Source organism: Corvus cornix, chromosome 9 (genome assembly GCF_000738735.6).
Source record: "Corvus cornix cornix isolate S_Up_H32 chromosome 9, ASM73873v5, whole genome shotgun sequence".
NCBI classification, from domain to species: Eukaryota; Metazoa; Chordata; class Aves; order Passeriformes; family Corvidae; genus Corvus; species Corvus cornix.
In genome coordinates, this window is record NC_046339.1 from 9,475,233 (window position 1) to 9,541,510 (window position 66,278).

A 66,278-nucleotide genomic window follows, 5' to 3' on the forward strand; every position below is an offset into this window, starting at 1 on the left:
GTCATTGTCCTTCTCAATGTGGCCCGTGAGTCGCATGCCCACTGAGCACTGGGATCTCCAGCTTTGGGCACAAGCTGCAGCCCCTTTCACACCTCCTGCCCCAAGCCCTGACAGAGGCATGCTGCTTCCCAGCTCCCTGAGGGAGCAGGGTCAGGAGCCTGCTCTGCCTGCAGCAAAAGAGAGGAACCCAGGGAGATGCCCAGAGTCCAGGGCAGGGAGAGCTGGAGGACACAGATCCCCACCCAACACCCAGGCAGAGCCCCTCACCTTCAGGCCTCTCTCCTGGGTAGGAAAGGACACAGGTAAAGACCCCATCCCTGTGGATTCTCCAAGGGCAAATCAGGTTGCACTTTCTCAACCCCCAGCTGTTCCCCTTGCACCGTGCTTTCTTACAAAAGGAATGCAGGATCCTCTCCAGGTCCACATCTGCTCTGAAGGACAGCACTTGACGCTTTCTCCCAGGTCTCTTCCTGGCCCAAAGCACAGCCCTGGGGAGTGGCCTCTGAGCCCACCAATCCCTGGTTGCCCACCACCCCTCCCTCTGGGGCTCCCCAGTCAGCCATGAACAGGAGCCACAGCCCTCACTGGGGTTTGCAAAACAGAGGGTCCCCCTCAGCCCTTCCTTCTGTTCTCCTGCCCTTTGGAGAGGAGCAGCTCAGCCAAACAAGATGGAGCAGCCACAGGCACAGGGAAGGATGGAGGATTCCGAAGGTCTGCACAGGAGGAGCCCCAGGCACCCCAGCTCTGCTCCCTCTCCAAGGCCTCCACCCCACAGGGGGAAAGGATTGGGGTGGTGGCCCCAGGAAGACCTGGCAGTGGGGGTAAACATCCAACTGGGTTTCAGAGCTCAAGGACCTCCACTGGGCTGGGGACGGCCAGGTCCCTTTGACTGCCAAGTCAAGTCAGGGCCAGGGGCAGAGCTGCCCTGGCTCACTGAGGGGGAAGGGCTGTGGGGACACAGCAGCCAGGGACAAGACAGGAACCAGATGTCCCGCATCTGCTCTTCAGCCTGCGCTGGGCTTTCCCGCCCACACCAGGCAGCTCTTGAGGCAAGTGCATAAATATTCCTGAGCCATTGAGAAGGCACATCTTTGCTGGGTTGGCCAGGACCTTCCACAGCCCACTCCTGAGGGGTCCGTTCCAATGGTACACCTCACATCCTGAGCCAGGTGGCAATTGCTCCACCACAGGAGCAGCTCTTCGTGTGTATTTTCAACAGCAGCCACTCAAAACTGCTTCTGTGTTTGTGATCTTGAGGAATCACACCTGGAAGGCAGTTTCACTCATCAGTCTCTTAAGTAGATACCAGTTATTTGCCCAGACACAAACTGCACCACTAACCAACCCCAGCCTGTGTCTTGCTTGCAGTCCAAGCCCTGCATTCCCCACAGGCAGGTTCTCCACTGAACCCCCAAGGTGCTCCAAATTTCATGAAGGTTGTCAAGATGCAACAAGAAGTTTTGGATGAGGCTAACCAAAAGCTACAGCTGGTGCAGGACAAGCTCAAGCTAATGAAACAGGTCCTAACCCACTACAGGCAGGTCAGGGCTAGAGGCAGCTGTGCTGGCCCAGACTCAGTCCAGCTGTCCACAGGGCATGGGCTCAGCCCCACTGGTTCTGCTGGCTGTGACCTCCAGCAGGACAGCTCCACTGGAAGGACGTGCATCATGCCAACCACGTGGGAGTTGCTCTCAGCCCACCTGGTTGTTGAGCTGCACACAGGTGGCTTCAGCTGAGGTCCAAACACAGCAGGTAGTCCTTGGGAAGGGCTGCCCTTGGTCTAAGTGGCCACCAGAGCACATTGGCACAGCCCAAGTCCTTCCCAGTGCATACGAGGCTCTCCTGATGCTCCCTCCTGCAGCTCTCCTGATACTTCATGTGGGAACTACCTCACCCATCTTCAGAGGTCAGCTGCCAGCCAGCACACCTCAGAACAGCTTCAGCCACTTGTCTCCGCGGTCTCCAGGACCAGTGCGATCAGCAGTCCAAGTGGGATTCGGATCCCTCATGACAGGTGGTGTCTGCAGGTGAGGGGCGGCACTGTGACACAGCCCTGGCAGCACCACCCCATGGTTGAATGCACACGATGGCTGTGTGCTCTTCACCTTCCATCCTGTGGCATCAGCCCCCACAGAGCCCAGGCTCTGGCCTCCAGGCAGGGCTGGGATCATCTCCTGCACACCCGAGGCAGGTAGGACAAGGCCAGCTTCTCAGGGAGACCATCTCCAAGATCTTCACAGGTGCCTTCAGCTGGCATGACTCCTGTAAACCCTCTCCTGCTTGGAGGACCTGCTGCTCATGGTCCCTGTCCCAAGACATTATCCAGGTGAGAAATCCCTGTAGGATTTTGGATTCACTCAGATGGCCTCTGTAGTACTGGGCACCAAAAAAGCACCATGTTCCAGCTACATCCCTCTGGGACCCTGCAAGTGGGGGGCCTTTTCCAAAGGAACCACCTTCCAAAGGACCACAGCTCTCCACCCTGGCATGACCTGGAATGCTAGGGCAGCACCAGCGCTGAAGGGCTTTTATAGCTCCTGACAGGGTGTGGCTGCCCCTGATTGGCTGGGACAGCTGGCAGGCAGCAGCTCCTGATTGGCTCCGCACAGTCCCCCTCGCACTGTGATTGGTGGGCTGCTGCTGCAAGGGGTGAGGCAGCAGCAGAGACAAGTGGCAGCACGTGGTTGGCTGTGGGGAAGCGCCAGGTGGCAGCACATGATTGGTCAGACCAGGGCATTGCTTAGCTGTGATTGGTGGAGGCAGCACAAAGCAGGACGGGCCAGGTGGCAGCGCAGGATTGGCCGGTTGGCTGAGCTGCCACATGGGGATTGGCTGGGGCTGGGATCCCGGTGAGGGTCCATGCACTGAGCTGTGCCTGGCCTCAGCCCCACTGCTGGCACTGGCGACACCAGAGCACCCCTGGGGTCACAGGGTGGCAGGGGCAGCCAGAGCCACTGGGACCAAGCAATGAGAGGGTAGACATGGGGTGCAGAAACACCAGGGCACATGGGGACAAGGGAGTGGGGTTTGCCCTCTCCATCAGCAGTGACTGTGGGGGCTCACACAGCCGGGTGCAGACCAGGAGCTGTAGGGCTGGGGGTCCCTCTGACCTACCCACACACCCCTGGCTGCTCCATGCCCTACCATCATCAGTATGCCCACCTGGGAGCCTGGGGGCAGCCTCCAGTTTTACCCCACACCAAAATGTGTGGGGTATGACCCGAGACCACCAGGTTTTGGGGGGCTGCAGGGCAGGCAAGTCCTTCTCTGCAATGGGGACAGTAAGGCCACTGCTCCCCCAAAATCTCCACCCCCTGGGCCCTCACATCAGCTTTGTGTGTGCAGGGTCCCCACATTTAGGGACACCTGGAGCCAGCTCTTGTCTATGCAGCTGCAGAAGCTTATTTGAATAATTTGCCTTGCAAATCTACAAGTACCAGCTTGAATCTTGCACCATTGGCGCCCATCCCATCAGATCCCATCCCATCATGATGCAGGAGCCAGGCATGGGACAGCCGTGGTGAGGACACAAGGATGTGGATACAACTCCCAGCACTACACAACAAGGCCCCACCCAGCAGCATGGTGACACTCAGCAGCACCATTTGCCACTCCCATGTCACATCCCATGGGAGCACCGGATAACCAAACCTAGCACTGCCTCCAGCTCTGCCACAAGCTCCCAGCACCCAGGCAGGGCTGTATAGGGCCTGCAAATCAAAGGCAGTAAATCTGATAAGCTATCAGCCAGCACCACGATTAGTTGGATAATTAAGGACAAGAAGCCAGATTTTGAGCTTATTTGCTACTGGTATAAGTACAAAGTAACCTGGCTGGTCCCAGCGATCAGGAGGTGCCATGACCCTCGCACCCAGTGCATTAACTGCACATTGGTTCCTCTTTTTTAAAAAAAAAATGTAAAATAGGAATCATCTCCCAGCATCTGAACACTGACTGCTGGGATTGCAGTGTGAGAAGAGGAAACGAGACCATCTGGTGAGGCTTTGGCACAGCCTGGATCAGTAAGAGAAAGGGGACTCCCCGGAGCTGGGGTGAGGGTTTGGGAGCACAGATACAAAGCAGGTTCTTGCAAACGAACTCCACACACCTGGCAGAGCAGGCTGAGCTTTTCCAAGCTCCAATACCCTGGAGGAAGGAGGAAAAATGAGTTAGAGGAAGGTTAGCAGCAAAGCAGCAGAGGCTTAGGCTAAGTTAGAGCATTTTTGTTTTGTTAGAGCACACAGACAAATCTGAGCCTGTCTCCCCGGAGTCCCATCACCAAACCTGAAGCTTGGTACCCCAGAAGTTGCTGGGCGACCAATGCAGTCTGGAGCATCCCCCCCAGGACCAGTTCTGGCTGACTCCAATCCCTGCTGACACTGGCTCCTGCCCCACTGCCAGCAAAGCTTAAACAAGCCCCAAGGGAGGGAAGGCATTTATGCAGCCTGAGCTCTCCCCACCCCACAGCTAAGGGTCAATCACCTGCAGCAGACACTGCAAGGAAGGATTTTGGGGATAGGTTTCTCCTCCCCACTACACAAGCCAAACAAATCCCCAATGAATTTGGCTGCAGACAGGAGAACTGCTGAGCAGCCCATACCCAGGCCCCCCACATTCACTGTCCATATCCCTGATAGTTTCCCAGTCTAACCCCTCCCTACCACTTGCCAAGGGCAGCCAGAGCATGCAGGACCATGCAGAGGCCATGCTGGGGATGCTGGTGCAGCTCTCCACAGGAATATAGCCATGGAAAGACTCTGCCTCCCCGACCTCCACAGCAGCAGGGGGACAGGATGGCCCACAGACCCTCCCCATCAACACCCTGCACCCCTCTACCCCTCTCTGTCTTCCCAGCCCAAGTCCAAAGCAAAGAAAGAAAAGGAGAGAAAGAAGGGAAAGAAAGAAATAAAAAACTAAAACAAATGAAAACTAAAACAAAAAGCAGCAGTTGGGAGGCAGCCTTGTTAGGACAACTCAGCAAAATAAAATTCCGGTTTATTGTTGGACAACATTGTTTCACACATACATCAAACAGGCCAAAAAAAAAAAGAAAAAATAAAAATAAACAGCAACTTCATAGACAGAAAAAAAAAAGAAAACTTTTTTATCTTTGGCCTTGCCACCTCATACAAACCACGATCTATGGTACAGCTAAAGTACATACACAAAAAAAGTTACTGGAATGCTCAGAATAAGATTGTAAATTTTTTTTTTTTTGCATTTTTGTCTTTTTTTAATTTTTTTTTTTTACAAGGTTTTGTTTTATTCTCCTTTGAGATAATGGTTTGGGCCTGGTCACACCACAAGTAAAGTCAGAGATAGGTAACAAGAGAGATATACACTTCAAAGCCCCCCTTTTGGTCAATCCGAGATCACTTAAAAATGGCGGACCTCCTAACAATATGTACAAAAATATAAAATGTAAATAAAAAATACAAACAAATTCTCCTTTAAAGTACTTTTAAGAAAGAAAGCAGGGCCTTGAAGTTTTGGTGCTTGGGGGGAGGGGGTCTGTGGGGGAAGGGGGGTTTTTCTCTCCCCGCTAACGGGCGAATCATTTCCATGTTCGTTGAGTGGCAGCGCCGCGCTGGGGGGCGGGGACAGGGTTCACTCTACTTGGTGAGGATGACCACGGCGGAGGGGGGAGGAAGGGGCTGTGTGTGGGAAAGGGGGCTGCAACAGGAGTCCCAAGGGGGGACCCAAGGGTGAAGAGGACGCGCTGGCCTTTTTTGTTGGTTTGTTTTCCTCCTTATTTTAAAAAAAAAAAAAAAAAAAAAAAAAAATTTGCTGCCTAGTCATCTTCATCGGTTTTCTGCTTCTTGGGATCGACGTCGTCATCCTGAGGGGAAAGCAAAGCCATCAGGAGAGGGAATGGGGAGTGGAGCTGCTGGGGGCAGGCAAGAGTTTCAGGTCCCTCTCCTGCCTTGGGGGCAAGGTCAGAGCACCACAGGTGTTGTTCCCCCACCCCCCAGGCAAAACCCTCTCTTCTCAGGGAGCCCCTTGGGTGCCCCCACCTCGGTCTGCCATGAGCATGCCAGGGCTCCCTAGCCCAGGGCTTCACTCAGCAGGAGCAGACACCCCCCTAACCAGGCCAGTGTATAAACGGAATTGGGCTGTGTCCCTGGGGAGACATGGGGAGCACACAGGCAGAGCATTCCAGCCCCAGAGCTAAGCCCAGCCCAGCCCCTCTGGCCCCACTAACACCCTCCCCCCTCCCAAGCTCTCTGGGGACATGTATGGCTGCCTACTCTTTCTACCTCATCATCCTCAGCTGCCCGTTTGCCTGTGGCTCCCTCAGCTTCATCGTCATCATCACCATCCTCTTCCTCACCTGCAGGGAAGACAAAGGGAGGAAATGTGAGACCCTCTAGGAGAGTTCCAGTACCACACACCTCCCCTCTGGGTATAATCCTGGCTCACCCCCACACTGCGACATCATGTCCCATCTCCCCAGGTGGCACAGACTCTGCTCAGGACAAGAGGTGACAGAGGACACACTGGCTTTCTGGGCATCCCCCACTGACCTGACCCACCAAAGGGGAAATAAGGATTGGCAGCCTCGAGTCTGGTTCACACTGCATTTGTAACACAGACAATGGGATGGCAAAACCACTACCTACCACAAGTGCCGAAATCACAGTAAAAATGGGGGGGGAAAAAAAGGGAGAGGAAAAAACTCTTTCTAGTGGCTGCTCTGCCTAACCACTCCAGATTACTTCTGCTTCCCTTCGCAGCTATTAGTCCATCTTTAATGAGTTAAGAGAGCCAGAACGCATTAGTTCTGAGTCAGAACACTTTCTAATTATCAGAACAGCAGACAAATGCTTCCAACTTATCTTACAGCCAGCCAGTAGAATAAGCAGCAAGCTCTGGGCTTTGACCCACTTTGAGCTCAAATAGGCCAGTGGATCAGAACAACCGAGTCAATCACCTTTGGCCACTTTTGGGGGCTCAGGGGCAAGCCCAGAGGCAGAACAGCTTCTCAGCTGCTGAGACGAGTCTCTTGTGTAACAGGAGACCCTACTAAAACTTAGAGAGTGTTAAGGCCAGTAAGCTGGCTTTAAACCACTGCCACGAGCCACACGTATGGACAGCCGGGGGGATTAAGGTCAGCCCATCCTCCCTTCCCCTCTCCTCTCCCAGTGTGTGCCCAAGCTGTGGCATGGCCCATGCAGTGGGAAGGGCCAAGATTAGCTCCCAGCGATGGATCAACACCCCAGCAGCCATCACATGCACTGGGTCGGCCAGCAGGTCAGGTGACATTGCCAAGCTGATTGGGAGCATTTTTAGTTCTTTGAGCTGCTTTAAGCAAAGCAAATAATGAGATGGGATGGAGAGATGCGAGAGGAAAATATACCCTCAAGCTCTCCTCTGCTGTCAAACTCCGGGAGTTTGGCTGCAAGTCTTGGCTAAAAAAGCTGATGCAAGCTGGATTTGCTGCCTTTAAATCTCTCTCCTGCAGTGCTCAGGTGCAGCTCTCAGGTAGGGATCGCCCGAGGGCAGCAAGCACGGACAGAGCCCGTGCCAGTGGTCAGAGCCTGTGCCGGATTCCCGCAAGGCATCGGCGTCTCCAGGCACCGTGTGCCAAATCATGCCTGCACTCGGTGAGCTGAGAAGAGCTGGGCTGGCACTGCGGGACCAAATCTCCCCAGGTTTGTCACAGCAGTATCCAAGCAACACTTCCACCCCACACACACGCCTGCAGCACACATATCCTCCCTGCTCCTGCCCAAGAGGAGCAGGGAGAGCCAAGTATTCCCCTTCTCTTCCACCCTCAAGTAGGGTTGGGGGTAAATGGGCTCAGGACAGCACAAAGCAGTGCTGCACCTGTCCCCAGGAGTTAAAACCACAAGTTAAAGAGGGTCACAATTCCCAGTTTTCCTAGTGAGCCAATTCCTACAGAAGGGCATAGCAGCTGGTGAGAAAGTGCTACCCCCGAAGGAGGTGGCTTTCCCAGCTCACACTCTGAATAAACATTGGTTTAATGGTCATTAAATTTCCAGCCCTGTCCCTATCTCCCAAAACTAGCCATCAGGTTAGTAGGTCAGCACGTAAACCAAAAATTGACAGGGGATTAACCTAGTAACAGATAATCAGGGGCCCTGAGTTCATTTCAGCATAACAAGAAAGGTTTTCTCCCAGCCTTAACAAGCGATAAAAATAAACAATGTTATTCATCCAAGCAGATCTTGGGAAAAAAATAATAGCAGGGAGGGTGAGAAGTGATTCGGCAAGTCACTGCTGGATTTCTAGTCACTGCTGCCAAAACCCACTTCCAGGCTGGGTCAGGTCAGGAAGCAGAGGAGGGCAGGGAAACACAGGACATTACAGACAGAGAAGGTTCAAAGGAAGCCTATCTACTCCAGCTGGAGGAGCAGGGGAGAGCCACAGGTTCCTCTGCTCATTTCCATATGGCATCCAGCCTGGGAAAGGGCTGGGAATGAGGGCTGCACGGGCCTCTCAGCACACTGCTCCATGAACAAGGATGGTGACTTGCCCTCTGTGCCAAGCCATAGCCACCCAGGGCTGTCCCTGTCCCACTGGCCGGCACTGGTGTCTGCAGCAGCGGCTGTGCTCGCAGGAGTCAAGGGCAGATTTTACTACTCGCACGGAAGGGCTAATGCGCTTATTCAGCGCCGCGGTACGGTGCCGTCTGGCCAGAGGGAGGGAGGAAGGAATCTGCCCTCAACCTGCTGGAAAGGATTCAAGGCTGACTTCACTCCCAGCATTGGTGGCTCGGGCAAGCAAGGAAGAAGCGAGCCTGGCTGGCGGGAGCTCCCTGGCCGCAGCCGCGAGGGGGAGATGCTGCTCTCCGCTCGCCTCCGCGTCCCAGGAGCCTGGTATCCAGAGCAGGACACTGCCGTGGGATGGGAGTGGGGGGGGGAACAAACAAAGTTACCATCACCCTCTTCCTCCTCATCCTCTTCTTCACCACCTTCCTCCTCCTCTTCGTCTACTTCATTGTCAGCCTCCTGCTCTCCGTTTTCCTCGTTCTCCTTGGCAAGACAAAACATCACTTAAAAAAAATGCACTGGGGAAGGGAGAAGGTGGAAGAGACATTCAGCACAAGTGTGTGTTCCCACCTTTCCTGCCGAAAGCAAAGCACCAGCCCACCGGAGCCCCGGGCACACATCCCGCTTCCTACCTGCCTCCACACAACCCAGACAGCCCAGGCACAAAGGATCAAGCCTACAGTAACTTGGGGCTGCAGCTTTGAGACAAAACCTGCAATGGCTTTCATGACACGTTGAAATGTGGCACAGTTTTCCCCCAGCATGTTAAAATTAGAAAACCAACCAGTTAACATGTACATGATGTGTTTCCCAGCTCGACTGGTTGTAACATTGTAAATCCTAGTGGCTTTTAAAATTTTTCTCCTCTATCCCTGTCTAGGGAAGAGGTGGTACTGGACAGCCTCACACGGCTGTCAGGAAGGGAATCCGAGCCCGGCCCTTCTCTTCTGCACACACAACAGCCCACAGGCTGGGAGTGTCTGCATAACATGAAGCGCCAAAGGCTGGAGGGCTCTGCAGCACTCAGTGCTGCCATTTACAGAGGTCCCCTCTCAGCAGGGCTAGGGACAAACTTGCAGCAAAAGCAAGAAGACAGAGGAAAACAAAAAGGCATTGGTATAAGAACTGCCTCCCCCAGCAGATTGCAACCATACTCACAGCATTGCCGTTGGCCGGTGCATCTCTGCCATTTTCTGTTTCTTCAACAACTTCCTTCTTCTCTTTTAGATCCTGGAAGGAGCAGAAAAGCAGAGAAGTCACCCCGATTCCAGGTGTCTGGGTCAGAGAAGCTGCAGATCAGGTGTGAAAAACACAGTTTGAGAGCGAGAGCAGGAGCTGGTTTCTCTTCACACAGATTTGTTCTGCGATTTGGTCGCCACGTTCTGGCTCCTCCTTGGGAACGGGAAAACATGGGGGCGAATCTCAATCCAAGTCAGCCTTGCCAGAGCAGCCATCTAAAAAAGAGACTGCTCTGTTTCACCTCTGAGCTCCCAAACAGACAGAGCTGGCCGCCTGCATATGCTCAACAGCAGCAGAGCTGGCTGATTGCCCATCTTAGCACAGTCCACACAAGCTCCTGCAATGCCATGGACAGCCGGCAGCCCCATCCAAAGGATGGGCTCTGCCACCCCGGGGCTGCGGACATCCACAGCTGCTTGGTACCTTCACATCAGGAACAAATCCCAGGGACTCATTAGCAGAGGCTGTGGTCTCTGCCCTGCCTGGGAAAATCATACAGCAAATATTACATGCCTGGTCTTTCTCACAGCAGCAGAGAGGAGGCTCCAGCATCCAGCTCGCAGCTTAAAGTGTAACAGGATGGGGTGGGGGAAGAAGTCTATTTTTACACTGCTCCAAGAGCAGTGCCTGGCTAGTTCGGTTCAAGCCTCCACCGCAAGCAGAGGGGGAGCTTGTGTGTTTTTGCTATTGATCACTGTCAAAATGTCATGCCAAGTCACTCAGCAAACAGTCTGAAAGGATCCAACTTTATGTTCCCGCATAAAGAACACTTGGATTTAACACTGGCATCTCTGCTTGCATCCTCCTCCCCTTCTGTTCCTCCATCAGCTGGAGCGAGATCCTTCAGCACAGTGAGCACTACCCCAGCCAAGGAAAGCAGGGAGGCCCTTCCCCAGGGCCAGCAGCACAGCCACAGCCGGCTTCGGCAGCGACCATGAGGTGTTTAAAAGTTGCTGGAAGCTCCTGCTCCGCTGTGGTGGCTTCTCCCTCCCCCCGCCTGCCCTTTGCGGCTGCTGCGCCGCCCACGGACAGCGAGCGGGCACTTTCACTCCCAGGAGCCACTGCCTCGTGGGAACACAGCAGGGAAGAGCATGGCCCTGGCCCTGCTAGGGTGCGATCACTGCTCCCTTCTGGGAGGGTTTCTACTGCCCTGCAGGCTGCTCAGGGGAGGCAGCAAAGGCATTTTAGACTAACAGGTTACTTAAACACACAGATGCTGTTTCCAGAGGCACCCACAGGCTGCCAGTGCACTGAGAAAATACTTTCTCTGGAAGAAACCTTTGAGGGGACAATACCTGTTGATCAAACCTCACCTATGCAAACCAACCCAGGAGTCTGGGTTAAAACAAACACACAAGCTCCCTCCTCCTTTCCCTGCTCACACACAAATCCCAGGCCACCTCCTCCACACTGCCCAGTTCCACCACAGTTTTACACTCTCAGTGGCTTCCACTGCCCTGTTTCCTGGAGACTGATCACAACCATTTGGCCTCTCGTGCATCACTGGGCTACAGCTGCTGCCTCACACCAGGCACATGAGCACGAGGGCGACAAAGCAGTTCCCAAGTTAAACACAGAGCAAGTCAAGCAGTCAAAATTTCCACATCTCACCCTGCCCAACATTTCTTATTAAAACGAGTTGTTCACAAAACACAAGCAATTCTCCCAGTGAAGGAACAACTTATTCTTGGGCATTTTAGCTGGACAGATCTCCAGCCTTGACCTTTCCTGCATCACTGAAAATGCTCTCAATTTAACCAGCATCACGATGCCAGGTTATGAAGTTTGTGCTAGCAACGGGGTTGCAGAGAGCATCACGGATTCTCCCTTTTCCTTTCCCAGTCCAACACAAATAGATGTGCACAGAAGCCTCCAGACCAAGGGCCAGTGCAGCAGCAGCGCTGCTCTGGCACCAAGACTGGGACACAGCCTCTAATTATAGGTGTGTCAGGGCTGTTTGTCTATGGAAAGAATAGCAGCGGTGTACAGTCACACACCACCAGTCCCGAAAGCTCTACCTTCTCCCTGGCCCTGCTCTCGGCAGGATGCCGGTGGGAAAGGGGGGGGGGGGGGCGGAATCGGGACCCGGGGACGACAGAGGGGCCGCCGCAGCCCGCGCCTCCCGCCGGCAGGGGGCTCACCCACGCCGCCACGCGCGCGGCCGCCATTCAAACTGCGCGCCACTCTCCGCGCCCCGCTGATTGGCCGGCGGCCAGCGCGGCGCCCCGCGGGCTGCCGGGAACTGTAGTCCCGGCGGAGGCGGCGAGGCGGCCTCCGGCTCCCAGGCCTGCACGTGGTGGGCGCCCCGCGGCACCGGCCGGGGGCGGCGCCCGGGCGGGGCGGGAACCCCCTCCCCCCCCCCCATCCCCGCCTCCCGGGAGCGCTCCGGACGGCGAGGCGGGACGAGGGCGAACGGCCCCGGTGCCTCCGCGCTTCTCGGGGGGGGGGGTGGGGGGGGAGGGTCACCTTGCCGCCGTGCGTGCCTCCGCCCGCCCTGCAGCGCGGACCCTTGTCCGCTCCCAGGAGGGCGAGCCAGAGACGAGGCCCCTTCCCGCACGCGGTAAAGGGCAGGGGAAGGTTAACGGTAAACTTGGCCCCGTTCCCCGGGGGAAGGATGGGGATCGACCCGCCTCGCCGCTTCCCGGCAGCGGGAGAGCCGGAGGCGGCGCGGACCAAGCCGCGGCCCCGGAACGGAGGCAGGGCAGGCGGGATGGGGGCATGGCTGCGGGAGCGGGAAACAGAAGTGAAATCGAAATCTGCCATAAACGGCGTTTTGTTGGTTGTTTTTAATAAACCCTCCTCCCCGTCAGGTTTTTTTTCCCCTCCAGCCGCGCTGCCGCCGGGAGCGGTGCGACCTGGGGCCGGCCGGGGCACAGGGTGAGGAGGCCGCCGGGCACATCCCCGCCGCCTTCCCACGCACCGGCCAGGGCCGGGTCCCCCCGCAACTTTTCCGGCCGCGGCCCCGGGCTCAGCAGGGCGCACCGCAGCCGCTCGGGGAGCGCAGTCCCTCCGGGGAACGCTCCGCCGCGGCTCGCAGACAAAGGCGTGCGCCGGGAGCCGCAGCGGGGACTCCCGGGAGAGCCTCTCCCGGCTGGTACCGGCGCTCCCCAACCGCTTCCCATCACCTCTAGCAGCGACTCGTGAAGTTATCCCGCTGCAAGGAGCTTGGGCCAGGGCCGGCGCCCTCAGCCCCGTCGCCCCAGCGCACCGGGGCATCTCCACTGTGGGGGTGCCCCCATCGGGGTAACTCCAAAAATAGTAAAAGCCCCCCCGGCACAGCTCCGGAGCACCTTCTACTCCCTCCCACCTCCGAAATAGCAACCCCCAATTCGGGGCAGTTCCTATACCGCAAATGGCCCCCTCCTTCCGGGGGGGCAACGCCGAAAAAGCAACTGCCCCGCCACCACACACACACTCCAGGGGTAACACCGACACAGCAGACGCCCCTCCCGCATCAACCGGGTGCAACTCCGAAACAGCAACCGCCCGCCCACCCCGCTTTTCAGCAGCAACTCCACAAACAGTCACTGCCGCCCCCCCCCCCCCCCCAACCCTCCAGTGCGTGTTCCGGAGCGCTTCCCCCCACACCCCCCCCGCAGGGACGGGGCCGAGCGGGACACAAGTTTGACGGGGCTGTCAAGCTCCCGCAACGCGGAGTGAATGAGCGAGCGCTGCCGGGTGCCGAGGCGCTGCCGTGCATGTCCCCCCCGGCTCCCCGAGTCCCTCCGCAGCGGGACGGCCAGCTGCTGTCCCCAGGAAAGGCGGGAGGGAGCGGGGCGCGGAGCGGCGGGGCTCGGCAGCACCGGCAAAGGCGGCGAGCACGTTTCCCGCACGCTGTAGACAAAGGAACAGCGCTGGCAGCCCCGCACAGCGAGCGCGGCGGCGCCGGCTCCACTCCGCGCCGCGCCACCAACTTGAACGCGAGAAACGGAGGGGAAAAGGGGAGAAAACAGGACGCGGGACGGGCGGGGAGCACAAAAAATTTTTAAAAAAAAAAACACAAGAGGGAAAAAAAAAAAAAAGCCAGAAATCGCTCGAGCAAAAAAAAAATTAAAACACGGGGATGAAAGCCGTAGAGCGCAGCGCGAGGCGGCGGGTCGCTCACCTTGGCGGAGATCTCGGCGCTGGTGTCCACGGCCGCGTCGGACATGGCGGGGGCGTGCGGGGCTGTGTCGCGCGGGGCTGCGGCGGCGCGGGCGGGCGGGCAGAACAATGCCAAGATGGCTTTGCGCGAGCCAGTGGGAACTCACGCGGCGCCGCCGGCCCTCTTATAGAGCCGGGGGGCGGCGCGCGCGCTGCCCCGCGCCGCGCCCCATTGGACGCGCGCGCCGCGGCCGCCGGGCGCCCATTGGCCGCGGCGCAAACAATGGGGCACGGCCGCTTAAAGGAGCCGGCGAGCGCCGCTACTGCGGCGATGAGTGGGGTCCGGTCTCAGCGTGGCGGGCGCGGAGGGGAACAGGGCCACGCCCCCCCGCACTACCTCCGCCCCCGCCGCCTCCGCCCCGCCCCTCCCGCCGTGTGAGGCGGCGGGAGGGGGGAGGGGGGGGGGAAGCTCCCGCCGCGCCTGAGGAGGGGCGGAGGGGAAATAATAAGAGTTAAAAATAAGAATAATAACAGTAATGTGGGAGAACCGGCGCTGCCCTCCCCCACCCCGCTCCCACGGGGCCGCCGCTGGTCTCGGGGCATCCCCGTCCCTTCGGTACCCCGCTAGCCCCCCTCGCTCACTGTGTTTTCGGCGCCCCGCGGAAACTTTGGCCACAATAACAACCGCGGCCGCCCCTGGAGGGGGAGCGGGGAGGGGCGGCCCGCCCAGCCTGCCGCGCAGAAATGCGGGATTCCCACCCGTTTGCTTATTTTACAGTAAAAAAACGTAGCCAAGCTGCTTCTACTTCCCCCCCTCCCCAACCTTGTGCGAGTTCAGGGCTTGAGGCGCACCAGGAGCTTCCCTGTGCTCCCCATTCCTCAGCTTCCCGTTATATACGACCCTGCCCCTCGCACCGCGCCCGCGGGCACCGGGGCCACATCTGTCCCCCCTCACACCAGGGGTAACGGGGCACCGACGCGGCGGGTGAGTGGGCTCTGCCACACTCAAGATGGCGCCGAGAGCGCTTCGTGGGGTAACCACACGGTGTTACCACCCCCGGGGAGCCGCTCCACCGCCCGCAACAGCCCCGAGGGTGAGACAGCGCCGCGCGTGAATGGCTCCCGGTGCGGAAAGCGCGAAGCAAGGGGTGAAGGAGTGCGAAAAACGCCCCTCCAGACGGAGCAGAGAGGCTGCCACACTCAACATGGCCGCCGGACCGAGGCAGAACTTGTCCTCGGAGGGCGGGATATAGGGATCGAGCGATGTGGATTGGCCGGCAGCGCCAGGCGAACGCTGTGCTGACGCTTTGCGGCTTTTTGTTGGCTGAAACGCCTGTCTGTCTGCGGCGAAGTGATTTTGAAAACCCGGAGGCCGCTCGGGGCGGAGCTGTGGAGCGGAGCTGGGGCTGGTCGGCCGGGGGCTCGGTGGGGGGGGGGGGGGGGCTGCCGCTGGGGGGGGAGCACTGCTCCTGGCTGCTGGGAGCCGCGCTGACCCGGGGCTGTTCCCTCTACGGCTTCAGGAGAGCTGCAGAGAAGCCATGGTAGCCCCCACACCGCCTGGTACCAGGCGTCGCGGCACGAGGCGTCATGGCGCCGGCATCCCTTGCCCCATCCCCACACGCTCTCGGCGGCTGGACACAGAGACAGGGCCACGCTTCCAGGACAAAATGTCCCTCCCACTCAGCGCAGTAGCACCGCAAACAGGCTGGTCTGTGCCTGGGCGCACCATGGAGTGCTTTTCTCCTCAGTCTGCGTGTCCTGCCCCTCGTGGGAGCGGCACTGAGGGGATGGCGGTGTGCGGATGGGGGTTAGGGCCGCAGGGCTGTGGCGGGAGCGGGAAGCACCACGGTGGCTGAGACTTCACGGTGGCCGCTGACCCTTGGACTGACCTCGTGCCAGGGCCAAGCCACCCCCTGCCCTGGCCGCCCCCTGGCCCCAGGGGCTGCGGCCCCACGAGCAACTCTCGCTTTGGATCACAGACGCTGTCGACACAGCAGTGCCCCGCTCATGACTGTCGGGCACTGCCGGCGTTTTGTCAGGAGGGACCTTTTGGGACGACGGATTTCTCGCATTGGGACCTTTCGGGGATGATGGATTTCTTACGTTGGATGTCCCGCTCTGACCTGATGGCAGAACTGGGCGGGAGCAGGGCGATAGCTTCTCCATGCACTCAGGGGAAGGAGATGGCTGTGGAAACCGGGATTTCTGGTCGCTGCTGGCTACGCCTCTTGCTTGGAGTGTTCGAGACAAGGGCAGCTGCTATTCCCGGAGACACGACTCTGGGTCTGGGGCAGGTTGCTCGCAATGCTGGAGGCAGGAGCGCCCTCTGCCACAGCCCAGCCGGGAGCTGGCGGCCAGCGAGTCTCGAAATGCGTCCGAAAGAGGAAAGAAAAAATACCCACCCAAGCCCAGCCCCCCTAAAAAATCACTTCTGCTATAACTTGTCTTTCATGCGTGCCTTCTGCTCAAACTAGGGATGTTCCTTTGAGCTTGGGGTTCCCACGTTTCAGGAAGAGTTTAAAAAAAAGAAAATGAGATGTGGGATATTTCAGGAAGAAAATTCGGAATCTAGGAATCCTCAAGGGATGGTCACAACCAGGATCTCACAGAGGACAGGGGGCGGGGGGGTGGTGGTGGGAGGGTTGGAGATAAAAAAAACAACCAAGCCTGCAGTGGAAGCAAAACTGCCTTAAACCACTCCGCGTCGGAAATCCATGTATAGCCCTTGCTGCCGTCCCTCCGTGCAGCGGAATAACCGGCTGGCGAGTGCCTGTGTGCGGAAGGCAGGGAGAAGCAGGCTCAGCTCGGCGCTGTATGCCTCAGCAGTCCAAAAAGAAACAACAACAGAAACTGTTGCCTGCAAAAGGCAGCTGCTTCTTTACCTCTTCTCCACCCCTCCCGACTGCCGGGCCTGGGGAGCGGCTCCGCAGGGAGCAGAGACAGGAGGAGGAGGGTGGAAGGGGACTTTCCAAAAGTACCCGAGCATCGGGGACAGAAGTTTCCAGGGCTGAGCTCTCTGCCTCGGACCTCGCTCCGTCTGCGGCAGGCGATTGCTTTGGCAAAGGAGCCGAGGTGCTGGAGGAGGAGGTAGGAGTTTTCCCTCCTCACCGGCCGTTTCCCTAGCTCAGCAAGTAGCAGCCTCTCTAATCCCCGGCGAAGATCATGCTGCTCGGGCGATTATTTCATCGCGGCAAGCTGCTCCTCGGAGGAAATTCTCATTACGCTCTTCGGAGAGGCAAGGGAGGGGCGACTGTCACTCAGCTGCTCTGGAAAAAACAGAGGGATGAGCCTGCAGCATCCCCGGGCTCCGGCGCACGAGACGTGGTAGTGTTTCTAGGTCAGGCTGGTGATGCGGGACGTGAAGCCAGCAGAGATGACATCCTGGCTGTGTCACCTTCTGTTCCTCGATGGGCAAGGGTTGCACATGGGGGCCGGGGCTTGGTGGATGTTTTCTCAGGAGGAGCAGTACTGGGGGGATGGAGGGCAATGAGGAGGTGGGAAGGAGCTTCATGTGTGCTCACAGGTGGGAGGGGAGGTGTGTAGAGAACTGGAGTCGGCTCATGGGTCCAAAAAGTGTCTTTGAGAGACCGTGGGGCCAAGGCTGAGACCTGGCTGCAGGAGCCAGAGACTGCGTTTGAGAGCAGGGAAGGGCTGATGAGGCCACCCTCTTCCCCATGTCTCGGGCTGCTGCTCCTCCGTCCATCCCCACGAACCACGTAAACAGGCGGGAGCAGGGCCCTGTGGCACACTTTAATTAAGGGATGGAGACACTAACTTCGCCTTTCCCCAGAGGATTGCAAAAGGCCCAGGCGGGTCCCGCACTGCAGCTCACGGCCATCCCTGCTCTGACACGCGCTCTGCCCCCTATGTTACAACACAGGGCTCTGACTCACCGGCCGTTCCCAGCCCGCTGCTTCCCAAGCCTGGAGACATTGCAGGGATCCTTCAGATGGATGTAGGGAGTCTGTCTCCTCTGCACTCCAGTCCGCATCCAGAGCTGGATGTGGTAGATAGGACATGGCACAGTCCTTGGGCCTCTGCATGGAGCTCCAGAGTGAGGACAGCATTCTAGAGGAGTTATCCCCCGTGACTGGAGGATGTGGGAAAAGGAGTGTGACCTCTCCAGATCCTCTGACCCCAGCAGGTAATGACACCATGATCCCTTGATGCTCACTGGCTTCTCTGTGGCTCTGGGAAGCCACTGCCCTGTCCGGTTGAGATGTGGTGCCGAGGCAGCCCCTTTTCTGCCTCATGTTGATGGGTGCTGTCAGGAGCCAGGGCCAGGTGGAGGGGAGCAATTTACCCCAGCACTGCTACTAATCCTGCTCCTGGCTACAGGCAGAGTGGGGACATGGTGGGGGGACCAGGGAAGCCTCCAGTTTGGGATGCTGATCCATGACCCAGGCACCAGTATTCACATCCCTGTCCTTCCCTGCCTGTGTGTTTGAACAATCTCAACTCATCCCTGAGAGATGGCCAGAGCCCCACAGCAAGGTTTAAAGGCAGGAAAGCTGATTATTGCCTTTCTCTCAAGGAAAGGGTGAGGAGGCCATTGGGGCAACCTGCTTCTGAGGCCGGAGCAAGAGACCTGTGTTCTGGGGTGTGGACTAAGCAAAGCTGGAAAACAGTTGTTTCTCTCTCATTAATGTTTTCTGTTTTTCCCCTGTTTTGAAGGCTGGTTGTGACTACAAGCCATGGATCAGACCCAGAGCAAGGGCCCATGGCACAGCATTTACATACCCACATCCTGCCCCAGGCCTGGGCCTTGGGCCAGACACAGGGTTTTGCTCCTCAGGGTTCCTTCCCATCCCACTGCTCAAATGATGCATGGAAGAGATTTAAAAGGAGAGAGAGAGGAAGGTGGGAGTGAGGAGGTGAGTCCAGATTCTCTTCCCTCCCTGCCTCTTTCCAGCACTTTGCAAACACAGTATCTTTGCAATGTCCACTGGAGGAGGAAAAACACCTCCTGCAACATGCCCAAGGCTGGATGTGTGTTTGGGCAGGGATTGCCCCATGGTGTGGCCAGCCCCAGGCACATGACCCCGATTTTGCCCTGCTCTCTCTCCCCGTTCCTCATGCTTTCCCCAGCAGGACACCACCCAGAGCCACTCCACAGGAGTGCCCACCCAACCAGGGCCACCCGTCTGCCCCAAGCTGGCCATGGAGTGTCAATGGCCATTATCCTGCAGGGACAACTGTGGAGAACCACCACTCCTTCGTCTCATCCCTCCTTGGTGCATTGGCACACCTGGGAGAAGACGGACACACAACGCGCACGCACACACTCACAAAACCAACCCCAAATCTGGATCAGTATCAGAGAGAATTAATTACTGGCTCATGCATATTCAGATGAGAAACTCAGCTGAACCTGGCGGCGCCTTGGGCGGCCCTGCAAAGGAGAATTCCTCTGGAGAGATATAAATCACTGCTCCCCTCTATTGCTTTCCCCGTGGAGCGCTACCTCCTGGGGAAGAACTGAACCTTGATTTCCTTTTTTCCCCTCCTTCTTCTTCATTTTCAATCTGCGCGGGGCCCCAGTAATTACAATGGGCTGCTTTAGGGCTTGAGTTATTTATTGGGTAACAGGGACACACCTACCCAGCTCCAGCCGCCTGCCTGCCCGCGTGTCGCAGCTTGTCGTGCCTACCCAGCAGTGCCGTGCTGTGCCGTGCCGTGCCGTGCCGTGCCGTGCTGCTTTAGCTTGAGGCAGCACGGGCAGCAGCAGCAAACAGGGACCACCAGCCTTACATGAGCCACTAAAGGCACATCCGTGGTGGTGTAACCCCCCTGAGCAGGGGCAAGAGTCACACTCTTGCTTATTGCAAAACACTGTCTAGCACGCACATTTGGGGTGCCACTGGAGCTCACACCACTTGTGAAATCCTTGGCCCCATTTTACAGGTGGGGAAAGTGAGGCATGGAGCAGGGAGGTGATTTCCGCAGGGTCATCCGCAGAGATCGGAAGAAGAACCCACTCCTTCAACCAATGAGTGGCTGGGAAAGAAGGTGCCGGCCCAACTGCTCAGCTCAAGATTTCGGCTGGTGGGACCTGTCCCCTGTGCCTCTGCTTTCCTTCCCAGTGGGAGTCCTCTGCCTAGCCCCAGCTCTGCATCCCTCCGCCCAACCCCTCTCCCCCCACAGGCAGGCCTGTGCGCTAGGAGGAGAAGAGCACTCAGGGCTGGAGACCACATGGCTGGAGGGAATTAAATAATTGATGGACCAGAAGTCTCAAGCAGATACCGAATCTCCAGGGGCAGCATTTGAGAGGCAAAGCAGAGCCCCAGACAAGACCCTTCTCTCTGATATGATTCCAACATATCTCATTCCTGCCTGGGGCCTCTGGTGGGCTGAAGATGTGGGGATAGGAGTGCTCCTCCACTCGTCTCCCAGCTCACCCCCCGTGCTGCTGGAGCTCTGGAGGGGCTGGCCATGTTCGAGCCCAGCAGGGAGGAGCCAGGGGTAGGAGGCCACTGCTTCCAGGCTGAAACCCTCCTGCTTCAGGTGGTTCCCACTGAACAGCACCTTTGGAAAGAGTGGGCTGAGCGGGGAAGAGGAAAGAAGTCTGCCAAATCAAGGTGGGTGCTTGGCTCTTCCCTGTACAAGAATGTGGGGCCACCAGAAAGCTGCAAGCTCATTCCAGTGAAAGGGAGAGCTCTCCTGCCATGGCCAAGCTGTGGCCTTCTTGCTGTGGGAACATGGAAAATGGCCTAAAAATTCACAGGCAAAAAGCAACTGGATAAATTCAGCAGAGAAATTGGAAGAAGTTAAATCCAATGGTCCCGCTCTCTGTTCTAGAGGTCCATCAGCTCCAAAGCCTCAGTGGCTGGGAGAGGGTCACTGCCTAACAGTCCCTCTCCTGCTTCCTGCCCTCAGCATCATGGCAGAGGTGCTGGTCACCCACTGCTTGGCCAGCCATGAGGGACACCGGCAGGTCACAAGGTGAAAGGGCCCCCTTGCAATGGCTATGGATCCCGGGCATCAGCCTTGCAGGGTCACAGTGGCAGGAGGAAGAGGTTTTCCCACCCGAAGCACTGATCCAGAGCTGCAATGGGATTTGCCAGGCTGCAGCATGAAGCATCTCTCTGCATTAGACATATTTGTTGATACTTAATCCACCAATAAAAGCAGAGCATGACCAAATTGAATATTTAATTCAGTGTACGCTAACCAGGAGGTGGTTGGCATTGCACCCAATGGAAAATGTTTGCTGCCCTCTCTCTCTCTTTTTAGCAGATTTTTCATGAAAAGTTGTTGGTTTTTTTTTTCTTGTAATTTATTCATATCTTTTTTTTCCTTTAGGTAATAACAATATGATCTGAAAATGACAATTTTCATTTACCGACTCAGGAGTTTAATGAACAAGCTGTTTGAATAACCATTTGGACAACTATTGAAAAAAAAAAAAGGGAGAGAAGAATGCATTTCAAATCCTCAAAATAGCTCCCCCCTCCACCAACTTCAGTAATGTGCAGAAGAGCAGTTCCTTCATTTTTTTCCCCCAGCATACTAGATGAAACATTTGAGAGTGTTTGAAGCTGGCAAGAACTGCATTTCTAGCTACTGATGTCATGAAAATATAAATTGGCAGATTTTTCACGCTGGGTCAACATGTAGCGATAAGCACAATGCCATACCTTTAGGAGCAGTATTTGTTGGTAAACAGATGGGAAGCAGCCTGTAATGTCCATAGCCAATGATACACAGCCAATGTGCAGTGCTGGGGTGGCTGTCGGAGCAATAAATCGAGGATCTTCCTGGTGAAGCCTGGGCCATCCTGGGCTGTCATTTTTGAGCTTGTTGTGGGGAAAATACACAATGTGGACAATCACAATGAATAATTTAGAGAGCGCCCTTGTTCAACGTTCTTCAAGTGCCCATTGACTCATTTCTGCTGCTCCTGTTTCAAGCAACTGGAGGAATCCTTCCTATTTTCCATGCCAAATATAGCAGTTTTTCCAGAAATGCTCAAACACACAAGCCAGGAAGTTTCCCTTCTCTGGGTGAGTCACTGGAAGTTCAGGCTGCATTTTCATGATTGCTTCAAGCCGATCGAAATCTGTGCCGCTGCCAAAGGAGCCGTCCAGCTCTGCCGGTGTGCGGCCTCCCTCACTGCTTGTGCAACGAGAGGGAATTAGGGAATGGACTCTGCCTTTTTTCTTTTTCTTTTTTTTTTTTATTTTCACCCAGGTTATTTGGCCAACTTGTCTCATGGCTGTGCAGGCTTGAGAGAAGCTCCTCTGGTCCTTACATCAGTGGCTAAAAGCAAAGGGGATATGGGGGGAAATGCCATCCCTGTGGATGTGTGTCCCCTGTGTCACTCAGCTCAGCTGCAGAGCTGATGGGGTCTGTGTTCACACCCATAGCCCCAGGACAGGAACACAGGGAAGATCCCTGCCTGGAAGAAATTTTCTTGGGTGGCATTTCTGAGATTCTGGACAAGGATGTGACTGGGGACATTGGGACCAATCTGTATCTCAGGACTGTCCCCCACTTGTTAAGGATGCTCAGGCATCCTACTTCAGTGGAGACACCTGTGATAGGCAGGATTTTGGAGAGAAGAGATATTTTAGCAGGATCATTCTCTTCCTACCTCTTTCCTTTCCACCTTTCTGCATCCCTTGGCATTTATTTTAGCTGCTGTTCACATTGGTTTCCAAAGAAAAAGAGCCTTTCTCCCATTTTTGCTGCTCGTTCCTTTCTAGTTGTTGCAAACCCATGGGACCAATTTTAAACAAATTTAGTGGTGATGTGAGGGGGAGATTCTATATGTTCTTGCAATGTCTTGGAAACAAGTGGCTGAGCAGATGGGGGACACTCACTAGCACCCACCCCAAGAGACCTGCCACTGCAATCTCAGGCCTTTTATTAGTCACCAGAGAATCCACACCAAGCACCCCGTCAGAAGCATGGCTTTGAAACTGCAATGTCCCCAGTGCTCCCCAGCACCTCAGCTTTTCCCAGCTTCACTGGGTGCCCTCCTGCTCCTTCCTTAGTGGGTGTGGGGCAAGCATTGCTCTTGTAGCACCATGCCCTGGGGTTTTGGGGCTGCAATCCACTTCATGGGGCTCCCATGAGAGTAAGCAAGCCTGATTTGTGTTTCCAGTGCTCTCAGGAGCTGCAGCTTTTGTGGCCGGGGGATCCCCATGGCTCCGTGGCTGCTTTTAAGGAAGAGTAACTGAGGCCAGGAAGCATCATGCCAGGTGGTGTGGGTTTGCTACAAAGGAACTTGCATCTCTGGTGGGATATTTTTGGAGATCAGCAAAGCAGAACAGGTTGAAAATCCCTGCTCTAGAAACCAGTATTATTTTTTTCTGCCTCACTATGTTTGTTCTGTTGTTTTTCAGAGATGGTGCTCACCTCTTTGCAGAGAAGCCTTGCTGACGGGCAGTTCCTCTGCCTGCTTTGGAAAGGCATCTCTGCTTGCCTCTGGTCTCTCCCTCCCTCCTCTGAGGGAGCCTCATGGCCAGAGTTTGCTCTCACTGGCCCTGATCCAGGCAGGCACTTACACAGGTCACTGCTCCAACTCGAAAGCCAGTGGATCACTCCCAGGCTGCCCTGGGGACTAACAGGTTTTCCTGCTCCATCTCCTGAGGAAGCTGGGGAAGGGAGGGGGTGTCCAAGCTAGGCCAGAGCTGGCTCTGTTGCCTGTCTCTGGGTGAGCTGTTGGAAGTGCTGGGGTAGTTACTGCCTACCTGATGTGGCACTGCTGTCCCCAGGCACTGGCACTGCAGGGTAGCAAATCCACCAGAGTGGGACATGGCAGCTCCTGGGCAGCCCAGGATGGGAGGGTGCCCACAGACAGCAGCAGGCAGCTGGGCAGAACCATTGCTGGATGTCACAGCTCCGTCATGGACTGCTAGCTGCCACTGAGGGAAGTTCCTCCTTCTAAGGGCTTTGCTTCCTATCCCCAGTATTTCCCATCTGTGAGGGAAGACTGGAGTCAGGACTCACCCTTGCTATGAAAGCCTCCAGGCAGGACATGCCACCATCCCTGCCTGCCCTCCTCCTCCCAGGGTCCCGAGGGGATATGACAAGGAGCAGCCACACTTAAACTGTGACTCCCTTGGGTCCCTTGGGTCCCTTCAGCTTCCGCCCCACCTTCGGTGTATTTCCCCATGCAGAGCCAGGCAGGCTTTGGGACAATGATAGTCCCTCCCCAGATCCAGGTGACTCAGGGTATGGGGACAGAATTTGAGGAGAACATCCCACAGTGCTCCCCACTGCTCACCTGCAGCAGCTCAGCTCAAGCACTTTGGCTGCCCTGGTGCACTGAGGACTCCTGGCTTCTTCTGCCCCGCAGTAGGGGCCTGGGTGAGATGCACGAAATGTTCAGGCCGGACACCAAAAATCCACAGCTGAGAGCTGTCACAGGCTGGGCAGTGGGTGCTGCAGGATGCAGCAGACATGACACAGCCAAGGCCCTGTGGATCTGCTGTTTATCTCCACTCGCATGCCCTTGGTCAGCTCTGGAAGAGTACATCATCCTGGCCTTCCCCATGCCATGTCCACTCTGGCTGGGAGAATGGGGCTCCCACCAGTGCTTTCTGCACCCCACACATCCTGCAGCAAGCATGCCCTGACTGAGATCTGCTCCTTTAGCACAGCCAGGACTCTGCTCCCATTCACCGGCTGAACTGCACGGGCTTTGCCCCAGGATGTGAATTTGGGTGCTGGAATTTATCCGCGGCTGTTTTGGCTGTGGCTGAACTCCACCTCCGGGCAATGACATGTTGTTTCCATAGTAGCTAATGGACTGGAGATGGAAGGGGGAAACACATAGCCGCGCTAAAAAAGGACTCGTGAGTAATGTGGTTTCTCCCAGCGCAGAGTAGGAACAACTTTCTAGCACTCGAGGAGCCCCTCCTTCGCCCCTCCTTTGCCCGGCGCCTGTGAAGTGTCAAGAGGAGAGTGTGTGTGTGTGTGTGTGCAGAGCTGTGCACAGGGCAGGAGGACAAGGGGGTCTGTGTGGGTGCTTGGGGGACCACGTGGTGGCTGTGCAGGGGCAGCCTGTGAGAGGAGAGGGGACACATGGCAAACATGAGAGCCTGTGGGGTGGGTGCAGCACAAATGCTGGGGACACATATGGGAGGCACGTGTCTGTGGGGGTGTCCGTACCCTTTTGTGCGCAGAGGGCAGTTCCCGGAGGAAGGCGGGAGCAGCCTGGGGCAGCCTGGCATTGTGGTGATCTGCTGGAGCCAAGGCTGTCACAGGCATCAGTGTGGCTGGGGCGAGGCAGGCCATGGGTGTCTGAGGGCCCTGCTCACCCATGGGATAATAAAGGGTGACAAGGACAAAATCTGGAAGATGCAAAGAGGCAATGGGAGAGGTCAGGACTCTTTGTCCCTTCTGCACCCCTTATTCAGGCACTGGTGGGTCTTGGTGTAGAGCAGGGGGTCAGTCCTGGCTCTGCTGCCAGCCTGCTCACAGCCTTCCCCACCATCTCTGAGTCCAATACCTCTCCAGGAACAGGGAGAGCTGGATTTTTCTCTGTGCCACAGCCCTGGGCTTCCCCCTGGCCAGCTGGGCACAGAACCATGGGGCCTCCACCCTTTGACATTTCCATGGACCAAGTCTACCCTTGCAGGGAACGGCTCCCTGGAACGTGCAAACTGAGGGCAGATCCTGGGGATATCCTCGTGCCCATCCGTGGCTGGCAGCCCTGGCCGGATCCCTGCACCCTGGCTGCTGTTACAGCATTTTTCTTCCACTTGTACGTTCCCCAGCTTGCTCAGTTGTGTAGCTCCCGCCGTGTCCGGCTCTTTGTGTTGTTTGCTGTTAAGTAAATCACTGGCAGCTCCCCAGAGTGCTGGGTAATGGCAGGATAATTCCCAGCAAGACCCTGGTAATTCACTTGAAGGAAAGCAGAGCAGAGGAAAACAGCACTATTAGCCATTATCCTGGCCTCTCAAAGGCCTCCTCGCCTGCAGAAACGCCGCATGGTGCAGCAGGCATGCCTGCCACAGCTCCCAGACACTGCGGGTCGTGGGAGGGCCAGGAGCAGCAGAGGAGGCCAGGATTCAGCGTTCTCTTGCCATCCTGGACCAGCAGATGAAATGTGGTCGAGGGCCTCCACCTGCCATGGGCACAAGTAGGTTGATGTCAGTCCTGGGAGAAGCACCCTGTGGACAGGAGTCAGGCGATGCAGAAGTGCCCATCAGGTGGTGCAGACCACAGGCTACTCCAGCATTTGGTATCCCACAAGAGCATGGGATGCATGGCTTGGCTGAGGTCTCAAGTTGCAGGAGTGACCATTCAGCCAGGAGTCACCAGGCACCTGCCCTGCTGCTGGCAGGGGTCTGGTAGCCAGAATGTGGAGGAGGACAGTCACGATACTCTGGCTTCCATGGCTCCTGGCAGCTCCTCTGGAGCTGGGAGGCCTTTGCCACCCACATCAGCAAAGATCATGTCCCTTCTAGATGGCCTCAGCACCTTTCACACCTCCCTGTTGTTGGAAGACCCTGATCTTGGCTGGAGCTCAGTGGAAACCAAGAGCATGGTTTCTGCTGGGGGTTTGCCAGGGGCAGCTCAAGCACCAACCCTGTCCCACTCTGCACCCACAGGATCCACATCCGTGTGCACAGGTTCACCAGGGCTCTCCAAAAAGCTCCAGCAGTGTTTCTGAGTTGCACAGGCAGGTGTGTGGCACAGTGGGGGCAGACCCTCCAAAGAGCCTGGAGGGGGCCTCGAGGTGACAAGCTCCCTGCAGAAGCTTGCTTCCTTCCAGCTCTGCAAAGGGGCAACGAGCTCCTCTGCAAACCTGCCCCTGAAGTGGCTGTCAGTGTTTCTGAGAGAGGCCTCTGTTTGCAGAACTGCTGAACTTCCCCCCCCCGAGCCTCCCAGCAGCGGGAGGGAACCTGGAGCCTCTGGCTGCCCCCCGCCTGGCTCCCCACAGCAGCACCCAGGAGGGCGAGGTGAGCTCCTGCCCCACCCAAACCCACGCTCAGAGCCCTTGGCATGTGCACACACACGGGCACCCACACGCTGAAGAATGCACACAAAGGTGCACCAGGCTTATATACATGGATGCAGGTTTTCTGATGCTTCTCATTGGCTGGCTCAAGAGCAAAGTCCCAGCTTTGTCTGGAGCAATAAAGGCTTCCAGGCCAGGCTAGTAGTAAAAGTAGTAAACTTTAAGGGGAAAGGCTTTTCTGACTGTTTCCGCAGTGGCAGTTGCCGCTGTTGCCTGACAAAGGCTTTTCCTCTGTTCACTTTATGCACATTTGGTGCTCATTAAGTGTGTGGGGCTGCAGCTCCAAGCGCATGGGGCAGCTCTGCTCCCAAGCACTACAGACTGACCCACCCCCACCTTGCACTACTGCTCCCATCCAGACTCCCCTGCCTGGCAGCCAACTGGGATGTGGGACTTTCCCCAAAGTGCTATGGCTTTGGTTTCATTCCCACATGCTCCCCAGGAGTGGCAAGTCTGTGGAATCATATTTTGACTCCACACCTGCCCACGTTTCCCAGCAATGCCCCTTACTCTGTGCATGTGAGCAAGAAATAAATGACCACAGAAACAGAGAGGGTTTCAGGGAGATTGGGAGCAGCCTGTCCCTCTTGGAGAAGTTGGTTGCACCATTTGGACTGTCTTCTGAAGAGGTCGCAGGGGCATTATGGTTGCCCTCAAATGTTCTGGGTCAAAGGAACAAATAATGGTCCTAACTTTGGCTTTCAGGCTCTACCACAGCCTCACACCATGGAGCACCCAAAGACAAAGAGAGCTTGAACTCACCTCCGTAAAGGTATCAAAAGTCCATCCTTTTGAAAGTCAAGGGCTTGCATCCATTTCAAAGATTCAACAATCATTTCCAGAACAGCCTCAAGGGCAAAGCATTAACCCTCATCAGCCCTATGGCCTCCTGCTCAGAGATGCTGGTATGGGGAGCATAGGACATGCTTGGCATGGGCTGCTGGAGATAAATGTGGCAAAACTGTATGCTCACTGCTGTCTCCTCAGAGCAAAAGTCCTCTTGCCCAGGGTACTGTGTTGCTGGGGCAGCCAGAAATGGTGGTGGGAAAGGGAGGACATGCCTGAGATGTGGCCATGTCCGGAAGGGCAAGATGGAGTCTGCCAGCTGGACCAAAGCTTTGTGAGGGATGCATCAAGGTAATAACAGAAGGTGAGATTTTGCCACCCCTAAAATACCCATCCATTACTGGGATGCCCACTATCGTCAAGCAGGAGGGAGAACCACCTTCAGTGTACAGTTCGTCCTCCCACCTTTCACCCATCCCATTGGGTTAGCGACCTTCCACCAAGTAACAAGGAAAAGGAGGTGCTCTGTGTCCAGAGGCACCTCTCAGTTAATAAGATATCTCAAGACAACCTCTTGGGTCGCTTCTGAGAGGACTATGCTGGCATAGCTGCCATAAGGCACCAGAACAGCACTGATCTAATGGGACTTCCCTCAAGCACCATGATCAGCCTCAGGCTGGGGGTGAGGATTTTGATTGGGAACAAGTTCCCCAAGTTGTGACCTCCAAGGAAGGCCCTGTTTGGTCTTTTGGGTTGGTGACAGTTCCAGACACGTGTCAAAGATTTATGTATCAGAGAGGCTCCCAGGCCTTTAGTGACTCTGGGCTGGGGTTAGCCACACTTTGGCTCTCTGCCCTTCACTGCTTTACACTGCATAACAAGGGATCCCTTGAAGGCAGAGAGGAGGGCAGGCTGGATGAGCTGTCTCCCCAACCTTGATTTCAGGGAGCCAATTTGCTCACCTCCAGCTCTTGGTGAAGCAGGTGGAGGTGCAGTGCATTTGGGAGGATCAGACCAGAAAAAATGGCCACCCCTCCCATGTGGCTTCCTTTACACCACAAGCCATTGTATTTTGCCCACTTACTGCTACAATGGATGCCAAAGCAAACACCTCTTCCGAGAGGGAACCAAGTCTTGATCTGAAGATAAACCCATAGACTCTCTCATTAGCTGGTTGGTTCTGGTGATTAATCATGCTTCTTGTGGAGGAAGCCTGATCATTTCTCATGTGGGTTTACCCTGGCTTTGGAATTTGGCCTTTGGTTTGTTGCCTGTATTAAAGCATTTAGCATTGAAATGGTGGTAATTAGGCTCCTGAGAGAGTTTTAATTTAAAAACCTTTAACTCCTAGTTAAGGATTTTGTCAGCATAGAGAAAAGGGTCATAGGACCTCAGATGAAGACGATGGTGGACAGTTTTGTTAATGGAGCAATAAAATGATAAATCTCTCAATGTGTAAAGGTGCTAGATTAAAATGGGTGTAGAAGGAGCAATAAGGATATTTTAGCATTGCCAATTCTCCTAAGATGTTAACAAAGTCAGGCTGTATGAACACCAACTTCCTTAAGACACTTGTGAGATCAAGCACCAATAACAGTACGCTAAGTGGCTCTAATGCTTCGACTAATGCGGAACTGATATGAGTGTTAAGTTAGCCAGCAGAGCTAGGTATGCCAGGTATGTGCTGTGGGATACCTGCTTGGAGTATGTTGAGATGAATATGTACGTTTGGATTGCTGTAGGGGATTGAAGGGCGTGTCTGAGGGTTTTGTTTCCCAGGGTGAGGTCTCTGACACCTGTGGTGGATCCTTCCTCTGCCAAGCCAGAGAGATTGGGAATATGATGAGAAAAGGCTGGAGGTTTAACTTTGTTAGAACGCGCCCCTCATGTCATCAGCAGGCTGAGGAGTTTTTCTTGTTGGTTTCTCTGTAAATGTTCGGTGTTGTCTACAACTGAAATTAGATTTCCCGTGGCCTTAGGAAAGCACTCATACACCTCTTAATCTCTGTTTCATTTAGATAACCAGACCAGGCATGTGTGCTCTCGTTCTCTCCCATGCTCGGGCTTCCTTGCAGTGATTCTTTTCTGCCTCTTCTCCCATGTTTCATCTCGATTAAAAACAAAACAAGACAAAACAAAACAAAACTGAATTGAACTGAGAATCATAGGCAGGACTTGCATCAGCCATGTCATTACTCTCCATTTAAATATGCAAAACCTGTGCTACTCCTTGTACTCCCGTATCACAGTGGGAGCTCTGGTTGAGTTGTTTGCTCTGACCATTTCCATCCTCCCACTCAGTAACTGAAGTCCACAATTTGCTCCTTCCTCCTTGCATTTGATTTGCTAAGATATTTTGTTTGAATAGGTTGAGTTCACCAAAGTAACAAACCAGTGAGCAGGACTGTGATGTCCTTATCTCATTACCCGTCCTTCCGCCATGCGCCAGCATTATCAGCCGTGAGAAGGGTTCAGGAGCATCCACCTTTCTGGGGGGAAGATTCCCACGTATCAACAGAGGTCATCTATTCCTGAGGCTCACCTGCAGCTAACTCCTGTAGGAAATACTTTATCCTATTGTATCTCAGTGTTCTCAGGCAAAATGTTCACAATAACAATGTTGTGGTCATGCAGTGACCTTCACGCACCAAACCCAAACATCATTGCCACAAAAAACGGGCAATTCATTATTTCTACTTTGTTAGCTCCATGTTGGTTAATGCTCAGATTCTCTTCCACTCTTTTGCATGATGCCAGGTTAACAGGTCTGATTTATCCAGTGATCTCATTTGCCTTTTTTAGAAATTCTGGTAAAACATTAGCATTTCTCTGATCTTCTTGCAAATAAGGATTAGTAGGGCAGGACACCTCTGCCAGCTCTCAAAGGACTCTTCTGGGCTTGTGAGTTTACTCCTGTATGTGCTCTAATATCTGTCGAAGATTCCAGTGGTCTGTATGGTATCTCATCTGATACAAGTATATCCCCTCCTGGAATTACTTACTGAGCACAAAAGCTTTTAGACTGTCAGTTTTACCATCTCCATGATGTTAGGTGGAGACTGTATCAATGCTGTCACTTATTTTCTTCTCCATCTACCTGCACTTCTCTTGTTGTCCTCCCTCCTGCCCAGTATAGGTTTATTTACTTGCTTTTTTTTAGCATTTGTAATCAATATCTTGAGTTTCTATTTTATTGACTGATTTTTTGTGTCCTCCTTCCCTTCCAGTTGTCATCTGTAGCTCTTTGGTTTCCAATTTGCCACTGAATCACAATGGGCTTGTAGCCAAACCCATTTCCTCTCTGTTTGCACCGTGACCTGCCACCTATGAAAAACTCTTTCTGAAGAGCTCACAATATTTTCTCACATTTTTCCTAAATTATTCCTCCCAATCTGAATTCCTCTTCTACTTTCATCTTTGGAAAAATTAACCCTATGGATCAGCACATTTAAATGAGACAGAACAGCTTTTTTTCCCCCCAGAACAAGCAGAATCAGGTCAACCAATCAGGACAACCACTGCCTTTCAGCCCAGCAATTAATTCATCTGTATCTGTCATAACGAGGTCCAAAGTCATGTTATTTTGTGTCCTGTGTGGTTCCTTTCATGTGAGATTATTACCTACAGTTTCAGCAACCTTCATCCTTTGTTTTTTTAACTAGTGGATGTGCCAGATCTTCAGAATGGTCTTCACCCTGGTGTAATTTCTCTGAACAATCCAGTAGGTTGTTCACCATTCTGCTATGTGTTAGCATCAACAAAGACTTATCAGATGACTTCAAAATTCCACCTGGCCTCACAACTACATCCTTTCCTTCAGGAGAAACCACAGCATGTCCTATAGCTCCTGGGCTATTTAAGTAACTCTGTTTAGTTTTTAACTCTCAGCCCCAAACTTTAATTCTCCTTCTGTAATCTTTCTTCTCCAAGTGCCTGTGACACCATTTGTCTGAGTGCCCAGAGGGTCTCAAATCCATGAGGTCCCCGGGGTGTCTCAGTGCTGGACCAGACACCCTGGGCACCTTATGGCACAGGGAGCATGAAGTGTGTGTGGTGTTTAACACCCACCTGGCCAGACTGTGGGACAAGAAAAGGGTCAAGAAAAAGGTGTTATTTCCAGGAGAAATCACTCAGCTGGCAAAGGATGTGTGGGAACCTCACAACCCTGCAGCCAAGAGGCCAAGGTGATGGGCTCTCCCCTGGAGCTACAGGCAATCAGCTGGGGGGATAAAGACTAGGGAGAGGAAAAGCCCAGAGTATCTCCTGGCAGCTCAGGGAGACCAGGGGAGCACAGAGGAGCAGAGCAGCATCCTCCACTCTTCCCTTGTGTGCAGGCAGTTGGGAAGCCCTTGTGACTTAGATCCCAGCCTGGCTACACTTGGTGTGCCTTGGCTTGTCAGGAAATGCTGGCAGCCCAGGGCTGAGGGTTGTCTTCTGCAAACAGAGATGGTAGTTCGGGGCTCCAGAGCCTACATATGGGATACTCTGCTTGTCCTTCTTTGGGATCCTTCTGCTTTGGGGTCAAACAGCCCTCCCTACTCCCTCCAGTGTGTCCCCAAGGACTTTTGCAAAGTTTCCAGTACAGAAAAATTTTCTGCCAGCAGTAGTGCAAGGAAAAATGCAAAAGATCTTTTCTGTGTCCCAGCCCTGGGAGAGGGACAGGAGGATGAAGGGGATCACAGAGCTGAGAGGGCTCTCATTTGGAGGGGACACACAACCTGCATTCAAGTGTGCCACTCTCTTTCTGTGACACCAGCCCTTGTCCTCCAGCTCTGCCTTCTGCAAAGTGGCTTTTCCCATGGTGTCCTCTGTCACCCCAGTGCTGTCCCCAGGAGACCTTTCTCACTCCTGAGCAATGCTGGTAACTCCTGTCCTTCAGGCTGCCAGCCAAAGGCTTGCCAGGCTGCCTGGGCACACCGGCTGGCAGGGGAGGGTGGCTTAGCATGAAGCTTTCTCTCTCCCTGTCCTGTGCACTTCTTTGCTGGGGAAGGTGAGAAACACAATGCAGAGCCAGCAAAGCCAGGCTGGAAACAACTGCATCCATAGAAGCTGGCAGCCAGGTGTACCAGCTGCCCCCGGGCAGCCCTGCATGGGCACCAGGCTGTGGCATTAGAGGAGAGATCAAGCTGCTGGTAATCAGCTCAGGGCTCAGACCATTGGGATCAGGACAGAGGCTGGGGGCACAGGGCCAGCTCCTCATCTGCTTGTTTTGGTTCCTTCCCCAGTGTCTCCTTCCCGTAGGCAGCAGGGATCGATGGCATCAGAAAGCACCAGGAGCAGCTCTGAGGGACTGCTGGAGGGTACCATGCCATGACACCAATCCATCTCACTACAATCTGCAGCTAATTCTTAATCTGGCGACGAGCTTTGGGGACTTCCCAGCTGACACACTCTACAATTGCAGGAGCATCTGAATTACAGCACTGATCATTCCTCTGCACGAACGCAGCCTCGGTCCCTGCAGCAGAAGGAGGTGGTTTATAGCCTAGATCCTATGTCACCAGCTTCCCCTAAATCCACCTCCTTTGTGTATCCCAGCTTCCCAGAGAGGTTCAGCTGTAGGCAGTTATTTTTATGGTCTATTTCTTGGTCCTTTGCTCATGCAATGAAAATGAGCAACTCGGAAGCCAGATGGGACAGGTATTCCCGGGTAGGAGCAACTGCTCTCTTTTAGGAACAAAAAGAAAAACAAAACAGAAAATCATGTTCGCTTTTAATTTTTCTTACTCCGGACTGAGCAAGAAGGGAAGAGAGGTAAAGAAGGACAGCCCAGAGGTCTGTCTCCACCACTACCCCATGGTAGCCTGCCTGGATGTCTCTCATATGTGCAGGGAGCAGTGCAGGAGCAGGAACCACAGGATGGACCATGGTCCTCTCACCTCTGACCACTGTCAGCACAGAGATGTCTGAGCTTTTGTATCTAACAGACTTCCATGGATTTTTCTTCCTGCAGTGGGGAGTCCTTCAGGGAGTCCTTGAGTGACCTACACCGCCCATTTCGCTTCTCCACCTTCAGTCTTCATTTGCTGCCCCAATGGCTTTTCTGTTGGAGGCAGCAGGAACTGTCACCCTTCCTCACCTTTTCCCCGACACTTGGGATAGTAGTTTAACCTCTATCATCTCCCCTTGGTGTCTCTTCATCCATGTGGACATCACAGCTGTTCCCTCCACAGAACATCCTTGAAGCGCCACTCTGAGCCTCCTCCAGCTCTGGAAGGTCCTTAGGAAATATGAAGGCTGGAGTGGCAGGGGCAGGACCTGCCAAGGGCAGGAATGCCAGCTGCAAACTACCTTGTCCTTCATGGGGCAGGGATGCAGGGAAGCAAGGATGCAAGCTGCCAGCCACCTCACTCTTCACGGGGCAGGGATGCAAGGATGCAGGGAAGCAGAGATGCAGGGAAGCAGGGATGCAAACCGCCTCACACTTGGTGGAGCAGTGGCAGGGTTCCTGTTTCGGGAGGCAGTGAGGTTTTCTCTGGGCTTTGGGAACCGGATCCCCTGTCCCCTGTGTCCCCCTGTGTCCCCCTGTGTCCCCCCTCCCGCCCCGTGCCGCCGCTCGCAAGCGTGGAGCGGGGCGCCCTCTGCCGCGAGAGAGCGGCACTGCCGGGAGCGGGCGGGCGGGGAGGGGGCGAGGCGGCCACCCCGAGCCTCTCGCCCCGCTTCCGGCAGCCCCGCTACGACAGCAGGGTAGGCAGCAAGGCAGAATCCCCCCTTCCCTCTGCTTGGAAAGTCTGGATCCCACTTCTCATGCTCACGCCCAGCCCCCCATTCCCAACCGAGGATGCTGTGACAAGCCCCCCAACTACTGTCCTCCTCCATGTAGGGTGCAGCACCCTGCTGTGGAGCAGGAGCTTTCCCTCCAGGGGAAGGAGGAGAAACGTGTTTGTGCTCCCCAGCTTTTCCTCAAAGGCTCTTTTCAAGCAGTGGCTCCCAAGTGAGAGGTGCTTTGCGGCATGTCTGGGCTCGTGGGTTTGGCTGCTGAGGACTTTTCCAAGTGCTTTTTGTCTTTGTGGCTCCTTCCCTTGCACCCCGCTGCCTCCTGACTCTCCTGCAGTCCCTGTCTCATTCTGGTCCTTTCTCAGAGGAAGTCGTGCCTCCTTCCAAGCATTTCCAAGCCGCTTTATGCACCCTGTTTTGGCAAACTGGCTCCAGCAAAGCTGGCAGCGGTGAGCTGAGCCATCACAGCATCCAGCTAGCTGCTCTCTGCTGCCGGAGGGCCCTGCATGTCCCTTGTGTGTCCCTGGTCCCTTTTTTGAACCCAAACGTGGCCGTGGAATTGTACCAGGCCCCAAGCTGCAAACTCGGGCTTGGAGAAACATCCCCTGCGGCTGCCTCCACTTCCCCAGGGGAACGTCTGGCAGAGCCCGACACCAGCCATGGGCTGATTTATGCCGCCGCCTGAAATAAAGCGTTGCCCGTCCTGCTCTTCACGCTGGGTGAGCCGAGCCCGTTCAAAAACCAGTTTCAGGACGAAACTTCTGTGATCCCTTGGTGTGAACCAGGCCTAGGCAGACAGGTACGGGGGAATGCTGCACCCCTGGGCAGGGCATGCGGGGGGGTGTTCACAGCACGGGCACAGCATGGATGGGGGCAGCTGTGGGGGCAGATGCCCTGATTCTGCAAGGGACCATGGCCAGGGGCTCCCTGTGGCTGGCTTAGAAGAAGGGGAGTGAAGGGGTTTTTAGTAAGTCCTCACCATCTGGGCAGATCTGGGGTCACCACTCTCGGGGTGCAGCACCCCAGGGCACCTGGTGGGAAGTGTTCATGCCACACACTGGGTGCTTGGAGCACGGACCCATCTGCCCCAAATCACAGACGGGACTTGTGTATCTGTCCCCTTTGTGCTCACAGCCCCAAAGTGATGTCCACTGCCCCTGCCCCCCCCCACCCCCCCCCCCAGCAATCTCTTGCCCTTTCCCCCATCCCCCAAACCAGCTTCAAAATGCCCTTTGGGGAAGGAGGCAGTGGTCTTTGTGTCCCTTTAAGATGCGGCGATGCTTTGCCAACGCCAGCTGCTCCCCAGCCACACACGGTCCCCTACAATGCCCTTTTCATGCGCAGCGGCCGTCTGAGCAGTGAAATGCCCCTTCAGAGCCACGCCGTGCCCGTGCCAGCTGTGACTCTCGCAATGCGGGTGCTCTCTCAGCATGGCACAGCGTCCTTGCCAGCTCCGGCGTGAGCGATGCCAGCGAATGCCCCTGGACCGCGGGAGCTCTCCCTCGGTGCAAACACGGCAAAAATCACTGGGCAGCGCAGCTGTCCTGGTCCTCCCGGCATCCCCAGGGATGCGGGTGCTGGTCTCTTTTCCCCGGCACTGAATGCCCGTTTCTACTCCAGGTCACCCAGCAGCACTGCAGTCATAAATCCTGGCCACCTGCCCTCAAGGGCCAGCACAAATGCTGCCTCGTTAGGTTTAGCTAATAAAGCAATAACAACAAGAGAAAAAAGAGAGCTAATCCCTGAGTGCTGGCGCTGGGCTTTGAGGCGCCATATTGCACCAGGGAGAAGCGGCAAGGCAGCCGGGCTGGGCAGGCTGCGAGCCGGGCAGCGGGGAGCCCACAGCCATATGGAACCGACCTTGGATCTGCTGGGAATTACAGCAGTGATATTTCCAGGGAGAAAGCTGGTGTCCCAGGCCTGGCTGGTTTATTTGCAGCCTCCAGAGAGGCAAGGCAGCGCATCCCCGGATGCAGGGGAGGGGAAGAAATGGGTTCAGGGAGAGAAGCAGCACCACAGAGGATGCTTGTGGGGCTGGATGGGTGGCTGTGAGCCCACTCCACCTCATGGGCCTGCTGCTGTGGGCAGAGGGGTGTAAAACCTGGAACCAGGCATCTCTAAGGGCCCCTCTCAAAATGTAGAGTGTGGCTGTCCTCAGTGCCTCACAACCTCCTTTTTCCCCATTAGAACCCCTCCCTAGCCCAAATGCCAAAGCACTTCCAGCCTGACACACCCCAGCCCAGCGTCTCTTCCCAGCCACAGTCCCTCCGCAGTGTGGTGGCATCATGCCAAGTGCCACAGCGAGTGGATTGTCCCATGGAACACGCAACTGCCTTGCTTCCCAAGGGAATCCTGCAATGGTGGGGAGCAGGTCCCACGGGTGATGCTGCTGTCACACCACTGTGCCTCACCGCCCTGACCTGGACAGCTGGGCTGAAGTCCATGTGAATGTTGCACCCCACTGGAACAGGACCAAGTTCTCAGAGGAACCCCAGCTGGCCAGGAATGGGTTTTCCAGGTGCATTGGTTGCTTGGACATTTTGGGAGGAAGGTCCCTTCCTTAGTATCCTCTCCAAAGTCTTCCAGATGCGGTCAGCCCTGGGACTGCATCCATCCAGGCTGGGACTCCTACACTGAATGACACCCGACGTGAAGCCACGTCCTCATTGTGTGCCTCTGCCTTCCTCTCTGTCACCATTACCTCACCCTGGGGAAGTATGATGGGCCCCACATCCCTTGCTGCTCAGTGCTGTGCTCATGTCCAGGCTGGGAAGCGGAACATCCTTCACTTGCTGGTCAAGGTGGAGTCACATATGTTTGTGACAAGGACTGGGGTGTCCCAGCAAAGAGAAGATGCTCTGCCCTTAGAGAGAGCAATCCTGGATAGAAACACTCCCTGGTATGATGTGACAGTGGGTGCTGAGACTCACTGGCCAGTCTTTGGTGCCACGAGCACCGGTGGATGTGGGCATGAAAAGCAAAAGGAGGTATGTTGCGACTGCCTAGCAGGGTATTTGATGAGCTGGAGCTGAGGGCTCTTCATCTCTCACAGGCATATTTCCCAAGGAGAAGTGCGTGCTCACCACTTTCTCCTGAGCTGCAGCCCAGGTTGGTTATGAATAATGTATCAGATAACAGGCGATCGATGCAGCTCACCCGGACAGACTCCTCTCCTCCAGCCTTCCCCCAGCGCCTCTCTCATTCTGCACGGCTGGACCTGCGCCCCTTGTCACTCATTTGCTGGTGGCATCATGCACGGACAGTTGGGACTCAGCCCAGTGGATGAGTGGAGTCAGAGGCGCCAGCAGTGACAGCCAAGCACAGGACCAGTTCCGTGGATCATTTCATATCACATTTCCAGGGAAAAAATTTGGCAGGTACAGGATCTTCCACCCTACCAGGGGTTTCCCTGCAAGGCAGAGCTCAGCAGCAGCAATCGGTAACTCTCCCCTCCACAGCAGCAGGGATGAGAGTTTCATATCCAGTGACCTCAGCTGGAGGGAATATGGACCTGGGGATGCACAACCAGTTTAGGAGAAAGAGAAGGCAGAGTCAGCCCATGAGGAGCTGCATGTGCTTTGTGGATGGGAGAGCAGTTTCTTGCCACTGCCAGGCCATTTGCCATGGAGACGAATGAGTGATTTTTATTGCATGCACTCCTTGGATGCTCTGTCACTTGCCAGAGCTCCCCAGTTGAGTGGAAATGGGGCACAACCCTTCTTGAAAGCCCCTTGCCTTGAGAGGACGCCATGGAAGCCTAATGGAATTTGAAGCTAAGGGAGCTGAGCCAGGAGCAGGAGTAAGGGCTGAGACAACCTTGAGCAAAGGGGGATTGGCAGAGGCGGATGCAGATAAGGAACGGCTGCTCTTGGGGGTGTGTCTGAGCACACACACAGCCACTTGCCTGGGGTTTGCAAATCCAGACTGATTTATCCTGCCTCCAGGACGTTGGCCAAATAATGTCTTGGCAGGAATTTCTTGGTAAGATGTAGAGACAGCTCTGGCCTTGGCAAGGCCAACATTGAACCTTTCAGAGAGACCAGGACCAAGAAAGTCTCTGATCACTTAGACTTCCAGTGGGGTGTGGGTACCAGGGCTCCAAGCACCCATCTCCTCTCCTGCAGCAGCCCGTTTGTGGGGCTCCTGCAGCACCTCTTGGGTAGCTCCCAGCCAGCGAGGAGAGCAGCTGGATGCTCCCAAGCCTTAGACTGCTGCACTTTATCTGGTTCCCATTGCATTTCCAGGTTGCTTTGGGGCAGTGTCACCTCTGATTATCACCCACACAGCCTGCACTGAATTGCAGACTCACCTGGATGCAGTCAGATTCCCCATCCCCTTTTATCTTCTCCAGGTCAGCATCTGGCTCAGCATCTCAAATTCTCTGTTCCTGGAATGTTTTGGGATCACACCATTACCAGCAGGGCCAAGACCTGATCTCTTGGCGACACTGGAGATTAGCTCCAAGGCCTCAAATTGGCAACAGAAAGAGAAGGAGAGGCTGCTCGGAACTGTTTCCAACTGGGCCAGGCACACAGTCGGCAGAGGATGTAATCCCTCCCCAGGGATGCCACTGTGATCACAGAACAGTTATGAATGGACAAACCTCACAAGCTCCAGGGGTGAGAGCCAGTTCTCGGGACATCACAGCCACATAAGCTGACCATGCCAGTGACAAGGGACCACAGGGCCAAGTTTGGGCAGCCACACTGACCTGTCACTCCTGAGCACTTCCCGTGTAATAAATGTTGCATGAGGACATTCCTCCATCCAGATGTCCAATGACGATCCTATAACCCCACTGATTCAGAGCCAGGATCAAAACCCATTGCCTCACTCCTTCCCAGGGACTCTCCTGCCTCATCCCATCATGCCTGCACAATTTAACCCACTGCCTGCTCTTCCCAGCTGATGCTGCTTTGCTCCGTCTTTCTTTGGCTCCCTCTCTCTCCTTCTGTCTCGGGGGAAAGTAGTTCGCAAGGTGCTCAGAGCAGCGAGGCCAGAAAACCAGGGCACTTCTCCAGCTCACCTAATTGTTGGTTACTGTCCCTCTCCCTCGGTGCCTAATTAAGTGGAGCAGGAGGAAAGCCCAGGAGGAGCTGCTGAAGGCACAGGAACACGTGTACACATTACAGAGAGGCTGGTGAGTGGCCTCATCCACACTGCTTCAAAAACAACAGGAGGAGAGCGATGCCAGGGAACAAGCAGGAGCAGTGACTGGACCTTGTGTCCAGACTGGGATGCACACCTGCAATGTGACAAATGCTTCACACATGCTTGTTGCTAAGTGATCTGCAAGACAGCTGTCAGGCTAAGAGCAGAGAAGAGAGCTTATCCCAGAGGGGCTGCACTAGGGATGGGCAGGACCAGGGCTTGTGGCCAGGCTCCCTCCTGGGCTCCAGCTCTTGCTTATCTCCCACCCCAAACTTCAAACCAGCCCCTTCCTATTGAATTTTTGTCATGGCTTCTTGAACCCAGTCCCAGGAGTGCATGGGACATGAAAGACCATCTTGAAGCTGATTTCCTGGCTGCCTCAGCCTTGTAATCCCTCAGAACAGTGGGTGGAGTTGGTGGAGTCCAGGGTCTGACTGAAAATCCCTGATCAGACCTGACTCTTTCTCCCATTGTTTAGGGAGGATTTCAGAAGAGCTATTTCAGCTTTGAATCCCTGCTTCAAATTTATTGCAAGCCAGGGCTGCCTGAACAAGCACCTGGCTGCAGTGTGTTGAAGAGGAGGAATCTCACTCCATCAGTGCAACATCTGCGAAGCTGCGGTCCCTGGGAAGGCATCGCTGCAGGCAGAGGAAGAGCTGAGCTGGTACTACAGAGAAGCCTGTCTCAAACATGATGCCAGCCCCAGCTCCTTGCTGCATCACTGCATTCCCATGGTCCAACAGCTCTGGTTTAGTTCCCCCTCTCAGCTGAGGACAAGCAGCCAGACTGCCGGATTCACCCGTGGTGTCCCAATGGAGGCGGGGCACGTGCGTGTATGGCACTGCGTGCAGGCAGAGCCTCGCCCGACACATGCCCAAGCCCATGAGGGCAGCAAAGGCAGGATCCCCAGCACTGGCAGCACGTGGTGCTGGGATGCTGGAGCTATGCCTGCCTCATGCTTTGCTGCAGCCTTTGGCTCTCTTCCTGCTGCCTGCCAGTGCATTTCTCCCAATGACAAATAGTCCCTCAATGCCACCAAGGATCGTGATGCTGTTACACTTCTCGCTGAAAGAAGAAATAAGGGCTGGGGTGGGGTCAGGCATTTCTGGCTCCACATCTCCCTCCCACAGCCAGCCTGGCCCCGCAGGGCTGCTCTGATGGGCGGTGAAGCAAACTCGCCAGGACCCTGTTTAATAAAAAAGGGGGCTTCAGAGGAAAACTGGAACAAACACTAGTGGGAGCGTTTACTTTGCCAGGATGCTCCAGCCAGCTCCAGGCAAAAAGTTTGAGCAGCCAAACTTCCCCTGCTCAATATTTGTGTTTGTTTTATCCCCGTTGCCTGGGGATAAAAGAGATTCCAAGAGAGAAAAGGCAGCTGGATTTGGTGGCATATGGATGGCTTCAGGATCCAGCCCATTTTGGGCCATGCATGGATAAGGAGAACTTAATGTGCACGGCCTGAGCTGAGCAGCGACTTCCAACAGCTTTGGGAAGGTTTAAGCAGTAAGGTGAGCCATGGGGGTGGACAGGGCATCCCAAAGCAACGTGCCATCCTTCCCTGCCTGCATCCCTACCCAAGCAGAGCCCAGAACCCTTCAAACACCCAGTACCCACCGTGCCTTGTCCCACTTGTGCCAGTGCTGGCAGCCTGGAGACCTGTGTAGCCACGAGGAGTTCTCAGATGCACTTCTGAGCAGGTCTGGTTCCACACATGGGCACTGTGATAGGGCTGCGTGGGTTTAAATACACGGTGATCTCGTTAAAGTCTGGGTTTTAACGAGTCGTGAGCACAATGCTGTGTCATCATTAGCACTGTCTGTCGAGGAGCCCCGAGCACTGCTAACCTAGACTGTTCAGCTCTGGTGTTAATTCCAAAGCCAGCCTGATCACAATCCCTCTATGGTTTTACCTATCTGCAAAGGAACAGCAGAAATCCAGAGTCAGGTCAGGTTCCCTCTAAGAAAAGAAAAGATAAATCAAAGAAACCAAGCCTGGATGCAGCCTGTGTGTGATGTAGCCTTATTTTTTTTCTATATACCCACTGATCTTCAAGGTGGACTCACCACAACTGGGTCTGCCCCTCTGTCAACAGCCTCAGGAGCCAGCTTGCCCTTGGTGTGGGTCACTCACAGTGTGCGGATGAGCCCTTTGGAAATCAGTACAGGGGTTGGAGGGCAAGAGCAGTGCTGAGGCCTCCTGGATCCTGGCTTTGAACTAGAACTTTTTTTTGGTAGGTGAGCAGTCTTGACACAGGTGCCAGACTGACTTCCGTGCCTCAGTTTCCCCTCCCCCCCACCAGATGATACCAGCTGCCCAGGCAGAGTCAGATGATTCCAACAGAAGATGTGTAGAGAGGGGAAGAGGCCACAGCATCCAACTCCATATCCATTGGTATTGTCAGGGGAAATTCTTCCTGAGGACATGAGACGGCAGCCACACAGCACGGCATTGAGAGTGGAGTCACCGAGTTAATTTGGCTTTCCAATTAACAACAAGGGAGGTCATTACTGAACTGCTCATGGCTCTCTGTCCTGACATGTTGTTGCCCAGGGCCTGGAGCTTGGCAGTGGAGCAAAGAGGATGGGCTGGGGGCCCTGGTGAGGCACTTGCCCCCTGCCCTGTGAACAAAGCCCAGTGCAAGCAGAAATTCACAGCAAACGAGGGGATTTGGATTGGTGTTCCCAGAGGCACTCGCTCTCCTGCCTGTACCAGGACCCCTCACTTCCCCACTGAGTCCTCCCCTTCATGCAGCCATCCCCAGAGCATCCATCCTCTCTGAGCAGGGCCTTGGAGCTGCCCTGCCCTGCATGTATACCTGCACAACTCCCAGCTGCATATGGACACTGCTTGCTGTTCTACCCCTGTAGCTTTGCTCCTGACAGAAGGTGTACCCAGGACCGAGGGGTGATGCTTCACATGCAAACCCCAGAAATTATTAAAAGAAAACTGGTCAGGAACGCTTCGGACTCAAGACTGGGACAACAAAGTGCCACGGCTGAAGCATGATGAGGCTGGAAATTTTTCCCATCAGGGTGGGATTTAGCAAAGTTTTCCTCTCTGTAGCTGGGTCAATCACATGCCCAGAACCTGTGAAGGCAAGATAACCCTAACATGCAGCTACTGAAAAAGGTGTGACACACCACTATAGAGCATCCCTGGCCTATAGAGCAGGACACCAGGGCTGTCCTGCCACCCTAAACACTCCATCAGAGCCACTGAGTCCCAGAAGTTCCCCCTCCTGCCAGTGCCCTTTACAGCAGCTCTGGTGGGGCTGGAAACACCTTCCAACGGGTGGGACAGGGTGAAGAGAGGCGTTCTCTCATCCATCACCCCGTGGAGTGCACCCACCCGCAGCTCTCTCCACCGTGCCAGGGCTGGTGTCGACAAGGGCAGGTTCTCCGCTGGCCTCGGGGTCTGGCAGCACGCGGGGCCCCTGCCTGTCTGCAGCCCCAACCGGGACGGCGACGGGGACGGGGATGGGGGCCAGCATCCCGGACAAAAGAGCTGGATTATTCGGTACAAGCATACCCCCTGCCGACGAGCTGGAAAAACACAGCTCCCCGGACAACATACCCTCCCCCCGAAAAAAAACCCCAACCAAACCCAAACCAGCTGCAACCACGGGATAGAACCGGGGGGGCCGGGGCAGCCCCGAGGCCAAGGCCGGCGGCTGGAGAGGGGCCGGGCACCGGCAATGGGTTGGAGCCGGGAGTCGCCCACAACACGAGTGAAACACCCGCCCACCCCGTCTCGCCAGGCCCGGAATTAACAAGTTTTTTCCACAGGAGGTTTGCGGTTTCCAGCCTTTCCCGCCCGGCCCCTCCGCGCAGCACCCGGGACCCCTCTGAGCCCCCCCAGCCCCACAGACGGGAGGGGCCGGCGGGGCCGTGCCCGGGGCATCCCCGGGGCTGTTTTTTCCGATATTTGCGGCTGGATTGCACTTTCCCCTCCAGTGTTTGCTTTTCTTTTCTTCCTTCTTTTTTTTTGTTTAATTCTGCTCCCCCCGCGGCGCGGCTCCCCCCGCAGCGCTGCCCGCCCCGCCAATCCGGGCCCTCCGGGGATGGGGGCTCCGGCAGCGGCTTTAAAAGCGGAGCCCTTTGTGCGTCGGAGCCCGGCGGAGCCTCGCACCGGCAGCCGCCGGGGCCGGACCGGGATGTGCCGTACCGGGATGTGCCGTACCGGGATGTGCCGTACCGGGATGTACCGTGCCGTGCCACCGGCAGCCGCCGCCGCCGGCGGGAGGAGCCCCGGACCACGCTGCACCGGCAGCCCCGGGACCCGAGCATCCCCCTCCGCAGGTATTTCATCCTCTCCTCCTGCACCCCAATAAACGTGTGTCAGCCCCGCTTGCCCCGCTCGCCGTTTTGCCGGGTCTGGGCTGGTCGGCTTTTATTTTTTTTTCACTTTTTTTTTTTTTCTATACCGCCTTCCTTCTTCCCTCCCTCGCATCCGCTGGTTTGGGATGGTGGGGCTGAAGGTGTTGTGCTGGTGGCACTAGAGCAGGCTGAGGTGACAGGGCTGCTGGAGCCGGGGTGCTGCCCACTGGTGGATAAGCCGGGGCTCGTTGGGGACAGCTCGGTGTCACCGCTGCTGAGGGTGGGGTGAGCACAGAGCGGCTCCGTGGAGTCTGTTATTGTACGGTCTCTCGAGGGGTGGGATCAGCACTACGGGCTGCTGCTGCCACGCACTGGCTGCTCTATGGGCATCTCCAGACTCTCTTCCCGGTGCCTACGGGCAGACCTCTCCCAAACCCTTTGAAATTTGGCCCTAAACAGTCCTACAGCTCAGCTACCAGCTTTAGGGGGACTGGCCTGGGATGTCCCTGCAGCTGCCCTGTTACCAAGTAGTACCACAAGCAGTGGCCCCAGGCAGCAGCTGCAGCCCTGCTCTGTCCCCAGCCAGCCCTGCTGCGGTGGGACCTGCCTGCATCCCTCCAGCCCCCAGCTCAGCCCTGCCCCACTTCTGCATTTCGGGCAAAGCTCTGCTGCAGTCCCAAAGCTGTGCCGTGACCTTGGAAGCAGAAAGGTTCCCTCCTGGGCTGAGCAGTGACGGTTGGAGCCGGCCAACAGCACCACAGGCACTGGATCTGGGCTGTCATTTTCCCTCCTTGTCCCTGACTCCCTGGCCCCTGGGCTGGGCTGGGAGGGGATACACTGGTGGCTCAGCCTGGAGCGGGGAGACGGGAGAGGGCTCAGGTATGTGGTGGTTAGCTATCCCACCTGGGCGTGCTCTTTGCTCCCGGTGGGTTCGCAGCAGTGCTGGGGAAGCATCAGGCGTGACTGGGAAGCACGAGGAGCCTCGACCTTTGCACCGTGGGAAGTCACCCAGCGAACCGTTGGTGAACTTGGATGCCAGCGTGGCGCTTCTGTGCCAAAGCCACCAGCCTTGCGTGAGCAGAATATGGAAGAGACATCGGTCACAGCCACCCACGGAGACACCGTTCCTCACCCCTGTTGTTAGAGGGCTGCAACTGCCCCGACTGCAGCCTGGAGCATGACTGAGCAGCCGCGCAGCGCAAGGCACTCCGGCTGGGCTTGCAGTCCCCGCGGCACTTGCGATGGGGACGAGCCCTGGCTGCGGACCAAGGGCGGGCGCTCGCCAGCCCCCACGTGCAGGGAGGGAGCCGTTGGTGCAGTTGTTTGCATGAGCAAGAGCGAGAGCTGGGGCTGACCGCAGGAACTCGCGGCTGCCACAGGGGGCCTGGCTGCTACAGGGGTCCCCTTGGCCCCAGGGAACAGCTGAGGGGCTGTTATGCAAATTTAGAGGAGACAGGAAGCCAGTCGGAGGGCAGAGAAGTCTGAATTTCTCCTCTCTCCTCTGAGTCACCAGGGCTGACTTCCCTGGCTGTGGTGGTGCATGATGAGAGCCTTGGCCGGCATCCTTCCAGCATGGCATTGCTCTGGCACCTGGGCACCGGCTGGTCCTTGTCCCCGTGTGTGGGCAGGGCTGGGCACTGAGTGTCCCTCTGCTCCCAGGCTTGCCCCTCAGGAACGGCACAGCCTCGTGGTCTCCACACTGGCTCTGCAACCTCTGGCACCACAGCCAGCACCTACAGCTGTTCTGGGAAGGGGGTGGGAGCAATATGTGGTGGTGAATGGGGCGGGATGGTGGTGGGACAGAGTATGTGCAGTTTTGGGAAAGGACCAGTTCTGGCTGTTCTCAGCTCAATCTCTGTTCCCAGGGTTCTTCCATGTATGGCTTCATAACAGCCTCCAGGGACAGAGGGACTGCTACAGGGCCTGGATGGAGGGGACTCCCCTTTGCCCTGGAAAAGTGGCACTGTGGCTGCAAGCATGAAATGTCTAAGAATGTGGCCCTGGTATGGTCTCCTGAAAATCATCCTGGTGTCTTCCTCTTGGCACATGCCTGGGGTATGGGGGGTTAGCAGTGGGTTTGGGGACACTGCCATCCCCCAGGAGGCCAGGGGCTGGTTGCCTCTGCTCTGTCCCAGGAGAGTCCTCTTGCACAGTGTCCTTTGTCACAGCCCTCTTGGCAGCAGCAGGGAATGATGTCCTTCCCTGCCCAGGTGTGCCAGAGAAACACCACAGCCCCGCACATCCCCAGGTACCATCACAGGAGCACTGAGACACTCTGCCCTGCTCTTTGCACTCTGGTGACCCAAGTGATGGGCACGGGCAGTGGCTGTCCCCTGGGAATCAGGTGCTGTGGACCCTGTGATTTCACATGCCAGTGGCCAGGCTGGAGACAGCAGCCTCCTGTCAGATACAAAAGGCCTTGCCTGCTACAAAGGAGGAACGTGTATGTGTGGGCAAGAGAGGCCAGCACCTGTGGCAGAGCACACCCAGGCTTCTGCCATTTCCTCGCTCCACAGGAGGGACACGATGGCCCTGCTCTCAGTGACAGCCACCACCAAGCACAGCAGTGTAGCCAGCTTGGTAGCATCCCTCCTTCCTGCAGACCAAGCCACAGGTGAGTGGGATGTCACTTGCCTAACACAGAGGAGCAGAGCCCAGTCCTCAGAGCAGCCTCTGCTATGGTGGAAGGGGAAAAGCCTGGCCAGAGCCTGGCCTGGCATGGGGATGAAAATTAGTCATAGCAGCTGAAGGCCCCCATCACTACACACTCTGCCTCAGTGCCTGCTGCAAGTGCCCCGGCAGGCAGATTTCCTCTGGCACAAGCGAAGCACCAGGGAGTAAATGCCCTTTGTGCCAGGAAGATCAGAATCCCAGCAGGATGGGATGTGCACAGCCCCCAGGTTGTTCTCTGCAGGAAAAATGCCCCGTAATGATCCTGAAAGCACCTTTGGGTGACAGAGGCCAGGTGCCCATGACACAGACTGGCAAAACGTTGCTCCAGTGGGACACGGTGATTGGTTTTGCTCCTCCAGTACGGTGCACAGGCTGATCCCCTGTGCTGCTCTCTGGGCTCTGGCTCCTGCTGCCACCATTTGTCCCTGTGCCCTCCTTCCCAGCTGCCTTCCCGCACTGTGGGGAGACAGAGCACAGCTGAAAATACACCTACTGCATCGCCTCTTCCTGCCTGTTTGCTTCCTCCCCTCCTGGCTTTGCCTTTCAGCGTGGCTTCCTAAGGAAACAAAGGTCACACCGTCACGCTTTGCCTATATATACACACACAAACATGCACACAAACACACACACACGTGTTTGTGTGGCTGGCGCCCTTCTAATAAACTGACTACATTTCCATCCCTGTGGACAGAGAGGCAGCAACCTGCAAACATGCTGAGGTCAACGGGGCTGGCAAAAAATGTGCAGCTGGGGGAGGGAGAGAGAGGACTTCCCTTCCTCTAGCACAGAGGCGGGCTGCTCCACAGCTCAACTCCTTATTAGACAGCGGAAAAGCCACACGTGGCGCACCCAGCACAGCCCACCTGCAGGAAGGGCTTTGATCTGGGTTCACACCTGAGCTGTGCTGCTGTGGGAGCTCCCTGGGGACCCACAGCAGGACTGCCAGCCCCCTCACCTGGGATGAGCCCTGACAGACTCATTCCACAGCTGCGGGGCTCTGAGTGCTGTGCCTACGCCACAGGCTGGCCACTGAACTCCTGTCAGCTACAGCCTGTACTCCACACACCCCAGAGGAGCCAAATCCCACCAACCCAGAGGCAGCAAGCTGCCATCAAATGTGCTCATCCCACAGCTCCCCCACTCTATTTTCCCTCCAAAAAAGCCACAACTGCCCAAAACCCCCCGCAGAATCCACCCGTCAGTATTCAGGTAGAGAACACAGGGGTTGCAGTGACTTATCCGACACAGTTTTCCAGAAACATCCCCTCTGGCCTTGGTGTTATCGCTGTGTTTCCATGCTCTCTCAGCAGTGGGGTGCCTGGGGGGATGGGGGCTCCAGCCTGTACTGGAGACCTTGGGGCAGCACTGGAGCTGCCCATGGGCTGGGGACAATGAGTGGGTAACTCACAATGCCCTGTGGGACACTCTTCCTTCACTTTGTTCAGTCTAAAATGTAGTTTAATTATTAAAATACACTTTGGGAAGAGCTTTAGGTTGAACAGGCCAAGGACAAAACCCTCCCAGACTCTATGGCAATGATGAGTCTGGGGGCTCAAAGCACCTTCACTGTTTGGTGAAGGTGTGACTTCTGGACACGGCTTGGGACAAGTGTCCCTTTCTGTCCCCAGGATGGAGGCAGTGCTCTGGAGGGGCACAGAGGCACTCGATGGGGGTCAAGCTCCCCTTCCTGGGATGTGACTCCTCTGGGGCTGTGCCCCCCACTCCTGGGCAAGCAAGGGCTGCCAGGCACAGGGAGATGGCTCCCCCAAACACGCCTCTCCACAGTGCAGGCAGGTGCCACACTGCTCTGCAGCACGGCTGACATGTGTGCTGCCCACAGCAGCCACCCAGCACGAGCCAGCCATCCCTCCGCCCTTCCCTACTGTCACTCGGGCTCCAAAGGGGGTTTTATTGCATCCTGTTTTGCAACGGCAGTGGCAGCAGCAGCGGGGACGGGCCCGCAGCAGGGCTCTGGCAGGTCATGTCCCAGGCTGAGCCGGGGTGGGGGGTGGGTGCAGCTCTGCCCACTCCCAGCTTTGGCCGCTGGCCGTTAACGCTGGGTTTTTATGCTCCGTATCACCAGGACGTGGTTTATTTCCAGGAAGGAAGCCAGGCAAAAGCAGGCTATTAAAATGCTCCGGTGGCCTTTGCAACGGGAAGCCCTCGGGCTTTGCCAAGCAGATGCCTCAGATTAGGATAGGGGGATGCAAGGAATGGCCTTTGAGTGCCACAAGGCTGCCCCAGTGCTCCACATTGCCTCCCTCCCCACTCACCTACCCTGGGCTGAGCAGGGGCGAGCTCGGTGGCCCCCCTGTTGCATGGAGGAGGCAGGAGGGGCAGATTGAGTTATCTCCTGTGCCGGGGGGCCGAGGGCGGGCGCTGCGCTGGCACCCAGCCCGGCGGCAATTACTCCAGCGGCATCGTGCGCAGCGATGATGCCACGCTGCAGGAATGGCGGGGCGGCTTGCCTCTGCTCCTGGGGCTCCCGCGAGCCACCAGGCTGGGACTGGGCTCATTCAGCCATGCCCTGTGTCCGGTTCTCCCAGCTCTCGTGGGGGGTCCCAAATCTTTTGGCAAGCTTCCCTCCCTCACAGAACAGGGTGCTGGCTTGGGCTCCCAAAGCTGGGGTGCTCACACTTTTCCCTCCATGCACGGTCACCTGCTCCATATCTCTCTCCAGCTTTGGCTCTGGGTCAGGGTTTGCTGTTGCTCTGCTTCACAGAAGGGCCCTCAAGCCCCAGCACTTGTCTAGCACTCAGGGCTGACCCCCTCCAATCGTATTTCTCTCCTTGCAGACCCATTAGCTCTGCTGCCTGTGTCTGCTGACCATCCCATGCGATTTCCACATAGGCACAGCTACCCGCTACCCAGCCCGCTCCTGCTGCAGCACCCAGGGAGCTCCCACTGCCCTCGGGTGACATTTTTGGGGGCCTGACGGATATTAATCCCTGCTTAACAGGTCACTGGGTGAACGGGCCAGCTGGTACTTGAGGGGTGGAAGGGAATGAGGGTAGCGAAGAGGGAGCTGCTCCTGGGAAGATCCAAACCAGGGGTAGAGATGCACAGAAAGGTAAACCCTGTGTTGCAGCAGGTGGATGCACAAGAGAGCAGCTGGAGAGGGGGCAAGGTGACCCTGGTCCCCAGGGCCACCACTCGACCATGTGCTGGGGGATGTGGCTCTCCTCTCCTCTGTTCCCAGGTGCTGCTGCAGGAGGCTGGCACGCAGCATCCGCCCAGACACATCCCGGCAGCGCAGGGCATGGGCAGGCCAGCGGGTTCATTGCAATGCTGAACTCCTTCGCAGGGAGGGGATGGAGAAAGGAACTGAATATTTAATGCTGACAAAGTGCCTTGATGCTGGTGGCTGGAAGGCACCAGGGAGGGACGGGAGCCGTGATCAGGGTACTGCTCACCGCGAGCAGCTCGTGCAGGGCAGGGTGGCACCAGCGCACCCGCCATGTTCTCTGCCCTGGTGTTTTGTCCCCTCAGCTGATGAAGGCAGATTATGTGTTGACAGCCCTGCTTGGCACTCAGCAAGAGCACCATGGAGTAGAGGAGAGGGGCACAACAGGGGCTGGGCACTCATGCACACAAAAGCGGGGCTGTGGGGCTAAGGATGGCACCAGGCACTGGTCTCAGACAGTTTGCAGGTGAGCTGTGCCCTGCACTGCTGCTTGGTTTGGTTTCTCCTTGGAAGGATATGGGGTGGGGGGCAATACAAGCCCTATGCAAGGGGAGATGTTTTGGTTGCATCCAGCTTAAAGAATGAGTGGTGCCCAAAGCCAAGGTCAGCTGGGAAGGACAGACAGGAAGTGCCAGGACAAGATAAACCTGAAAGGGGGAGACAGAATGAAAACCAGGTGGAATAGGAGGGAAGGAGCCAGAAACGCCACGTGCAACAGAGCTTCAGAGGACAGGACGAGGCCCTTGCATGGGGCCATGGCAAGGAGGGCTGGGCAGGGCCAGGGAGCAGCATCCATTTGCTTCCTGTGTTCCCAGCCATACGTAACTTCCAGTGCCACCGTTCCCTCCATTTCCCCTGCCTGGGGTGCCTGGGGCCATACCCCTGGGCAGAGGGGGCAGGACAGGGCAGCGGGGACCCCAGGCTCTCCTCCCAGCCCTGATGTTGGTTTCAGTGTGATCAGTGACTGGGGGCATGGTTGGGACTGAACTGTTGGGGAGAGGAACAGGAGGAAGAGCAGAACCACTCTACCTGTGGACCCCACTGCCAGTGCCCATGGGGGGGTCTGGTCCAGCCTGCCCATGGGCCAGGGCTGTGCCCCTGCCGTGCACTGCAGTCCCCTGTGGTTGCCCCCTGACTCACCCCTCTGCCCACACGCTGAGGGAAGAAACGGGAGGCACAACCTGGAGCTACGACGTGTGTGCCAGATGCATGTGCCCCCACATGCACACTCACACGCCCCTGAGCCACACACACTCTCACGTCCACCCCCCCATGCTGATGTGCACACATGTGCACACTCGTGCACACTCGCACACGCTCTTGCTGTCACACCCCCACAGCCTGGCACACTCACAGCCATGCCAGCACAGCCGGTGCCACATGTGCAGAGACGCACCTGCACTGTCACACCTGAGCACATGGCCACCTGTGCAAGCTGTCGTATCATCACACACCCACACGCCCATCACACATGCCGTGTGCCCTCCTGTGCGCCCCATCACACGTGCACAGACTGTCACACCAGAGCCCCACTCATGTGCACACACGGTCACACCCGCACACACGAGTGCACACACAGCCCCTCTCCGAGCCTCGCCCGCACAGGTGCCTTGGGGACCACTGCAGGCCGGCTGAGCCCCAGGATACAGGAGACTCCAAGGAAGGTGCTGCTTCAACCGGGCTGAGACCCCCGCAAACTCATCACACATGGATTCGGGATAGGTCTGGAATGACGCCCCTGGTCAGACACAGCCCGGGAATAGCGGGGGGTGCCCGCGGGGCGGGGGATGCCCGCGGGGCGGGGGGACCGGGGAACACGCAGGGCAGGGGCGGACGGGGTCTCTTTGTTCCTCCCTCCGCCGGTCCTCCATGATGTGCAGAGAGCGCGGGCGAGGCCGGCGCTGCGAAATGGCGGCCGGGGGGCGGGATCGGGGGAGGAGGAGGAGGAGGGGGAAGGGGAAGGCCGGGCGCCCTCCCTGTGCTCGGCGCTGCGTACACAAAAGGCTGCAGGGAAAACACGGAGGGCAGTGGGGGGTGCGGAGTGGCCTCGCCGGGCACCTCTTGCCCGCCCCTGCCCTCGCAGCTGTGTGTGGCCCGCTGCCCGCACACGCTCGGGGGGTCCCCGTGCCCAGCACCGCATCCCCGTGTCCCACACCGCATCCCCGTGCCCGCGGCCCCTTCCCAGTTCGGGTGGGAGCCGGGGGTGCGCGCCCAGTGCCGGCGCGTCGGGACGGCTCAGTTCGGCTCAGCACAGCCCAGCTCACGGCACCGCCGAGCTCAGCCGTCGATCGGGGGCCGCCGGTAGCGGACTCCCGGCCGTGCGTGCCCCGGGATCTCCTGGGACAGAGCCGCGCTGCGGCGGGCGGGAACACGCGGTGAGTCCGGGCACAGGGCGGTTTTGTGCCGGGCTCTTTGTGTGAAGGGGTGACACGGCCAAACACTGGCACCCCACGGCTGGTACCTCCCGGGCAGCGAGAGGCTTCCCCAGCCGCGTGTCAGGAGGACGCGTGGCACTGCTGGGCCTGGTCCCTTTGCCTGTGGGGATGGGGCCGTTCCTGGGGCAGAGGCTGGCGGCGGGGAGGGGACCCGCCGGGGTTCCCCAGCAGGTCTGGGCTCCTCGGCAGGTAGAGCCGGTTTGGAGGAGCTGCGGGGCTGGGGAGGCTCCAACCCTCCCGCCCGGCCCAATGGCAGCTCCCCGGGGCACACGGCACCCACAGGGAACTGGTTGGGAGCCTGGGAGTGACCCACGCACACGGGGCAGACGGGCAGGGGGTGTGGGGACAGATGCCCATAGAGCTGGGAGAGGGATGGACCAGAAATTGCGGCTCCCCCACTCTACTCTTCCCTCTGCTCTTTGCCGCGCCTGCGTGTGGTGAGTTTGTTCAGGTCTCAGCCTCATGAAGTGAGGATGGGGACACGCTGCAGCCCCCACCCCACGCCTGCAGGTGTGAGTTGAGCATCTCCTATTCTGGGCAGGTTTATGGTCGCTGCAGGCTGGAGGCCATTGACACCCAAAAATATGTGGACACAATAGGGCAGCGGGGAGCCGCCCGCCCACCAAAACCATACACAGAACCCGCAGCTTCCCCAAGCTGTGCCTGCTTCCCTGCCACCAGCACACCCCCTGCAGCAAAGCCCCCTCCTCCAGTGCCACCAAGGTCCTGATCCACCACCTTGATCTTCTCCAAGAAAGCGTTGGCACGGGCAGGTGTCGCTGTGGCTGTCGCCCTCCCCTGGCTGTGGTAGGGGGCTCTGCCTGGCACAGAGGACGGTGTCTCCTCATGAACCCCCCCATGTCCCTGTGCAGGGTGCAGGTTTATGTCCCCAAAAGGTGACACGGAGCCAGGGCACCATCTGGTGGTGCCTGGGCACAGCACATGCCAGCCCACACGCGTGCTGCCCACCCACACGCCCTCGCAGTGAGGCCCCATGCGCTGTGCACGCACGTGTGTGCACCCCCCTGCCCAGAACTCGTGTGTGCACACACACGTGCACAGGGCACACACACGTACGCATGACCCCGTGTGTTAATGCACACCTCCCTGTTTGCACGTGTGCACGGCTGCGCATGCCTGCAGGCACTCGCAGGTGGGTGCTCAGCTGAGCCCACGGGTGCCCAGGTGAGCCCGCGGGTGCTCACACAGCCACGGGGCTAGTGTAAGGCTGGGCAAGACACCTGTGCCACGCTTGTGCCACGTCTGAGCACGCACACTCGGGTAGGCGATGTGTGTGCATGCAGGTGAGCGGTGCTGTGCTCTCTGTGTTTCAGCCGGGCAGGCAGCACTGAGAAGGTGAGCACAGGGCATGCCTGATGGTTTCCCTGCTCCTCCGGGGTAGCAGAGCTGGACTGGCTTTTATTTCTAGCAGGGATCTCCCTCCTTGAGCCTGGGGAGTAATTTTCAGCTCTGCCACAACTTCCCTGGGAGAACCTTGGGCCTCTCAACCCTTCCCGCTTGCCCAGGGCATAGGCCGGGGTGACCGCAGGTGTGGGACATCGCAGTCCATGGGGAGTGAGGACAGGGCACTTCCCGGGACTCCGAGGCCCGCCAAGGCAGGCGACTGCTCTCCAAGGGGTGTGTATGGCTGCAGAGGTTTTGGCCGCCAGCCTGGCTCGCACAGCTGGAGATGGAAGAGCTAAATTTAAAGGTGTTGGGGGGGGCTGGGTGAGGCTGCCTGGCGCGGGGCTTCCCTCTGGCCGCCTGCACGGGAGGCACGGGTGTGTTTTCGGCCGCCGCACCCTTTCTTTCACCAGAGAGGTAGAGGCCTGGCGGGGAGAAGCGCCAGTTTCATCAGCAGGAAATGAGGCTGAGGACAGAGCTTGAACAGTGCTGTGTGTCCCAGCGGGGACATCCCTTCCCCTGGACAGCCCTGACCTGTTCAGTGCAAGCACCCTCAGACCCTGACACTGTCCAGCAGCTGTACTGCTCACACCCTGCCAGACGTGTGCTCGCACAGCTGGACACACGCACACAGCTGGACACACTGACACCCCCCAGACCCCTTCACCTGGGGCCAGCCCCTCACACATGCACCCTGCAGCCCTGATCCTTCATCCCCACCATTTTGGGGTAATAAAAGTAGTGTTTGAGGGTGTTTACAACTTTTATTTAAAAATCCCTTTCTGAGATAATATTCAGGGCTGTGAGCCACGGACGAGGCGCGTGTGTGAGCCTCTTGCAACCAGGGTGGGGAGTTAAGAAAACCCACAGCAGGAAAGTAGGGGCTCCATCAGGCCCTGAAAAGTGCTATTGACTGCACTGGCCCCCAGGGTCAGCGAGAGCACCCAAATTTTGAGGAGTGGGGATACATCGAGCCAGTGGGGTGCCCTTGATGCCTCCCCAGCACCTGCAGGTACTTAGGCAGCTACATGGGTGCTCCCATCCCCCAGCCACCAGACTCGGGACCCCGCAGGCGCCAAGCAGACTTGGGAGTTTGCTAAAATGAAAATAGAAAAAAAGCCTGGGACACCATCCAAAACTGACGAGTGTTAATTAATTCGTCCTCGCAACGTGATCTGCCCTCGGCTCCAGAACATCCTAACATAGTCACAGCCGCGGCCGCCCACCCCAGCCTCCCTGCTGGCCACGGCCTTATTTTAGGGAAGAGGTTGTGCAGCTGCTCTCCTGGACCTTGAACACCTATGGATGCTGAGGGCCTTGAGATGTGGGTCATGGAAGGAGGGCAGCCCTGCCAGTGTGTGTGGCCTTGACTATGGGGCTACAGCCTCATGTGCCCTACAGCAGTCTGCCAGCTCCACAAAAAACAGCCCAAAAATCCCATGGGGGCTGGGACAGCACAGCAGTGGGACACCCCATCACCCCTGGGAGGTTGGATGGGGTCCCACTCATCCCTTGTTCCCCCCCAAAGTGCAATGAGAGCATCAATATACTGGGTCTGGCATGAGTCCAGTGCTGACACCTCCCCTGAGGGTCAAGCAGAGCTGCCTCATTTCCCCATGTCCCACCACCACTGTGACCCCAAAACTCCTCCTGCTCCTACACCCTATTCTCCTTCAATTGGACAAGGGGGCCAGGCACAGCACCCCAGCCTGGCCCTTGACACAGGGTGCAAAGCAGGATTTTCTGCCTCTGCCTGTTCCTGTCTGACTTTTTATTCCTGAGGTCTGAGGATAAGGGCTGGGGTCATGCTGGCAAGCTGGGCACCACTTAGGGTCTGACTCTTTGCAGTGGGGTCGTCCCAATGTCATGGGGTTGGGGACAGTGATGCCACCTTGCAGAGTTTTCTCCATAAATCCCCAGCTCTTGAAGTCCTGAGATGGGAGAAAGTGAAGCCAACCCCAAGCTTTGCCCTGGGAGAGGCAATACCCTGTAAGTGAGAGCAGGGCTGGCTTGGGGGGCACCAACTACTGCTTTTGGGGGTGGGGGTGGGCAGGAGGGAGGGGGAGGCAGGGGCGAGGGGAGCAGGCAGTGCCGTGACTCAGCTGGGGGTGGCAGCGGGTGAAGTGTTTGTGTTTAGTTTCTAACGTTACGGTTTCCACAGCACCGGGAGCAGTCCTGGAGGGCCATGGGGGCCCGGCGACACTGAGGGTGGGATGGTGCAGCAGCTGGACCGGAGAAGCTGTTCTGTCGCTAAGGCCACAACAGCTAAAAATACTGCGGGCCATTGTCACCGGCAACAAAGCCACTGGCGTATTTTCAGCATTATCTCGGTCGCCATCAGCTCTGCCGCCCTCCCAGGAAGTGCTGTGCCCACTCCACCCGGGCACTGCACCACCTGCCCCTGGGTGCAGCCACTGTGCCTCAGTTTCCCTCCTGCACACTGTGCTATGGTGCCACTCCCGATCCCACTGCTGTCATCCAACTTCTACCCCACAAAGAGCCCTGAGCTGCCACACTCATCCCCTTCACATCCACGGTGTTCCCTGCCCCTAATGAGTGCCTGGGGACACATGGCTCGCAGGACAGCCATCTCTAGCCAGGCAGCTCCAGCCCAGGCAGCTGGAAGGAGACGGCAGAGACTGGATGCAATGTTGGCCAAGTGTCACCAGGAGATTGGTGACAGTCCCTCCTCCCTGCTGGGGCACCAGCTCTCCTCCTCGGCTCATTCCAGCAGGCAAAGCCAACAAGGCTGCTAAGCTGCCCGGTCCGGCCATGCTCAGCAGGGAGCTGTCAGTGCTCGCCCTGGGTGAAGCGAGTTGGCGTGGTCTCAGCACAGCAACCGGGTGACCAGGGAGGGCTGTGCCAGGCCGTGCAGGCACTGCCAGCAGCTGAGCACTGCCCCAGCCCCAAACCACCAGGATAACCCTGGATTTGTGAGATTTCCCCACTAAAACAGGGAGTGAAGGGGATTTAACTTGCCTTTTCTCTGCCAGAGCAGCTCGGCTTTCCTTCCTTCCAACAAGTCCTTCTCCACCACGGAGAGAACAGATCAGCATCAGATCATCCACAGAAGCTCGGGGCAGGGACAGGGTGGTGGCAGTGACCCAGAACTGGGCTCGGGAGGTGGGTGGCCAGAGACAGGTTTGATCACGGGTGGGCTGGGGCTGCCCATGGGTGCTTTGCCGGGCAGGGGGCACAGCTGAGGCAAGCAAAGAGTCCGTCTGGTGGCACTTGGATTTCTCAGCACAGCCCTTAGCTGGGAGTGCTGTGGCCCTGCTGGGATCCCTCCCCAGCCAGTCGGCTGCACCCCTCCATCGCTGTATGGGAAGCTGAGGACCAGGGCCCAAGCAGGAGGGACTGGTCACCCCTTCCGTCTGCTCCTCAACAACCTGCTCAACCCCTGTCCTCATAACAGCCCTGGCATGTCCCTTAGTGCACACGGGGAGATCTTTCTGGTTTGCATGGGGGGTGGCTCTGCACCCCTCTCCCCTGCCCTGTGCCCCCTGGTGTTCTGCCCCACTCTTGTCTTGCGGTCTTGCTTGCTCCAGCTGCAGAGCCCGGGGCAGAGCAACCTCTCCCCATAGCACAGATGGTCCCTATGGCAAGGGGAAAGGGAGGTGAGACCTGCTTTGGGAGAGGCAGGGGGCCCCAGTTCCCTGGGGGAAGACACACGGATAGGGCTCTGTCTGTGGTGGGACTGAATGCTGCTGCTGGGGCATCTGTGGCTGGGGGGTGTGGGGGTCACCTACACCCCAGAAAGGCGAGAGCTGTGGGCCACCCCACCAGCAGCACCCCTGGAAGCAGAGATTGAAGAGTGGGTGGAAGAAAGGGGTCTGGTAAGAGCAGAACTCTGCACGTAGGTACAGGAGGATGCTGGGGAACGGAGACCAGGAATACGGGAGATGGCAGTATTGGGGGGGGGGAGGTGGGGGGACCAGGCAGACCTTGAAGGAGCAGATATTTGGGGCGGGGAGTGGGGGAGACCTGCAGCAAAGTGGGGTGTGTGAGACCAGATCCGCCACTGCAGTGGGGACTGAGGGGCGGGGGGAAATCGGGGTCCTTCCTCAGCCGCAGTCTTGGTCCCCATTCCCCGGCAGCGGGGCGGGGAGCACGCAGCCCCCCGGCCGGGCCTCGCGGTGGCGGCCCGGGGGAGCGGGAGGCAGCGGCGCGGGACGGGGAGGAGCGGAGGAGAGCGGCGGCACCGAGACCAGCCCCGGCGGCCAGGGCACCGCGGTGGGTCGGTACCGGCGTGCTCCGGCGGCCCCCGCTCCGCGGCGGCTCCGGTACCTTTGAGCGGCTCCGCACCCGGGCAGCTCAGCACCTCCCGTACCCGCGGGCGGCTCCGGCACTCCCGGGCGGCTCCGGTGCCCCGGGTGGCTCCGGTACCCTTGGGAGGTTCCGGTGCCCCGTGGCGGCTGCGCACCCCGGCGGCTCCGGTGTCCCGGCTCCGGGCAGAGGCGAAGGAGGCAGCGGCCGCAGGCAGGCAAGCGGGCGGGGGCGGCCGGGCCGGAACTCAGCCCCCGCGTCCCGGGACCCTCGCCCGCGGCCCCTCCGAGGGCAGCGGGGCACCCAGGGGGGATCCGCTGGAGGGTGAATCCGGGGAGGGCAGCGGGTATATACAACCCCCGTGCCGAGAGCGGGCCGGATCCGGGATTTGCGCAGAACAAAGGACCGAGGAGGGTGTGTATGGAAAAGTACCGGCGGGAGGGGAGCGTTGTTCGTCTGCAAACCGGGCTGGGGGCGACGGTGCGTGGTGCGAGGGCTGGGTGTGCCAGGGCAGGGGCTCTGCAGGGAACAGGGGTTGCAGCCATCCCGACGTCTGAGGGCTTTCTGCCCCCGCCCCCCCTCCCCAGTCATCCTACCGCAGGTTTAATGGTACAGAGGGACTGCAGGATTTGCACCTGGGTCGGGGGGAGCAGAGTGCCCGGAGTGCGACAGGGAGGGGTGAATGCGTAGGTGGGCGTGGGGGTCTCATGCAGGGGATTTGTACGAGGTGGGTTTAGGAGTGCTTGTAAAGGAGGGTTGGGGGTGGCTGGGGGGCAGATGAGGGATCCGTGGGGCTGGCATTTGCCACTTTCTGTGCTGGTGGCAGAAATGCCGCCTGTGCTTGCCCACATGATCCGCCCACTGCTGCGCCAGCCACCTCTGGGCTCTGCACCCCGGTGCCCTGGCCATGAACCAGGACATGAGGGGACTCGGGGCGACGGGGCTGCGCTGCGCAGGCACCGAGGCTCGGAGACCTGCGGGAGGGCAGCGCTTCCCCTTACGTGATCTCGGCTGCATGACCGGGTCTCGCAATGGGAGATATTTATAGCACTGCTCCACTAGCCCGAGGTTTGCACGGCCTGGAACGGGGCTGGCAGCTGCCGCCCCCCCATCCAGAAGCCTCTGGATGCAGCTGAGCCGTTTCCCCGGCGGGGCTGGGGTGGGTGGAACCCGCAGGGCTGAACGGGCTGTATGGAACATGCTGGGGCTCGCTGCCAGACTGCAGGCTCCTGCGTGCTCTGCTGCCTGCAACGCTGCCTGCAACGCTGCCTGCATGCGGAGGCCTCACAAGAAGGGTGCAGGGAGCAGCTTTTGCTTTGGCCTGGGCCAGCCAGGCTCTTTGCAAAGATGGGGACAAGAGGGAGAGTTCATGTTTTGACTTTGCTGTGAGACGCAGATTGGCCAGAGCTATTGCAGCCTGCAGGGGAAGGTGAGAAGACAGGTGGGACTGCATGTCCAGGAGTGTTTTCTACATGCTTTGTCCCTATGATTCCAACCACCACGTGTTCCCAGACCCCAGCAAAGGGAAATGAGAGGTCTAGGAACTGCCCCAAGTCAATCCATGCTGCTCTACACTCTGTGTGTGGAGCAGCCTTCTCTTGGGTCCTGCTGGAGCCACCAGCACATGGTGACGGCCAGTGCCAGATCCATGTTCCCTCTTTGTGTCAGATGGTCCCACAGACATGGTCCTCTCCTGACCAGACATCTGCTCTGCTGATGCCTCCAGGCTCTTCCCTCCCTGGCACAAAGCCTCACAGTATGTGGGGACGCCTCTGTGCGTGCCCCAGCTCCTCTCCCAGCCTCCTGATCCACACAGTTTGCACGTGCCAGCCAGATGCCATTGCTGTGCTGCTGTCACCACCCCATCCCAGACCCCCTCTCCATCTTTTTTACCCCCTCCACCCAGAAACGCCAGCACCAGGCCAGCAGCTGTGTTGTGCCTTCCTGCCGTGCTTGCTGGGTGCGTGGCATCTGCTCGCCCTTGGGTGGGGGAAAGGAGTGGGGAAGGGAGAAGCAGGAGTGGGAGATCAGGGTGAGGGATAAAGCCAGGCCTATTTTTATACTGCAAAGTAATTACCAGAGCTTTCCAATCCTTAATCTGCCGAGAGCACCCTGGTGCGATTGGATCCTTCCCCGAGCCTGGCAACAATTCCCCCATCACACATCTCCTGCGTAAAAGCCCCGTAAACTCCCACACTTGGGCTCACACTGGGATACATGTGCTGCAGAGCTGCCAGCACGTCTGCCCCCTGCTTCCAGCAGGCCCTGGCCCAGGAATAGGGATGGGGACCCTGGCTGGGACCCTGGTTTACAGCTTGGGAGGATCTCACCGCTGAGCCAGCGGGGTAGGATGCACCCTTGGCTCAGCTGCTGGGTAGATTTGGGTTCCAACACTGTGAACACACAAAATCCACATTTTCCCCATCAGCTGCCTCCTGGGGGTTTTGGCTCAGATTAGTGGCCCACACAGCACCCTCCAGCACCCATCCGGCTTGGCTTCCCTCTGGCACAGCCAGGGTTTGGAATGCCTCTTTCCCGACGGCGCGCAGGGCGGTTCTGGACGGCAGTGCCAAGTCTTGGCTGGCTCCTTTCCCAGCCTCTCCCTGTCCTGTTGCCATGTCAGAGGGTTGCTGAAGAACCTGTTCCATAGCTCCCGCCACAGAGGAGGAAATGATGGGTGATGTTTGCAGGAACACCTTTCATCCCAGGGCTGGGGGATTGCTTTGCCTCTGCCTGTGTGTGCAGCTGGTTCCAGGGTAGAGCATGGGATCTCGAGAGACCAGGGATGGAGGTGAGGACTCACCGTGTCCACCCAGCCTGTGCTCACCAGCTCTCCGACACCTCACCCCAAAGTCACGCTGGGCTATTCAGCCCTGCTCCATGACAGGAAAAGGGGCTTTTCGTGACACAGTTTCTCCACTGTGGAGTTTGCAACACCCTTGCCAAGTATTTGGGAGTAGCCTTCGATCCATCTGTCTCAGTGCACGGCAGCAGGCTCAAAGTAAACTTGGAAGTGTACAGGATGCAGTGCCCCCACAAACACTGCTGTTCTACAGAAGGACCCAGTGCAGGGACTGCAGAGGGTGAGCCGCCTTCTGGGCATCCCCAGGTGACCCCCACCAGAGTCCCTTCCCCCTGCCTGGCAGGGACCCAGCGCCCTGCCGGAGCCAATGGCCATAAAAGGCGCTGAAATGGAGGAGCTGGGAGGGGGGCCTGGCTGCTCCTCGAGCCTGAATGTGATCTTCCCGTCTGCCCACTCAGGTCAGGCTTGCCAGGAAGTGGGAATGGGAGGCTGGATGGAGGAGAGCAGCCCTAGCAGCTCGGAGTGGGTTCAGGAGGCTGGGGCACACCATGCTCCCCTCCACCTCCCCTTGCTTCCCTCGGGGGCACATTTGGACCATGGCCCGGGATGCCGGGGATCTGCATCACCTCCCATGAAGGGCTTGGAGGGATAAAGCTGCCTTTTCATTGGCACCTGAGCTGTGGGGGCAGTGGGGGCTGGGGGGCGAGGGGCACTCAGCGGGCTCCCCCGCCAGCCCCCCACTGCCTCTCCCCAGACAATGGCCGCCCTTTGTTGGGGTTTTATGCGTCCGGCCCCCTTCCCCGCAGCCCAGCTGGTGACATTTTACCACCTCCACATTCTCATGGGGATTCAAAGGGCACAGATGCACCATGAAACCACAAAGCACAGCCTCCCCCCTCACTGCTCCCCCTCCCCTGTGCCTCAGCATCCCCAGGGAAGCAGAGCTGGGATGAACAGAGGGGATGCTCACACTGGGAACCTTCCTTTGGAGCTATTTCAAGGGTGACCTGCCAGCCCTTGGGAGCTCCCTCCATCTTCCTGCCCTTCCCTTGTCATCAGCTCTCCATTCCTTTGTGACTCTGTTGAGAGCCTTCCCCTCATCCCTGTCCCAAGAGGGCCTGTCATGCCAGACCCCCGCTGATGGGAGATGAAGGGAGGCAGCGTAGGCACCATTTCCAGGCTGGTGACACTTGACCTTTTGGAGCTGGAGCCATGTGGGTGGTACCCACCCCTTCCCTGCAGGCACCCAGCTGCCAGGGCAATGCCAGGCAGGGCTGGTGGTGCCAGACCCGGCCTTGCTCTGGGCTCCTGGGTGTAGCCAGTCTGTGGGTGTAGCCAGGCTGTGGGATACACAGTGGCCTCTGTCCCTTCAAGAGAGGTCCCAGCATGCAGGCGTCCAGCCCTTCCCTCCTGCTCCCAGACTTCTGGGGGCTTTCCCTCAAGGATCTGGGCAAATAGCCCAGTTCCTCCCAACCAGTCATTGCCTCCACAGGGACCTTGGGAAAACAGCCTGTAAACAGGCAGATGGAGAGCGTGAGTCACAGTGACCGAGAGGGAAATAAATGCATGAGGGGAATTTGCAGCATGCGCTGGGTCATGGGGATGAATCCAGCCTCTCCCAGTGATGGTGAGTGGCTGGCGTAGGTGCTCTCCTGTGGAGCCAGCTGTCCCAGGAAGGGGTATTTATCCCACTGATGGGAATGTGTCCAGACGAGCTGCAGAAGAGATCCAGCCCTCCTCCCCCACCGAAAGATCCTTGCCACTTTCATTCCAAGGGATGAGCAGTTGCTGCCCTGGAGGCAGCAGCATTTCAGCACGCAGCACCCTGCCCGTAGAGCCATGCAGATCATTTCCCCGCTGAAAGTCACCCCGCCGTGGTTATTTTTGGCTGCCGGCGGGGCCGGAGGAGCTGGCTTTCTCCCAGCCGCTGCAGCGCGCCCCGTTTGGAATTGCGTCTTGCGTGGTGGGTAGCGCTTGGGTGAACAGGCTGCCTCCAGCATCCCGCTCCCTGCTGCCAAGTACCTGCCAGCTCCCTCGCCCGTGCGCAGAGCAAGAGTGCAATCTAGTGGCTAATCCCACTGGGGACACCGGTGACGCTGGGGATTAACTTCTGCAAAAGCCTCCCGTGACACCGGGCACCTCTCTGAGCCTCACCTTACCATCCCAGCTCGGGCACTGGTAGCCCAGGGTGGTGAGAGGTTTATCGAGACTCCAAAAACGCTGTCCTTTTTCCTGTCCTCACTTGAGGCTGGAGGGACATCCAGGGCTGGGAGCCACGGCAGAGTGTGTTTAGGGCCTGGGAGCGTGTTTGCCAAGGTGAGAGGTGCCCTTAGTGGCGGAGGGAAGGATGCAGGTCCCGGGGATGAAGGGTGCTCGTGGGCTTGCCTGGGGGGCAGGAAGCATCTCACTCAGGTGCTTCCCCCAGGACATGCCCTCACCCGGCTGCACCCCAGGAGCACCCAGCCTAAACCTTTCCGTGTTTCTCCATCAAGAGCCGCTACTGCCGTGTCTCCCACAGTACATCAGCTCTGTCCCCTGCCCAGCATGGGGGGGGGGACGGACCCGGGGCGGGGCTGGTGCCCCGGACAGGGTTGAGGTGCTGCTGAGCGATGCTGAGAGTTTTGGGGGAGAGGGGGGTACACTGCCTCTTTTTTGCCCCCCGAGACCCCGGTGAGGTCCGGCCGGGGCTCATTTCCCTCTCTGCCCTCCCCCCCACCCCCCCCCCCAGTCGCCGTTGTCTGCACCGGGGGTGACGTCCCTAAGATATGCTGATTTATTCACGTTAACCCTTTTCCCGCGGGGCTCGGGGGCTCTCGGGGAGGCGGTGGCAGTGGGGCGAGGGTACCCCGCCTCTGCCCGGCCCCTCCGGCCCGTGGTCCCCCGCGAACGGCCCTTGCCTCCCTCCCTGCCCCGCGGGTTGCCGTGGGAACAACACCGGGCTTCTGATGTCACCGGGACTGTTGCTACGCGACCATCCATCCCCGTGTGAGGTCACTGTCGCTATGGCGACGGCCGGTGCGGCGGGGGGAAGCGGGGCCTCCCCCGGGGCCGGGGGCCGGTCTGGAGGCCGGGGCCGCGGAGCTCCCCCCACGTACCCCCGGGCGGGAGGCGGGCACGAAGGCCGGGAGAGTGGCGTCCTCCCAGGGGAACAGCAAAAGCTTCGCATTAAAACAGTGAAAAAAGGAAAATAAAGCTTTTTTTTTTTTTTTTTTTGGCTTGTCCCGAGATCTTATTTTTAGAAATCCTGGCGGAAAAGCTGCCTGCATCGGGAATGTCCTCTCGTTCCACAGGAAACGCGCTTCCCCGTGGAAACTGGCGCAGTGGGCCTGGGCTCCGTGGGGAGTGGGCACAGGAGGGACGGGGGCAATGGGGGGGCTCAGCCACGTCCCGGTGCTGCAGCCCGTTTTCTGCTCTGTCCCAGTCCCCGCCACTACTGGGAGGCCGTGGGTCTTACATCTCCCCAGCTTGTGTTCCTGCTGGAGGCGATTTATTCCTAAGCCCTGACATCTGCTCCGTGGACAGCGATGGAGCTGCTCCTTCCGAGGCACAAATCCCTGCTCCTGTCCTGCCACTGGCTCTGGGACCCCGGCCAGGCCAGGCACCATCACAGCCAGTGGCTTTGCTCATGCTCCTGCAGGCATGTCCACTCACTGCCCCTTTTCCCTGGGGACCTGTCCCATCCCTCCACCCTGCCACCCCCAAGGCTGCTGACCACTCAGGTGATCCTGCTGGCCATGAAGCCACAGGGATTAGCAGCTTCCTCCAGACAGGGATTTAGCCAAAGCTACTTAGAGCCACGCCTGGCAGGCAGCAGCCAGCTTGGTTGGAGAGAGGGAGATGGGGAAAGCCAGGACATGCGGCCTGAGCCCTCTTAAGAATGCCGAGTGGGAAAGGGGTTTCCCAGGGTTAATAGCTCAGCATCTCTTGGTGAAACCCTGGGTTTGGCCAAACTGTGTGTCTTGCAGTGCCTTCCCTTACCCTGGTGAGCCCTGAGCCTCTGTGTTGTTTCCAAAGCTTTGTGGAGACCTTTGAGCCAAATGTCCATCCTGTGCAGGCTGGATGGAGAGGACAGAGGGATGGGAAGGGGCAGATGCTGCTCACATGGTGCTGCCAGCCAAGATGCAGGACAAGAGCTGGCAGATGGAGGCAGGCAGACGGAGGAGTGTGAGGCTGCACCAAGAGGCTCTTTGCTGTGACGGGATCTTGGCTCGCTGCTGGTTCAACAGCTGCTGAGCTTCCCAGGGCTGGGGGGCTGCAGGACTCTGGAGGGATGGAGGACATGGGGATGGGGAGCTTGGGTGACTCCCCAGGGAAAGGGGCAGCTGGGGAAAGAACAGGCAAAGGCTTTCGGCTGAAGTTGTGGAGATGAGGGATGTGGCTGGAGCTGTGGCTGGGGGATGGAGCAGAGGGTGGAGGGGGCTCAGAGCCATATCTGGGACACGTTCCTGTCCTGCCGATGGCAGGGGAGCACTGTGTGCACTGCTGCTCTGTTGGACCTCCTGGATCACTGCAGAGACCACAAGGAAAACTCCACACCAAGCCTGTGTAAACCTGGCAGCAGGTGAAGCTGAGAGCAGCAGAAAGCCCCCACCCACCCTGCCAAAGCACGTAGGCAAAGCAGGAGCAGGAGCTCCATCTGAGGGACCCTGAGCCAACTCTGGGCTCTTCAGAGTCCCCTCTGGTGGCCTTATCCTCTGCTAATAGGATCCTCAGATACCTTACAGGGAGAGGCTCAGGGGAAAATCTGGCTGCAATGAAGGGACAGGAAGGATACCCTGTTTCCCTAGGGAAGAGGTCATCAGGTAAAGTAGCCAAGGGAATCCTGGCCTGCAGCAGCCAGTCCAGAGCAAAGGGTTGCACTGGGGATTGAGGAGAACCTGACTGCCCACTGAGAGGTTTGGGGGTTAGTCCTGCTGGCACTGAGCCTGTGCAGGATCCACTGGGACCCTCACAGAGCCTGTGATTTAACCCAGGTATTTGTAGGGTCACAATTATTGCAGTCCTTACACTCCCAAGCCCTCTGTGGGGCTCCAGCCTGGCTCCTGCTCCTCACTCGGACTGTTGTGGGACAGGACAGGATGGTCAAAGCCCTCATCTGCCAGACCCCAAGCAAGGAATCCTGGTCCCCAGTGAGCAGCCCCCAGGTGCCCTGTCAGCTGCTTGAGGACAAGGCAGGACCCTCAAGCTCCATCTTCCCTGCATCCACCTCCTCCACCCACTGCCTCCCTCTTTCCCAGGGTGGGGGGCTGTGGTTTGTCTGGAGGGTGGACAGGTGGGAAGCTCTGCCCCTGGAACAGGGATTCCGTGCCAGGCAGGGTAGCTCTGTGCACACCTGAGCCAGGGAGGCTTGTAGAGAGGAGACCCAAGATGAAACCGGGGGATGAAGCAGAGAAACAAGGATCAAGTTTTAGACACTTCTCTCCTGTTTTACATCTGGAGCAAAAGCAGGAACATCCAAAGCTGGAGGGATGCTGAGAGGAGCTGCTGGCAGGGAGCTGTTGCACAGCCCTTGCCCTCGAGTGGGGCACAGCCAAAAAAGCCATCATCGCTCCCAGGTGCAGGATCACACAGCTCTAAGGCTCGGGGACAAGGTCCTGCCATGCCACCGTGGCTGGGGACACTGCTCCGGGTCTGGTGCCATCGTGTGGACACACGACACTTGCACGAACCCCTTGTCCCCTTCCCTGGTGGAGAGACCAAGCTTGGCAGCACTGCTCTCCCAAGCTGTCTCGAAC

General features: G+C 57.4%; 2 protein-coding genes and 1 long non-coding RNA gene across 6 annotated transcripts; 2 read left to right on the top strand and 1 right to left on the bottom strand.

The window, feature by feature from the left end:
* Positions 1-4,961: 4,961 nt before the first annotated feature.
* Positions 4,962-14,016, bottom strand: PTMA (prothymosin alpha). Of its 4 annotated transcripts, none has more exons than XM_039557024.1 (5): positions 13,858-14,016; positions 9,672-9,743; positions 8,906-8,993; positions 6,258-6,331; positions 4,962-5,839 (listed from the first exon to the last, which is right to left on the bottom strand). In XM_039557024.1, exons 1-5 carry the CDS (start codon positions 13,900-13,902, stop codon positions 5,792-5,794), a joined length of 327 nt encoding a protein of 108 aa, XP_039412958.1. In that variant the 5' UTR covers positions 13,903-14,016; the 3' UTR covers positions 4,962-5,791. The 4 variants fall into 4 exon arrangements, with proteins under 4 accessions (XP_039412958.1, XP_039412956.1, XP_039412957.1 ...); XM_039557022.1 differs by having other exon boundaries at positions 8,900-8,993; XM_039557023.1 differs by having other exon boundaries at positions 8,906-8,996; positions 13,858-14,014.
* Positions 14,017-15,304: 1,288 nt separating this feature from the next.
* On the top strand, positions 15,305-22,516 carry LOC109144330. The gene is made up of 2 exons (XR_002045033.3): positions 15,305-17,979; positions 18,510-22,516. It is a non-coding gene; the product is annotated as an uncharacterized LOC109144330 (long non-coding RNA).
* Positions 22,517-30,034: 7,518 nt separating this feature from the next.
* LOC109144341 (translation initiation factor IF-2-like) lies at positions 30,035-46,953 on the top strand. Its single transcript, XM_039557051.1, has 4 exons — positions 30,035-30,054; positions 34,158-34,281; positions 42,910-43,760; positions 44,716-46,953. Exons 1-4 carry the CDS (start codon positions 30,035-30,037, stop codon positions 44,957-44,959), a joined length of 1,239 nt encoding a protein of 412 aa, XP_039412985.1. The 3' UTR covers positions 44,960-46,953.
* Positions 46,954-66,278: the final 19,325 nt, after the last annotated feature.

Coding starts and splice junctions, on each gene's coding strand:
- PTMA (XM_039557021.1), bottom strand. CDS start 13,902: ATGTCCGACGCGGCCGTGGACACCAGCGCCGAGATCTCCGCCAAG. Junction 9,744..13,857: donor GCGCCGAGATCTCCGCCAAG/GTGAGCGACCCG, acceptor TGCTCCTTCCAG/GATCTAAAAGAGAAGAAGGA. Junction 6,332..8,899: donor TGAGGAGGAAGAGGGTGATG/GTAACTTTGTTT, acceptor TCTTCCCTGCAG/GTGAGGAAGAGGATGGTGAT.
- LOC109144341 (XM_039557051.1), top strand. CDS start 30,035: ATGCGCCAGCATTATCAGCC. Junction 30,055..34,157: donor ATGCGCCAGCATTATCAGCC/GTGAGAAGGGTT, acceptor GCCGCTCGCAAG/CGTGGAGCGGGGCGCCCTCT. Junction 43,761..44,715: donor CCGAGCATCCCCCTCCGCAG/GTATTTCATCCT, acceptor GTGGGTTCGCAG/CAGTGCTGGGGAAGCATCAG.